The following is a 72,089-nucleotide window of genomic DNA, read 5'->3' as shown; positions in this document are numbered from 1 at the left end:
GATAGTGAATTAAGAGTAATTAGGTATAAGGACTAAATTGCATAAAGGGTGAAAGTTGAGTTATAGATTAATGAAAAATTAAAGGGACCAAAGAAGCAATTATGCTATTATTTCTTTATGTGGCGACATAAGGTAGATTTTTTGTGAATTTATTATATATATATTATAAAATAAGTATATGTATATTCTATTATAAAATAATATATTAATATATAACAAAACAAAATAATAAAATAAAATATTAAAAAGAAGCAAAGTAAAAACGAATCAGAAGGAAAAAGAAAGAAGAAAGAAAAAGAAAAGGGAGAAAGAAGGATACGAAGGCGTTAGGAGTTTCAAAGTTCTAACTTCAATTGGTTAGTCAATTTAGTCTATTTTTCTTGTAATTTTTATGTTTTTGAGATTGTTACAATTAGGTCCAACTAAACATTACCTTTGTTTTTGATTTTGTTAAAGATTTTGGATGTTACCATTGATGAATATATATGAGTTTTTATGTTAAATGATGAATTTGAGATATTATTTTTAATTAAAAGTATTTTGTTAAGTGATTTTGATGAATTTTTCGATTAAGGATTAATTTGTTAAGTTAGTAAAATACAAGGTTTGTTGTGAAATTATTGCAAAAATAGGCTGTATTGAATTCCATGAATATTCATCTAGCATGGGTTTGCATTAAAAATGGTTAATTTGCATGTTTTGGATTCAGGGACTAAATTGAATAAAAGTAAAATTTTAAGGGCAATTTTGTAAATATGTCAAAAATGACCAAATTGTATGAAATAAATTTTTTTATCGTCTAAATTAATATATTGAATAAATTATTAATTTAGATTAAGATTGGGTGGAAAATCGAGGAAAATAGAAAATTTCCAAAATGCCCCTAAATTTTGGTATTTATGCAATTTAGCCAGGTAAGTTCGTGTAATTAAATTGTATATTTATATGTTTTAAATTGAATGTTGTGTATGAGATTTGTATAAATTCCCATGTATGAAATTTGTAACAGTTCGTTTTTTAGTCAAATCAGAATAGAAGTTTCGGGACCACAAATTCGAAGTCAAAATATTTATTTTATTATTTTATTATTTTATTAAAGTTTAAGCATGATAGATTAATTATGTGAAAGTTTCATAAAGAAATTTTACTATTTGAACGCTTAATTCGGTTAAAAAGACTAAATTGCGTAAAATGTAAAATGCATGTTCTATTAGTTAAAGGTGTCAAATAGCTTTAGTTTTTAAATATGGTGGCCTTAAATAGTAATTAAACCATTTGATAATTGAGTGGACATTTTTGGACAAGGTTAGTTAATGTTTAAAGGTAATTATAAAGGTTAATATAGTAAATTGTTTAATAATAGAAAATGTAAAAGAATTAAAAGATGAATAAGCTATTAGCTTTCTTATTTTTCAACATCCATGGCTGAATATACCATTAAAGAAGGAGAATAAGTTTCGGCAATTGCATGAGTAAATTAAGGTATGGTTTTAGCTCAGTTTTTTATGATTTCTATGTTTTTGTAATCGTTGTTTCGTATTCTAGCTAGCCCATACCTTAGATTTTGAAATTTTGAAAGATCTATCATGTTTCCATTGTTGAATGCTTGAGTAATTTGATAGTTGATGATGGATTTTGAATAATTGTTGATAGTTAAACTAGTTTTGTAAAGTGATTTTTGACAAAAATGTCAAAAAAGGATTAAATTGTGAAAATGTGAAATACGGTGGTTAAAAATGTGAATAAATAAAAGATATGGGCTGCTAGGGACTCTATTAACATTCAGATAAGCTTAGGTTGTACTAAATTGCATGAATTTGCAATTTTATATGATAAGGACTAAATTATAAATATGTAAAAGTTTAAGGGAAATGTGTAAATTTGCCAAAATATGAATTATGGGTTAAATTAAATATATTGAATACTGAATATACTGAATTTGATAATATATAGATCAAGATAAGCCGATACCGAAATTAGATCTGGGAAAAAGAAAAGTGGACGAATAGCTGATAGTTATCTGAGCGATACGAGGTAAGTTCGTATAATTAGAATTGAGGTAAGTTCGTATAATTAGAATTGGACTTTTAAATACTTGAAATAATTGTGATAAATGTGTATAATTGAGTAGTTGATATATTTGGAATGTGAATGCCTTATCGATATAGTTTATTGGTTACCGAGCCCCGTTTGAACCGTATAAATTCGTAGGATACAAGTGACATGCCACTAGGGTTACCGTTTTGGTTGAGATCCTGCATGTGTCGCGGACTCACCACAGCTTGTATGAGCTTATCGATATATCAGCTCGTAAGAGCTTACCGTTCTCAGCTCGTAGGAGCTTATTGATTCAGCTTGTCAAAGCTTACCGTTTCAGCTCAATAGAGCTTCCTGTCCATTAGCTTAGGAGGAGCTTACTGTTCATAGCTCGAAAGAACGAAAATGATAATGAACTGACGGATTACTGATTTATATGTACAGTATATCACCCAAGTATCCCTCGAGATTCTAATAGGTTCAACGGGCATAAATTCTGTGATATGGTAAAGTACTGTTTATATTATACGAATGAAAGTAAAATGTTATAAATGATGTACATAATGTATGAGAAGTTGATATGAATTTGGTGTAATGCAATGTATTGAGTATTGAATTGAAATAATGGATGGTTACATGTAATTATATGGCTAATTTGTTGATGAATGTTTGTGTTTAGGCATTTGGAAATTGAGTTGAGTATACTTTATTTATGGCCTTAATTGTATAGATGGTAAGTTTTATTCTGAATTATACGGGCTTACTAAGCTATAAAGCTTACTCTATTTCTTTTTCCATGTTTTATAGAGGTTCAATAGCTCGCTCATTTTGGACAAGTCAGAGTTACACATCACACTATCCGGTTGCCAATTGGTACTTTTGAACTTGCGGATATATGTAAATATGGCATGTATAGGCTAGTTATAAAGATGATAGTTGTGTTCACTTAAGATGGTGATTTTGGTTCATGTAGTGATAAGTCTAAGCCATGTGATTTGGCTAAACTTGATATTATATTTTGGTATGTTTTGATAAGTATTTTATGGAATGGAATTTTGCAAATATGTCTTATTATGTGGTAAGCTTATGAATGGAAAGTGTACAGTATTAGTTGATTATTTGAATAGTAGATGAATTGGTATAATTTGTGTATGGAATGTTGTGGAATGGCTGCCTATTGGGTTATAAAATGTTGCAATATATGCTTGTGCATGCAGGTGAAAACAGGGTGGCAAAAATGGCTTTGCAAATAGCCTATTTTGTCCACACGGGCAGAGACACGAGCGTGTGTCTCGACTGTGTGAAACACATGGTCATGTTACACGGCTGTGTGTCCCCTGGTGTCTAATTAAAATGAAGTCAATATGCTCCACACGGTCTCACACACGGACGTGTGACCAGCCATGTGGTACAAGTCAGTATACCCCCTATTTGGCACACAGCCTAACACATGGGCGTGTGACTTGGCCGTGTTGCATAAGTCAGTATACTCTCCAATTTTCACATGGCTTGGCACACGGGTGTGTCTTCGGCCGTGTGATGCAAGTTAGTATGTATGCCCTGTTTCTACACGGCCTAAGACACGGGCGTGTCTACTAGCTGTATGAGGCACACGACCTGTTCAAACGGGCGTGTGGTCCCTGTATGTTTGAAATTTTCCTAAGTTTCTAAAATTTTTATATGCTATCGGTTTAGTCCCGAACCATTTCTAAAGCATGTTTAAGGCCTCGTAAGCTATTATAAGGGACAAATTGATTAGAGTTGAATGGATAGCTGGTTCTCGAATTGGTTGTGGTCTTGCTTATGTTACGGACACACCATAGCTCGAAAGAGTGTCCCGTTATTAGCTCTTATGAGCTTCCCGTTATATAGTTCTTGCGAGCTTCCTATTAATAGCTCTTCAAAGCATCCCAATTGGTTGTGATCCTGCATGTAATGTGGACACACCACAGCTTTTATGAGCGTCCCGATATATGGTTCTTCAGAGCTTCTCGATTAAAGGCTCTTTCACGAGCTTCCTGAAATATGGCTCGCTTGAGCTTCCTGTTAGATAGCTCACATGAGCTTCTCGTTAATGGCTTGAAAGAGCTTCCCATTTATGTGCTAGTATGAGCATTCCCGAATGTGAATTGACAGATTTCAGATTTGTACACTTCGTGTGTACTATCCGTGTATCCATTGATATTTTAAATGATTCAACGGGCAAAATTCTGACATAAGAAAACATGAAATTAAAATGTACTATACCAGTATATGCCCGAAATATATAGAATTGATATATGAACACAAGATGTGGAAAGTTTATGAACATGAAAATTTGATTATTATTGAGCTCAAACATGTTTCTTGATATTTATACTGAAATACATGAAAATAATGGTACATGATATATTGATATAATGAAATGAATGATATATGATTATGAAGAAACAGAAGAGAATGATATGTATCACGGTATGTACATATATGAATATTTTTGATATGACGATACAAGGAAATTATATAAGTTGAGACGAGTAATAAACTCATGTGTAACATGTTGAGAAAATAAGATTATCAATGTTGAATTTATATGAAATATGTTTAAATACACTAACAATTGTTGTTTTTTTTATGCTTAGGCAAGTGCAAAGCTATTGGTTAAATGGTAATATTTTTATTTATATGATGCATTTCAAGTGTAAGTACTTAAATGAAAATATGCCAGTGCTCATGAAAGAGTGGTAAGGTTTAAATTCTACAATTTCTTATTGAATGACTTATAATGTGATTAATTCGAAAAAAGGCTATGTTTAGATGCACTAGCTTGTGGCTATGGTTGAATGATATGTTTATGGCTAGTGTGTTATGCATATGGAATGAGTGTGGAAAGTAAAGAAATGCAAATGAAAATAAAGAAATTTGGAAAAGTTAAAGTTGTTTAAAATCCTACTATGCTAGGAATAATATGTATAAGTGGTGCTGTGGATTTATTCGGTGAGTTATTGAATATAACTTCACGAGTATTGCAGTGTTAATATTGGATTATTCTTGATATGTATAAATTTCATATTTGAAATGAATTGATATGATTAAAGTTTATACGAGCTTACTAAGCATTCATTGCTTACGTAGTTGTTTTCCTTTACTTTCTAGATTATCGGAAGCTAGATTGGGTTGGAAGCTTGTTAGAGATATATCACATTATCCATCGGTTTCATCGGTACTTTCGGATATTTTGATTTTTGTTATAATGGCATATATAGGTATTCTGGTTAATGTTGGCTTATATGTGTTTTGTTAAAATTAGTCACTTATTTGGCTTGTGTGTTGGCACATTTTGGTTTGGTGCATATTTGCCTTATATGATTGGTGTGTGGTTTGGTTTATGATTATATGGTAAAAGGGTAAAATGTTAGCTAAAAGTGCAATTTTATACATGTGTTCTGGGATGTGATGAATTGATTAGGAACCGATACCTTAATATATATAAGGGATAAATATATTTAAATATATTAGTATATAAAACAAATTTTGGCACCAGATGGTATGTTTTGGTAGGTAAGTAACTTATTTTGAAATAATGCAAATTAGTTTGGTAAACCTTGGGTACAATTATGCATATATGTTAGTTGTACATATGAATATACTGAATACATGAACACACATGTTATAATCTGTCATCTGAGGTGCCTAAAGAAATATTGGTTGTATGTTAAGATATTATATATTTAAGGCTTGATTTTAACTTGTTTTGGATGCCATAATATGGCATGTTTGTATGTATGATGACAACTATAGGTACATTCCTTGTTGGGTGAGAAAAATAGCTCATAAAATAGCCTTTTTCCGTCTACACGGGCGTGTATTATCCGTGTGTGACACACGGCCAGGTGACACTGTCGTGTGTCCACTGTGTCCTTTACAGAGTACAAGTCAGTATGCTCACATGGCCTAGCACACAGGCTTGTGGCTTGGCCGTGTGACCCAAGTCAAAGAGCTTCCGAGTTTGGACACGAGTTGGGACGCGGCCGTGTGCCCCTATTTTGAATGCCCACACGGCCTAACCACACGAGTGTACGTCCTTTGCACCTTGGAAATTTTTTTTTGCTATTTTTCGAAAAATTCTTTGAGTGCCCGGTGTAGTCCCAACTTATTTCTAATGTGTATTTTGGACCTCGAGGGCTCATATAAGGGACTTTATGATTGACTTCTGATATGAATACTATATGATGTAGAATATCTATTTACTTGATCTGTAAATTTTGGTAATACTCTGTAACTTTGTTCCAGTGATGAATACGAGTTAGGGGTGTTACAACTTTGCTGGCAGTCGTCACTCCATTCGAATCAGTCATTCTTTTTTTAGTAGCTTAATGAGCGACGAAGCTATTATTAAGAAGCCCTTCATGAATCCCTTATAATATCCTGTTAGTCCCAGAAAACTATGGACTTCAGTGACATTCTTGGGTGGGTTCCACTCATGAACTGCCCTTCTTGTAACATCTCATTTTTTCAGTGAACTCGGAATAGTGGTTTCAGGACCATAAATCTGACCCAAAAATATAATTTACTTTAATTTTATTAAATGGTTCATAATATGGTAGATATGATGTGTGAAAATTTTGATACGAAAATTTTATCGATTTAGTGCTTAATTATGAAAAGGACTAAATCGCATAAAATGCGAAAGTTGAATTCTAGTAGCTATAAGGATCAAATAGCTATGGAATTCAAAACTAGAGGTTCTTATATGATAATTAGACCATTAAGAGAAGTATATAGATTTTTCTTGGTGACTCATCCATGGAAATATAGAAAAAAGGTAAGGACTAAATTGGAAATAGTAAAATCTTAATTAATTAAAAATATGATAAAATATATCATCTTATTTTATGTCATTTTCAACCTAAAACACATGGAAACCTTAGGTGAGAGAAAAGAAACTTTCAAGGCCTAATTGGGTAAGTTTCCTTGTCCTATTTTTAGTAATTTTGGTATTTTTGAAACCGGGATAGTTTAATCTCTCTATTTGAGGGATTAATTTGAAAAGTTATCAATGTATGAAAAAAGGGTCATGGATGTATATGCTGGAAATTAGAAATTTATGGTAGAAAATGAAAGATTATTGATAGATAAACAACTTTTACAAAGTGATTTTTGATGAAAACATGATTTAGGGACTAAAATAAAAAGTTGTAAAATTTGATGAAATATTCTAAAATTTTATGAATACATGTGCTGTAAAATTTGTAATAGGGCTTTGGTTAGGCTTGGAATAGGGAGTAATTTGCACAAGTTTCATTTTCCGAGCTTAGGGACAAAATCAAATTTATAGAAAAGTTAGGGGCAAAATGGTAATTTTTTCTAGGACATAAATTGAGTCCATTTAAATATGAAATGTGTGGAATTGATGGTTAAATTCATTTATATAGCTCCGGACAGCGCTAATTCAAGGTTAGATATAGGAAAAGAAAAAGTTTCGGATCAGTAGACTTTTTACGCGAACAAGTGTCGAGGTAAGTTCGTGTAACTTAATCTGACATGTAAATATGTTAAATTGAATGTTGTGTTGTATGGAATGTGACTTATATTTATGTACATTACTTGAATGCTATAATGAGAAATTTAATTCATGCTAGATATGGTGAAAAAGGGGTAAGTCCCAATTGAATACTGAATTTTGATGATTATATGCACTTTCCCTAAACTAATAACGTCCTGCATTTGTTGCGGACGTGATTTAGCTCGGACGAGTAATCCCATTGACCTTGTTATGGAAAGGACTTAGCTACACGGCCTAGCATACAGGCGTGTGGCATGGCCGTATGTGCAAGCTAGAGAGTTACACGGGGTCAAACATAGCCTGTAGCACTGGCATGTCCTAAGGTCACACGGGCGTGTCCCTTGGACCACACGGGCATGTGAGCTCTGCACCTTGAATTTTTTTGAAAAGTCACGAAAAATTCTTAAAGTTCCCGATTAAGTCCCGACTCGATTCTAATACTCGTATTGGGCCTCGAGGACCCAATCAAGGGACGTTACGAATGATCTTGATAAATGAATAGTAATTTACATAAGTTATTTGTAAATGTTTCTAAATGTTTTGGTAATGCTCTGAAACCCTATTCTGACGATAGATACGGGTTAGGGGTGTTACATTTAATGGTATCAGAGCTACGGTTTAGCGGATTCTAAGATTTGATGTAGCAAACACTAGTTTGGCTATAGATGCCATTATATAAATTCTGAGAGTATTATGACTCTTGATCGTTTTAAATGTGTTTTCATATAGTAATGTCATTCAACCGAGTTAGAGCTGAATCGTAGGAAGCTGAAAGCAACGCTTCAGCTTCAGTACAAAAAGTTGTGTCTATGTCTTGTAGTGAAAGGCTCGTGTCTGAGGGTCGAAGTGAGGAAGCGAAACAAGCCTTCTTTCAAATGATGAATGAATGGTTTACACAGTACTTGAGAATAAATCCTGCTGTACAACGACCTCCCCCATCTACTCCCCAATCGATTCCTAAGGTACCACAGGATGCCGAACCTGTTAGAATTAGTAAGTCTTCAATAGATAAAATTCGCTAAATTCAGGAAAATACTATCTAGGTTTTTGATGAACCATCCCGTACACCTACCGAATGTCTGAAATGTGCAGTATCCCTACTAAAAGATACATCTTATCATTGGTGGAATACCATAACTTCAGTTTTACCTAGAGAAAATGTTACATGGAAATTCTTCCAGGCTAAATTCAGGAAGAAGTATGTAAGTCAGAAATTTATGGATCAGAAAAAGAAGGAATTTCTGGAACTCAAACAAGGAAATATGACTGTATCTGAATATGAACAGGAATTTGTTCGGTTGAGCAAATATGCTAAGGAATGGGTTCTAACCGAGGCTGAGATGTGTAAACGCTTTGAAAAAGGGTCTAAATGAGGATGTCAAGTTGTTGATTGGAATTCTTGAGATAAGGGAATTTACAGTGTTAGCTGATTGAGCCTACAAAGCTGAGGAATTGAGTAAAAAAAATAGATAAGCCGAAAGAGAGGCTCGGGTTTTTGGGAAGAGAACTATGAGTAAGTCACAATCATTGTCTTTTAAGAAATTAAATAAGTGTTATGATTGTGTTACCACCTCTACTGGATTCTGGAAGAGAGCGGGGCTCTCAACGTTCTAACTCGATGTTTTCATCTCCATCTGTGACCAGTGTGGGTAGTGTGGATAATCTCAAACCGAAATGTAAACATTGTAACAAATTTCATTATGGGGAATATCGGTCTAGAAGTGAAGCTTGTTTTAGATGTGGTTCACTTGAGCATTTTCTCAGAGATTTTCCAGAAAGAGTTGAAAAGGAGATAGAGCCGGCTCCAAAGCCTAGTAATCCTGTTGTGGGAGGCAGACCATCCCATCACCCCAGTTATGTTAATGGTAGTCGAGGTACTACCAAGGATACAATAATTAGATCTAAAGCACGAGCACCTACAATGACATATGCTATTCATTCTAGAGAAGATGCCTCTGCGCCAGACGTCATTACTAGTACATTTTCTCTACTTGATACTCATATTACTGCATTGATTGATCTTGGTTCGACACATTCATATATATATGTACGAACTTAGTGTCTATTAAAAATTTACCTGTTGAATTTACTGAATTTGTGGTTAAAGTTTCAAACCCCCTGGGCCAGTGTGTTATGGTGGATAAAGTCTATAAAAACTGTTCGTTGATGGTAAAAGGTTATTGCTTTTCGATTGATTTGATGTTATTACTGTAATACCCTGAAAATCTTTATAGTAATATATTATCCTTGATATAATAAAATAAGGAAATAAAGTGATAAAAAGGGAAGTTTTGAGTTATGGCAACATTGGGAAGTAAATTATGATATCTTGATTCAGGAAAGGACTAGACTCATTAAGATTTAATTCCATATTTTTTTCATCTTCTAATTCAATTTATAAAATTTATGGTGATTTTTCAAAGTTAGACTACTGCTGCTGTCCATAACTGTTTTAGTGCAAGATATTAATTACCATGTTATAACACCCTTATTTTCTTTTTCTACACCATTTCTCATCACTTTCTCTTATTTTCTCTTCACTAACATATCAAGAACATAGGACCTTATGTAATAAAACTCTACTATAACATTATTATGATTTATCAACAATAACAAACTTAAAAACATATTGAAATCTTGATGTACTTACCTTATTCTCTTGATACCAATCTTTAACTTGATTTTCTCTCTCCTCCAACTTCTATTTCTTGAATCCAACTTGATATTCTAACTCCCCATGTTCTCCTTAACATTTTCTCTCTTGGTAGCTATGGAAATTCATTTGATTTTTGGGTGAAAATGGTGAATTTTGGTCCTTTCGTGGGATTACAGTCAGGCTAAATCCTGCAATATAAACTCATAGAGTATTGTCGGGATTACCGGTCAGGCTAAATCCTAGCGACAATTACTCTAATGAGCTTGGATCTGAATACAGTCAGCTAAATTAGACCTAATTGGATTACCGTCAGGGCTAAATCCATTTACACATATTCTTGGAGGCTATATCGGGATAGGATCACCGTCAGGCTAGATCCTTTTACTGTCAATTCCTTTTAGAGATCCATCAATTTTCCTTTCATTCAACGGTATTTCTTCCCATTTTATCAAATATATCAATGTTTTATAAATTTTCATACAATGAACATTCAAATCATATTCACATCAATAACATACAATCTCAAGCATTTCGAATATAATTCAAGTTACGAACTTACCTCATTGATTGCTCGTGTTTATTATTTCATTATTCTGATATAATATTTTATAAAATTCATGGACTGTTATCAATATATATGAGAATAATAGTTGGAAATAAGGATTAAATTGCAAGAATTTTACTTTCCTGTCCCTAAGGATGAAATCGTCATTAATTAAAAGTTTAGGGGCAAAATGGTAATTTTGCCTAGAGCATTAATTAAATGTATTAGAATATGAAATGAATGAAATGATGATCAAATTTATTTATAAAGATCCGGACGACACAAATACGAGACTTGATCATGGAAAGGAAAATATATCAGAATAATGAAATAATAAACACGAGCAATCAATGAGGTAAGTTCGTGTAACTTGAATTATATTCTGAAATGCTTGAGATTGTATGTTATTGATGTGAATATGATTTGAATGTTCATTGTATGAAAATTTATAAAACATTGATATATTTGATAAAATGGGAAGAAATCCGGTTGAATGAAAGGAAAATTCGATGGATCTCGAAAAGGAATTGACGGTAAAAGGATCTAGCCGGACGGGTGATCCTATCTCGATATAGCCCTCCGAAGAATATGTGTAAAATGGATTTAGCCGGACGGTAATCCGAATTAGGGTCTCAATTTAGCCTCGACCGGTAATTCGGATCCAAGTTCATTAGAGTAATTGTCGTTGTAGGATTTAGCTCGATGGTAATCCCAACAATACTCTATGAGTTTATATTGTGGGATTTAGCTCGACCGTAATCCCGCTGCAAGGATGAGGTTCGAGGGAGTGTGCTCTCTGATATGAAATGTGTAAGACCATGGTTGAAAGATACCATGGCAACCTGAGTGTAAGACCATGGTTGAAAGATACCATGGCAACCTGATATAAAATGTGTAAGACCATGGTTGAAAGATACCATGGCAACCTGATATGAAATGTGTAAGACCATGGTTGAAAGATACCATGGCAACGTGATATGAAATGAACAAGACCATGGTTGAAAGATACCATGGCAACATGATGAAAATGAGTAAGACCATAGTTGAAAGACACTATGGCATCATGTCAAAGATAAATAAGACCGTGGATGGGAGACGTTCTAGCATCTCATTGAACAATTGATATTCGTGTAATATGTATCGATGACGAATGGTTATATGAAATAATTATGAAGATAGATAAACGAAATAAGTATAAGTACATGAAATATAATTTATGTTAAGTTTGATATAAGCTATTAGGAATAAATATACATAAAATATATGGAAATGATGGAGCATGAAATATTGATATAATGAAATGAATGATATATGCTTATGAAGAAAGCAGTAAGAGCATGATATGTTTCATGACATGTACATATATGATTATCTTTGATATGTTGATACAAGGAAATTATGTAATTGAGACTATTATTAAACTCAAGTGCGATATGTCGAGAAAATAGATATATCGTTGTTGAATTTATATGAGATATGTGCAAGTATACTAACAATGTTGTTGTTTGATGCTTATACAACTGTCAAACTGTTGATTGAATGGTAATATATTTATTTATATGATGCATTGAATCGGTAAGTATTTAAATTTTTTAGTGATCTGTAACCTTATATACTAAATAAATAATAATAAAATAATATTAAATATCTCATAAAATATTAATAAAATAATATTTATCTAATTAATTAATTTAAAATATCATTAACATAATCATTACATTCTAGAATTCTTTCTCTTACTAATTGACCATTTTACCCTTCATGATCTTTTAGAATTCCATCCTTGAGTCATCATTTAATTTGGTAAAATTACAATTTAGTCCCTCATAGTTCTTCATTTATTCAATTTGGTCCTAATTCATCCATTTTCCTTAGTTTCTAGATCATTCTACCCTTAAAATATTTACACTACTGGTCCTTCAACTTTTTCATATTTACACTTTAACCCTTTAAGTCTTGAGTATTTACTCTTAAGCAACAAAACTTTTCTAACTTTTACAATTTAGTCCTTTCCTGAATCAAGATATCATAATTTACTTCCCAATGTTGCCATAACTCAAAACTTCCCTTTTATCACTTTATTTCCTTATTTTATTATATCAAGGATAATATATTCTTGTAAAGATTTTCGTGGTATTACATTTCTCTCCCTTAAAATAAATTTCGTCCTCGAAATTTTCTTGTTTTCTTTGATCATGAATTTCATTATTTCTATAGTTCTATAGTTTCTTTCTGTACATATTTACCCAGTTTATCATTTATATCCATTCTCTATCTTTTCATTTCATAATTTATTTTCAATACAATATTTCACATTTACCTTCGAGCTTCTACCAATAGAAATAGAAAATAATATCATATGAATCTTATTATCAAGTGTTCTATCACATATATTGGCTTGAAAACCAAAGAAAGATAGAGTAGTACCACTTGTGAATCAATCGGACTTGCGATAATTTCGTCTATTAGCATATTTATCCAACCTTTTCATATATTGATTATAGCATCCAAACATGAACAGTTTCATATGCCTCGAAAATATCAATATATATAAGATACCCATATAAAATCCCAAAATTTACTATAATATACCCAGTTATAACGGCTATATTCAAATATTTTTGCAATCTATTCACCAATCTATTGACTAGTATAGTCATCAATAATTTCACATCATTTACTCCACTAAAAAAAAACTAATTCGGAAGAAATTTTCAGTTAACTATTCTGTAAATACCATATTTAAATAAATCAATTTTCCCATAAATAACTTCTTTCTTTAACAGTGATACTGTATATCTCAACTAGTTTAAGAAAAATCTGATATCTTTATTCAGAACCCATCTTTACTTATTAACTCATTCTCAGTTCCGACTGCATTATCAATTGTTCAACCATTGAGTTTTTTCACTTTCCGCTTCTGAACTTAATCAATATAAATCTCATGAATTTCATTGCATATAATTGTGCTAGTAAAGGGGTATAGATCGTAAAGTCTCATAATTTAATTGTCATATATTTACTCATATAACATTTATCTTTCTCAAGTACTATAAAACATTTATTCGTACTTTTACGAGTTCTACTTCATCATAACTAACATTTTTACTCAGAGATAATCCTTTACTTCTTAACGAAAATTGTTTACTTTTTACTTAGCAGAGGCTCATCATCTTTCTTTCCTTATATACTAAATAAATAATAATAAAATAATATTAAATATCTCATAAAATATTAATAAAATAATATTTATCTAATTAATTAATTTAAAATATCATTAACATAATCATTACATTCTAGAATTCTCTCTCTTACTAATTGACCATTTTGCCCTTCATGATCTTTTAGAATTCCATCCTTGAGTCATCATTTAATTTGGTAAAATTGTAATTTAGTCCCTCATAGTTCTTCATTTATTCAATTTGGTCCTAATTCATCCATTTTCCTTAGTTTCTAGATCATTCTACCCTTAAAATATTTACACTACTGGTCCTTTAACTTTTCATATTTACACTTTAACCCTTTAAGTCTTGAGTATTTACTCTTAGGCAACAAAACTTTTCTAACTTTTACAATTTAGTCCTTTCCTGAATCAAGATATCATAATTTACTTCCCAATGTTGCCATAACTCAAAACTTCCCTTTTTATCACTTTATTTCCTTATTTTATTATATCAAGGATAATATATTACTGTAAAGATTTTCAGGGTATTACAATTACCATTTGATGAATTTGATGTGATTTTGGGAATGGATGAGTTAACCTGATATGATGCAGTGGTAAACTGTAAACAGAAATATATTGTATTGAAATGTGAGAATGGTGAATTGCTTCGTGTTGAATCTAATAAACTGGATGGATTACCTAATGTGATTTCAACAATATCATCACAGAAATATGTCCGAAAATGTTATGATGCTTACCTTGCATATGTGTTGGATACTAAAGTATCTGAGTCAAAGATTCAGTCAGTGCCGGTAGTATGTGAATTTTCTGATATATTCCCAGAAGAATTACCTGGTTTACCATCGGATCGAGAAGTGGAATTCTATATAGATCTTGTTCTGGGTACAACCCCTATATCTATAGCACCTTACAGAATGGCTCCTACTGAATTGAAAAAGCTGAAAGTACAGTTGCAAGAATTGATTGACAGAGGTTTTGCTCGACCTAGTTTCTCACATTGGGGCTTTCCGGTTCTATTTGTAAAGAAGAAGGATGGATCGTTGAGGCTGTGTATTGATTACAAACAGCTCAACAAAGTTACAATAAAGAACAAGTACCCATTGCCTCGTATTGATGACTTGTTTGACTAGTTAAAATGCGCCACTGTATTTTTGAAGATTGATCTTCATTCTGGTTATTATCAACTACGGGTAAAAGAATCGGATCTGCCAAAGACAGTTTTTAGAACTAGTTATGAACACTATAAGTTTCTTGTGATGCCATTCAGCTTGACAAATGCACCTGAAGTGTTTATGGATTTGATGAATAGAATTTTTAGCAAGTATTTAGACAGGTTTGTAGTGATATTTATATATGATATTTTGGTTTACTCTCGAGATGAAAATAAGCATGCTGAGCATTTGAGAATAGTGTTGCAAACTCTGCGAGAGAAATAATTGTACGTCAAATTCAGTAAATGTGAATTTTGGCTATGGGAAGTTAGTTTTCTTGGCCATTTAGTATCTGATAAATGTGTTAGAGTAGACCAGAATAAAATTTCAGCAATTGTTAATTGGAAGCCACCGAAGAATGTGTAAAAAGTTTTCTGGGACTAGCTAGTCATTATTGGAGATTTGTAAAAAATTTTTCAATGATAGCTTCTTCGATGACTCGTTTGTTACAAAATGATGTAAAATTTGAATGGATTAAGAAATGCCAGTAGATTTTTGACAGGTTAAAGGCTTCATTGACATAAGCACCAGTGTTAGTTCAGCTAAAATAGGGTAATGAATTTATAGTTTACAGTGATGCGTCATTGAATGGTTTAAGTTGTGTTTTGATGCAAGATGATAAAGTAGTAGCCTATGCTTTACGACAGCTAAAGCTACATGAAAAGAACTACCTGACACACGATCTTGAATTGGCGGTCATAGTGTTTGCATTGAAAATCTGACGGCATTACTTAGTTGGTGAAAAATGTCACATATTCACCGATCATAAAAGTCTGAAATATCTTATGTCACAAAAAGATTTGAATTTGAGACAGCTCAGGTGGCTTGAGTTATTGGAAGATTATGATCTTGTTATTGACTACCATCAGGGAAAAGCCAATGTAGTAGCAGATGCTTTGAGTAGAAAATTTCTGTATACTTTGCAAGTGATGAATACCGGTTTATCGTTGCCTGATGATGGTTCAATCATAGTTGAGTTAAAAGCTAAACTAATGTTTTTACAACAGATCTTTAAAGCTTAGAAAAATGATAGTAATATGCAAGCAAGATGAGTACAAAGTGAATCGACTCTTGACTCAGAATTTCAGATCGGGACTGATGGTTGTTTGTTATTCAGAGGCAAAGTATGTGTACCGAAAGGTTTAAAACTAGTATAGAAGATTTTGAATGAAGCTCGTAATGGTAACATGTCTATTCATCCTGGTAGTAATAAAATGTATAATGATCTGAAAAAGATGTACTGGTGGTCGAGAATGAAACGAGATATTTCTAAGTTCGTATCTAAGTGTTTGATATGTCAATAAGTAAAAGTTGAACATCAGTTGCCTTCTAGACTATTGCAGCTGGTTACAGTACTAGAATAGAAATGGGAAAGAATTACCATAGACTTTGTAACTGGATTACCCCTATCTTCAAGGAAGAAAGATGTTATTTGGGTAATTGTTGATCGGTTGAAAAAGTCTGCACACATTATTTCGATACATATAGATTTTTCCTTGGATGGATTGGCTGAGTTATATGTTTCTGAGATTGTCAGATTGCATAGAGTGCCTGTCTCCATTATTTCAGATAGAGATCCTCGATTTACATCTCGATTCTGGAGCAATTTGCAAGAAGCTCTGGGTACTCAGTTACATTTTAGCACTGCATTTCATCCCCAGACAGACGGTCAATCTGAACAGGTAATATAGATCTTGAAAGATATGCTTCGATGTTGTATACTAGAGTTTGAAGTTAACTGGGAAATATATTTGCCTTTGGTTGAATTTGCTTATAATAAAAGTTATCAGTCTAGTATTAAAATGGCACCATATGAAGCCTTGTATGGATGCAAATATAGAACTCCATTGTTTTGGACAGAACTCAGTGAGAAAAAGTTACATGGAGTTGACTTTGTCTGAGAGACCGAGGAGAAAGTGAAGGTAATTCGAGACAACTTGAAAGCAGTATTTGATCGTCAAAAGTCTTACGCTAATTTGAAACGGAAAGAAATAGAATTTCAAGTCGGTGACAAAGTATTTTTGAAAGTGTCACCTTGGAATAAAGTTCTCCAGGTTGGTCGTAAAGAAAAATTGAGTCCACGGTTCATTGGACCGTATGAGATTACAGAAAGAATTGGACCGGTTGCATATCGGTTAGCTTTACCACCAGAACTTGATCGAATTCATAATGTTTTTCATGTGTCTATGTTATGATGGTACCAATCTAATCCTTCGCACGTTATTTCTTTGACAGAGGTAGAGATTCAGCCTGATATGACATATAGTGAAGAACCAATCAAAATCTTAGCTTGGGAAACAAAAGAGTTAAGAAATAAAAAGGTAGCATTAGTAAAAGTTATTTGAAAACGACATGGTATTCAAGAAGCTACTTAGGAACCGAAGGATAATATGAGGAAGCAATACCCGAATCTTTTTACTGGTAAGATTTTCGGGGACGAAAATTCCTAAAGGGGGAGAGTTGTAACATCCATTTTTCAGTGAAATCAGAACAGTGATTTTGGGACCACAAATCCGACCCAAAAATATAATTTATTTTTTTTATTATATGGTCTGTAATATAGTAGATATGTCATGTGAAAATTTTGATACGAAAATTTTATCGATTTAGTGCTTAATTATAAGAAGGACTAAATTACATAACATGCAAAAGTTGAATTCTAATAGCTATAAGGATCAAATAGCTATGGAATTCAAAACTAAATGTCTTTATATGGTAGTTAGACCATTAAGAAAAGCATGTATATTTTTCTTGGTGACTCATCCATGGAAATATAGAAAAATGGCAATGACTAAATTGGAAATAGCAAAATACTTAATTAATTAAAAAGATGATAAAAGATATCATCTTATTTTATGTCATCTTCAACCTAAAACACATGGAAACCCTAGGTGAGAGAAAAGAAACTTTCAAGGCCTAATTGGGTAAGTTTTTTTGTCCTGTTTTTAATAATTTTGGTATTTTTTAAAACCGGAATAGCTTAATCTCTTTATTTGAGGGATTAATTTGAAAAATTATTAATGTATGAAAAATGGGTCATGGATGTATATACTGGAAATTAGAAATTTATGGTAGAAAATGAAAAATTATTGATAGATAAACAACTTTTACAAAGTGATTTTTGATGAAAACATGATTTAGGGACTAAAATGAAAAGCTATAAAATTTGATGAAATATTCTAATATTTTATGAATACATGTGCTGTAAAATTTGTAATGGGGCTTTGGTTAAGCTTAGAATAGGGAGTAATTTGCACAAGTTTCATTTTCCGGGCCTAGGGACAAAATCAAAATTTATAGAAAAGTTAAGGGCAAAATGATAATTTTACCTAGGACGTAAATTGATTCCATTTAAATATGAAATGTGTGGAATTAATGGTTAAATTCATTTATATAGATCCGTACAACGCTAATTCGAGGTTAGATCTAGGAAAAGAAAAGGTTTCAGATCAGTAGACTTTTTACGCGAACAAGTGTCGAGGTTAGTTCATATAACTTAATCTGACATGTAAATATGTTAAATTGAAGGTTGTGTTGTATGGAATGTGACTTATATTTATGTACATTACTTGAATGCTATAATGAGAAATTTAATTCATGCTTGATATGGTGAAAAATGGGTAAGTCCTGATTGAATACTGAATTTCGATGATTATATGCGCTTTCCTGAAACTAATAAGGTACTGCATTTGTTACGGACGGGATTTAGCTCAGACGAGTAATCCCATTAACCTTGTTAAAGAAAGGATTTAGCCCGGACAGGAAAATCCCGATATAATACCTCTCGAGCATACGTTATACGAGGGTTTAGCCTGGACTGGTAATCCTAATCAAGCTCCTCTGAGCTTACGTTATATTAAGGATATAGCCTGAACTGGTAATCCTGTTATACGATATGTGGCTCGAGAGAGTGTTTCTTGGTTAAGTGCCCTAATAGGTACCCTTGGATAAGAAATTGATGGATTATTAAACTGTACACTTCGAGTGTACTACTTAAGCATCTATTGGAATTCAATGATTCAACGGACATTAATCTCTTGACATGGCATGAAAATCTTGAGATGAAATGAGAATGACTTGAAAGAATATTGCTTGATGAGCTCATCTATATTACTTGATTGATATGAAGATTTTGGTAACTAACATGTTTGATTGAATGTATGTGTTTAGGCAATTTAGACAAATAGATGGAAAATATGATATTGTGTGCTTAAATTTAATAAGCAAGATTGGTAAGTTTAGTTTCCATTGTACGAACTTACTAAGCATATAATGCAACTCTATTTTATTTTTCCCTGTTTTATAGTGCTTAGAAGCTTGCGAAGGTTGGAGATCGTTGGAGCATCGTCACACTATCAACTAGTCATCTTGGGTATACTTAGTAAAATCATCTTGGTATAATGCCATGTATAGGACAACTTGGCCAATAGTGGTTTGAAATGTTATTTTGTAACCTAGCTATTGGAATGGCTAGTAATGGTTCATTTTGGTATGATTAAGTAGATTATTATAATATATATATACACATATGTGATGTTAAAAATATGTGATCAATGTTGTGAATTCCTAAGTTAAACTAATGTAAGGTTGTTATCATGTATGCTTGTAGTGATATACCTTATGAATAATGAAATTTTCTTAAGTTGAATGCTTGGATTGGTTGGTATTGGTTGTGTGCTTCAAGTGCAGGTTTTGGGTGAAATTTTGGGTAAGAAATGAAGCTAGGAATGGCTTCATTTTGTCCACACGGGCAGACACATAGGCATGCGTCTAGAGCGTATGTGACACACAGCCTGGTAACACTGGCATATGGTTAGGCTGTGTGTCCCCTTGCACCTTAATTTTGAGAAACAGAATGCTCAGAATTGAGCAAACGGGCAGAGACACGAGCGTGTGTCTTAGTTGTGTGTGTCACACGGCCTAGAACACGAGCATGTGTCTCAGCTGTGTGTGTCACACGACCTAGAACACGAGCATATGTCCTGGCCGTGTGAAACATGCACCTAATTTCGAATTAAATTAATTAACCATACAACTTAGCACACGGGCGTATGGTATGGCCGTGTGTGCAAGTTAGAGAGTTATATGGGGTCGAACACGGCCTGTAGCACCGGCGTGTCCTAGGGTCACACGGGCGTGTCCCTTGGACCACACAGGCATGTGAGCTATGCACCTTGAAATTATTTTTTGAAAAGTCGAAAAAAATTCTTAAAATTTTCGATTAAGTCCCGACTCGATTCTAATGTTCGTATTGAGCCTCGATGGCCCAATCAAGGGATGTTATGAATGATATCGATAAATGAATAGTAATTTACATAATTTATTTGTAAATGTTTCTGAATGTTCTGGTAATGCTTCGAAACCCTGTTCCGACAACGGATACGGGTTAAGGGTGTTACACTTATCTTGGTGAGATCCACTTTAATTTTTCCTGCTGAAATCACATGCCCTAGAAATTGCATTTCCTTAAGTCAGAATTTGCATTTGATAAACTTTGCGTACAACCAATATTCTCGTAATATTCCCAACACTATCCTTAGGTGCTTTTCAAGAAAGACTCATTTTTAGAGTAGATTAATATGTTGTCGATACGAAAAGAAATTATGTGAAGGTCCCTTTGTGATGCCTTTGGTATGGTAGCAATTTTGCTAACCAGATTGGCAAGTCACGATACAAAAAGACATGAAAGACCATGTGGTTATAATCCATGGCTTGGTATGAATTGGAACCATTCATGGTGTAGCCTTCAGTAAGATGAAACTGGAATGGCAGAACACGATACATGAATGTGTGTAAGACCATGTGGTTAAGACCCATTGTATGGCATGATATGTTTGAATGTATTGTTCATGGTGAAGCCTTCGATAATGTGTAAATCGAAATGGCAGATTACGATATATGAAATCTTTTATAAGTCAATGAAGGAAAAAATCATGGTATCCTCTGTGAAGTCTGCCAGGACAGTAAACACGAGGTTTTGTATGATGCCTTTATGGCACATTTTGTTTATATTCGTAGCTATGTGTGACGTAAGAAATGGACAATGTGGGTTTGATTGTGTTATGAAATGGTTGAATCAGAGTTATCTGGAATTTGTTTTGTCTGGGTTGTATAATGACTTCGTCGAAAATAATGAGATTTATTTGCTAATTTTAAATTCTAATTTCCGGAATAACAATTCTACCAGTTTCTATTGAAGAGAGATTTGCTTTCCCACTGAAAGTAAAGTAAATAACTTTTGGTTATGTATCTGATTTGAATTCATTTGAGCCTAAACTCGAAGTAGTTCATGGTACGAGACATGTACTCTTTGTTTTACCAAGTGCTACTATGGTTATACAATGGAAATGTTCATAAGAGAAAATTTAGCAAGGAGAATAAATGATAGTTATGATAACTCAAGTAAAGTTAGAAAGCTGATAGAAGAAGATGGCAATAGAATTCATTGGAATTTGTCTTTAGTGACTAAAAAAGAAAAAGAACTTGACAACTTTTGGTGCAAGATCATGGTGAAAGATAGTAACAACCATATGATTCTCTATTGTGAAAGGATTTATGCAAAGTCATGTTTTTTTATAAAACTAATCCCAAAAAATTAAATAATTACGTAAATGACTTATTTTTTGATAAAATACGTAAATAACCTAAAATCTATAGTAAAAGTTGGTGGAGCCAAAGTGTTTGGCGCCACTAACATGCCATGTCAGTAATCGGGATAAAAAATTCAACTTTTTTGTGGAGCCATATAGAATGGGGCCATCTGTATAAATATTAGAGAAATACTTTGTTTCCAACCTAAAATTTTCCTAAAATACGTAAATATTAGAGAAATACGTAAATAACCTAAAATCTATAGTAAAATGAGGGGCATTAAACAAATTTTCCTTTTTCTGGTGGAGCTAAATAATTTGGCACCACCAGATTCCAACCTCTCTGCTATCTTTTGACATTTTTCTGTTTTTTATTTGTTTTTCTTTTTTATTATTATTTGTTTTATAATATTTTATGTATATTTTTCTGGTGGAGCCATTCTAAATGGTGCCACCAATACGTTCTTTTTTAATTTATTTTTTTATATTTAAAAATTTTAAAAAATAATATTTTATTTGGTGAAGCCATTCTATTTGGCGTGACCGAATTTATATATATAAGACTCTCAATGACACATGAATCTGAGTTGAAAGAAAAAAAATTACTTATACTTTGTTAGAGGATGAATGAGATGAAAAAATGGGGAGGGGGACTTTAAACAAATTTTCCTTTTTCTGGTGGAGCCAAATAATTTGGCGCCACCAGATTCCAACGCCTCTGCTACCTTTTGTCCTTCTTCTGTTTTTTATCTATTTTTTATTTGTTTTTCTTTATTTCTTTATTATTTGTTTTTCTTTATTTGTTTTATAATATTTTATGTATAATTTTTGGTGGAACCATTCTAAATGGTGCCACTAATACATTTTTTTAAATTTTTTTATATTTAAAAATTTTAAAATATAATATTTTATTTGGTAGAGCCATTATATTTGGTTTGACCAAATTTATATATATAAGCCTATCAATGACACATGAATCTGAGTTAAAAGAAAAAAATTACTTATACTTTGTTAGAGGATGAGTGGGATGAAAAAATGGGGGGAGGGGGTTTAAACAAATTTTCTTTTTTTGGTGGAGCCAAATAATTTGGCACCACCAGATTCCAACGCCTCTGCTACCTTTTGTCCTTTTTTTGCTTTTTTATTTGATTTTCTTTATTTGTTTATTATTTATTTTTCTTTATTTCTTTATTATTTGTTTTATAATATTTTATGTATATTTTTTTGGTGGAGTCATTCTAAATGGCACCACCACCAATACGTTCTTTTTTAATTTATTTTTTTATAATTAAAATTTTTAAAAATAATATTTTATTTGGTGGAACCATTCTATTTGGCATGATCAAATTTGTATATGCAAGCCTCTCATTGACACATGAATCTGAGTTGAAAGAAAAAAAAATTACTTATACTTTGTCAGAGGATGAATGAGAGAGATATGATAAGCCTTTGTTTTTTATTTATGTATTTGTGTTTTTTTTTTAATTTGAAGGTATGTTTTATTGAACGATGATCCGGTGGAGCTTTGACACCGGTAAATTTAATGGTTATTTTCGGATGCCAATTATTTATTTGGTAACGGGTTCAAATTGGTTATGCAACCAACGGGTGGATTATTTGGGATTCCCTAGGTCAATGGGATGTTTGAAGGTTAAAAGGAATCCCAAATCGAAGCGCATGGGTGAGATAATCAATATCAGCAGCATTCGAGCGACAATTTAATAACACCGAGAAAGTCACTTTTGTTACGGTTAAACAAATTATTTTTCAATTTGTAAGATAGAATGATGTCAGTTTTGAACAAAAACGTTTAATTATGTTTTGTTTGTAAGACACAATATTGTCGGTCTTGAAAAAATTATTTATTTATTTTAGTATTGAGAAAGTTGTTCTTGTTGTAAAATGATATATTGTAAGTTAAGTAAAACTATTTAGAATGTTTATAAAATTTATTTTTGAATGATGTAAATTGATAGTTATTTTGTGAAATATAATTTTCATGTAAATAACTTATGCAATATGAAATCATGAAAATTAAAGGACATTTTAATAGAAATAAAAATGGAAGATCCAAAAATTTTAAAAAAAGAGAGAAAAAGTGAAAGTTGAATTGATTGGGAAAAAAGGATTTACTTGTTAAAAAACTATGACTTTTTTTAATATATATATTAAAGAATTAAAAATATATATCATGACCGGTCATATTGTGTCAGTGACGTCAGCGATGTGACTGGACAATAGGTTTATAATGTTTATAATTGTTAGTTTTAAAAAGAAAAAAAGAAATAGAAGAGGAGAGGAAGAACCAACGTCTCTCTATTTAAGAAGGCGGGGTTTTGGTCACTATTTTTTTTTAGTTTCTCATTTTTTTTTGCTCAGCGCTACTTTACTCAACGTGTTTTGATTGCATAAAATTGATCTCTATTTGGTTGTTATTAACTCTTTTTTGCATGAAACTGATCTTTACGTGTTAATAATAAATTTTTTAATTTATGACACATTCATAAATTTATATATTAATTTTTTAATATGACGAGATTTTTGCTTAATTTTGCATTGTTGTTGTGCTTAGTTTCATTTGTGGGGTATAAAAAAGTTACATTTGTCTTCCGCTAATTTGACATCACCTAGATAAAAACTAAAAATCGCATTCACATGAGAAAACTAGGAATGTATATTAATTTGGCTTCAATTAATCTATATATCATATTATAAGTGTTCAAATCAGATTGAATCAAGCTCGAAATTATTACGATTACGATTAAATTTATCTTTAACGAATGAATATATATTTTTATAAAAGCTCTTGTATGCAAGATAAATTTTCGAGTTTGAATATGCCTGATTTATATTAAATGTAAAGCTCTATGTATTATTATAGATATCGATTCAATAAAAATAAATTTTTTATTTTATATTTATCCATACCACCTATGTTTTTAGGACATTATTTTTTTTGTTTGATGTACTTTTGTACTTATATGGTTACCTTTTATTTTAATGTTTAACTATGATTAGGACTAATAATGAAAGAGAATTAATGGTACTTAAGCTTCAAAGAGATTTAGAAATCACATTTGATATCTACGTGTTATATTACTATTTATGAAAAATCTTCGTTCTATTATTAATATTTTATTACTCATTTAATTTAACTTAAATAAAAAATACTTAGAATAGCTACGTTGGTATAATATAAGTGTGATGTTTTTGTTTTCTCAAGCTTTCAGTTTTACTCTTTAATATATAATTTTATGTTTAAATTATATAGATATCATATTTTTATAAAAATTTTACCATACAGGATGGGTATCAGGTTTTGAGGTCGTGGTTTCATTTTCCCAGGTATGATTCGGATGAGCGGATCATGCCATACTTACAGTTGGTGGGATTTGGAGATGTCCCATTGATCCGAAAGTTTGACCTGAGGGCGAACTTAATATCCACCTTGGTTGAGCAGTGGTGTACGGAGACTGACACCTTCATTATGCTGTGCGGGAAGTGCACTATCATATTGGAAGACATCACTATGCAACTTGGGTTACGAGTTGATGTGCTGTCAGGGGCAAAGCCAGGAAATTTCAAGAGGGGGGCGAGATAATGAAATATAATAAATTTAAAAATAAAAATTAATTAAAGAAAAATAATTTAATAACTAAAAATAAACTAGAAAGTAATCTTAAAATTTATTTGAATTGCACTCTTCAAACATTGACCTTACTAAAATCATCAATTATTTCGTTTATATCAAATTTTTCTGCAATTTCTTTCTCAATGTACATAACCAAAGAACTTTTTAAAAAATCATCTTCTATCTTACTATGAAGTCGAGTCTTCACAATCTTCATAGCAGAAAAAACACGTTCTGAGGATGTTGTTGAAGCTGGAAGAGTCAATATAAGACGAATCAATCTGTCAACGAGTGGGTACATGACTAACTTTCTACTTTCAACTAAGCTTCTGCAAAGTTCAGAAAGTGTTGATATTTTTCTCAAATCAGGATGCTTACATACATCAAGTTCATAATGCTTCAACTCATATAGGAGACATTCTTTCTCTTGTTGAGAAAAATCTTCTGGATAGAACTTGTTCACAAGAATGCAAATTTTATCAATATCAAATAACTTGAAAAACTCCTTGGGATCTAAAGTTTTAGTAAAAGTGAGAAGCTCGAAAACATTTTCGTTAAACCTGCTCTTCAATTCTTGCAACTGAGTATCTATTGTAGCAAAAAATATATCCACTCGATAATGATGCTCCACTGTAACATCTTCCTTCTTGTTGCGACTACAACCCAGCATTCATATCTGGAAAATCCAACTCCGAAGTTTCACAAAAAGATATCATATTTTTCAACAATTCATTCCATCCATCATCTTTCAACTTTTGAATTAAATCTTTCGTTTTCAAAACTAAACTCATGGCATTTAATATATCTTGAGAACGACGTTGCAGAGCTTGACAAAGGTTATCAGTAATCCCTAAAACTTCCTTCATCACATGCAAAATAAAAATAAACTCAAAAGATCTCAATCTATTATATGCGTTATGAGCATCTCCTCGCTGAGAATAGTTAGAAGCGGTATTTTTTAGATTTTTAAGAACTGCGCTAGTAGCACTGTACATCTTCAGTAAACTAGTAACTGAATTTAAATGGGAACTCCATCGAGTCTCACCAGGACGTTGTAAAGTGCCAATCTGATTCATTCCTGTTCTAGTTGCTAACTCATTGATGGATACCAAATGAGATATTTCAGCTACTTAGGCTTTTTGTAATTCATCGTGTCGTTTGGAAGAAGTCGAAGCAATATTAACAATATCAGACAAGTCTTTAAAGAATTGATGCACTTCAACCACTTCTCTAGCTGCTGCAACCAATGCTAATTGAAGACGATAAGCAAAAAAATAAACATAAAAAGCATATCGACAATCATTCAAAATCAAAGCTTGCAAGCCGTTAAATTCCCCACGCATATTGCTTGCTCCATCATAGCCTTGACCTCGGATATTTTGTATGTCAAAACTATGTTGCAAGAGAACATTAAAAATCACAACATTAAAAATCACATTCTTCAAAGTCAATGATGCAGTATCTTTAACATAGACTATATCAAAAAATTGTTCTTTTACCTGTCATTGTTTATCAACAAATCTCTAAATAATTGCCATTTGCTCTTTTTTTGACTCGTCTCTCGCTTCATATACAATAATGCTGAACTTTCTGTTACCAATTTCTTCACGAATTACACTACGAACTCTACTGGCATAAATTTGCAATATCTCTTTTTGTATTGTTGAAGAAGTATAACTAGCATTTTGTAGAGCACTTTTCAAAACATCTTCAACTTTCTCATCATATGATGCTAATAGTGATAACAATTCAAGAAAGTTCCCAAGATTTTTTTATCCCGAGCTTTCATCATGACCTCTAAAAGCACACCCTTGAAATGACAACCATCGAACAACATCTACACTAGTTTTCAGACGTAGACGATTAGCTGAAATTTGTTTTGTAGTTTGTCTATCAAGTGATACTTCAATATGTTGAGCTTGATTCATTAAATCTACATAATCTCGTTGTGCATTGTTATGCAGTGAATTCGGATCTTTTCCCATATGTGTCAAAAAAGCACAATTGCATCCATTGTGTACCTTTTTCCAATTACTAAAGCCATTATGAGTAAATGCTGTTAATCCAAAATGACTAGTTGGACTGTTATTAAAAAGAAAACAAAATACTGCATTTTTAGAAGGTGAATATTCTAATCAGGAAAATTGTTTAAACCATGATGGTTGAAAATAACGAGGATGCTTTTTTGAATTGGAAGCAGGATATTCTGAAAGAATAGGTGGATAAGGTCCAGCCTTAATATAAGCTCTTCAAATTTCATCACACATATTAATCGGATACTGATATATTTGCTTACGTAACCCAGGTTCACGTTCTAAGTTAGACAAATCAAGTGCCTCATCTTCAACTCTAGGAATTTTAGAAGGACGAGTATCAGAGTTTAAAGGAACAAACGATGAAGGTGGTACCTCAATTTGTGACGTTTCTAAGGTGATTGTGTAGTCTCTGTACTTTTCTTTTTAAAAAATGAATCAATTGTTTTCGACTTCATAACTACAATATCTTAAAAGATAAAATAAAATAAATAACTATAAAATAAAATTAAACTATAAACTTTAAAACACAATAAAAACAAAATTAATAATTATAAAATAAAATTAAAAACAATTGTAAAATTGCAAAAGATAAAAAGAAAAACCTTAGAAGATGTTGATGACATGAGTTGTTAATAGCAATAGGAGAAGAGACTTCTTTTCACTAGTTAACAAATTGAATTTTAACCTAAATTCACATTTAATATTATATTAAAACTATCATCTAAAAAATAAAGTTGGAAATATATCAATATTACATTTAATGTTATATTAATGTTGATTACAATAATATATTATATAAACATTTAAAGTTAAAAAGTTAAAATATATTATATGGATAAAATAAAAAAGATAAAGTTTTATTTTTTAATGTTCAAAAACAACAATTTAAGGGGGGCCAAAGTTTTAAAATCTAAAAGGACTAAACAATAAATATTTTTTTTATAATTTTAGGGGGGGCCGGGGCCACTGCTAGCCCCCCAAATTCGCCACTGGGTGCTGTGATCACGGGCCAAAACAAAGTGTTGGAACCTTCAGTACTATGCCAAAGATTGCTTGGACGGTCCCTTAGTGATGGGGAACAAAATTTCACATGCTTGACATTGCATTGGTGGAAAGCAAAATTTAAAGAGTTATCGAGCACCTCTACTAAGCACTAGGTGATGTGTGCTGCTCGAGCTATATTATGCAACTGATCGGGGTACTTATGCCAAACAACATGTCTAATAGGGCCCACTTAAAGTACTTTCCTCTATTAGAGGATTTCTCTTGTGCCGGTACTTACAGCTGGGGATCATTAATGTTGGCCATATTGTACCGTGAGCTTTAACGAGCAACAAAACATGGGGTTAGTAACATGGCTGGTTGTTTGGGTCTGCTGTAGTCCTGGGCTCTATACAGAATGTCGTTTCTAGCCGCTAGTAGGCACCAACCATATTTGTGGCCACTTATAAATAGGTAAAAACAAAATTATACTTAACATTTAACGAATCATAAGTATGGATAATATTTTCCCAATTTTAAGTGCTAACGTGTTTGTTTCGATTTCAGATAGGCCACTTCTCCAAGAATTGGTGCGAGCCAGACATTAATCATTTACCGTCAAATGATAGAGACATCCTTAGGAGAGAAAGTAATATATATATTAATATGGTTTACGTAACGTTGATTTAACTTATCCACTTGCAGTAAGTGATGTGACTTGACTCATTATGTTATATTGTGCAGTTATTATGGATGTCGTATTCTGCACATAGCATTGCAACATTTTAAATGTAGGCGGTTGTATTTCTCATGTCGATACATCCCTTAATATGGGGAACTTGCTACCCCAAATACGTAACGTGCATTCAAACATGTACACATTGTCGATATATTACTCAACATTCAAATTGTAGGTATCACATGCTGCAACCACATGCGCACACGGGTACCATAGTCTTTGGAACATCCATATTCACATTGCTTGTTTCAGAGATCAACTCTGTAGGACCATGGCGGGATCCCCGATTGATGACCGATGTACTCTATCACTCGAAAAGTTTTCAAGTTTCAGGAATATAGTTCTACATTCATGGACCTACCCTTTGAGCATTCTCTTTCAAGGTGTCCTTGATCTGTTCGATGTGCACGTGTCTTGCCTCAAACCCATTTTTGGCATTAAGGTTGCCAGCTTATAAAATGTGGCTAAAAAAAACCACTAAAATTGGCAAGTGATATGTACGCCTCAAGACGGAGTTAACGATCTTAACTAGGTTGGTAGTCATATGACCGTATCGGTACCTCTCGTCAAAACATTGAGCCCATTGCCATGGCTTTATACTACCCAACCACTGTCTAAGAGAAGGTTTGGACCCCACCATATCAGTCTCTAACATCGCCAACTTATGTCTGAATTGGTGTGCTTCCAGCTCGTATCCTATGCATATATTCTAATAAAACACGTTACCATCCAAATTAGGGAATTGACTCGAAATATTTATAAATATGAATTTAAATACGATATTTTTACCCATGTTCACTGTTTGTTTACGCCAGTTTTTGTTCTTATACTCATTGTGGAAGTTGACAGTGATATGATAAATACAGTAGACGGACCTTCACGGAACCTCAGATTACCGAATCACAGCAACAAGGCCTTTTGATCTGTCAGAGATAATGCAAATATTGTCTTGCTTAACAACATGTCTTCGCAAGTTTTGAATAAAATATGCCCACGATTCAGAGTTTTTCGACTCCACGATGGCTAAAGCGATCGGTAGTACATTTCTATTATCGTCTTGTGAAACTGCAAGCAGAATTATTTGCGTGTATTTTCTATAAAGTCACATTGCATCAACCTACACTAACGGTTTGCAATAGGAGAATTCCCTAACGTATGGACTGAAAGTCCAGAACAATCGAGGGAAAACTCTTCTCCCCAATTCCAATTGTCCATTTAGGCCTCTATAGGGTAATGTTTGCAAGTCCACGACAGTTCCTGGGATGTACTCTACCATCACTGAAATCCAACCCTGAAGTTCATTGCATGACTCATCCTAGTCGCTGTACAATTGTTGCATGGCCATTTGTTTCGCCCACCACACTTTCCTGTACGACACTCTATATTAGAATCGGGCTTGTATGTCCGCAATTAATGTCAACACAGGAATGTTTGGGCTATCTTTCACTAGTGGCATGATGCAGTTGCAAATACTTTTGGCATCCAATTTTCGATGCGCTTGAGAAATACATGCAATAGTACATGTATGATGCCCTTCTAATTTTTGTATTTGCCACTGTTGAGTCCTTTGTATAAATACAACCCGAACCCGCTAGCCGTATCTATTGCTGACTCTCCAACATTCCCCAACATATAATGTCGGTGTAAACTTGGCAACCTTGTAATCAATCGACAACTTCATGTTGTACTGTTTGATGGCAAACACACAGTCCGCTTTGTTCTCAAACTGTTGCCCAACTGCCAACTCTTCCAACTACCAATTTGACGCCAATCTATGAGCAGGTACTATATCAGCGCACTCAGGGAACTTGGATGCATGCGCTACATCTGGATCTACGTTCAACATGTCGGCCCTAGGTTCATTTTGTAAAACAATGCCACGACTCGGGTTACTGAATAAAAGGCCATGAGTATCTTCAATCTTCTCAAGGCCTTCATCGCCAATATCATCCGGAACCTCATCAACAACGGGGTCACTAAAATCTTCAATGTCCTGATCAGAATCTTCACCATTATTGGTCCTTTCTCCGGCGTCTGCCTGTAGGCTTATTATCACCTCTGAATGTATTTGTAGGTGGGGAACAGGGGTAGAGTTGTTAAATGAACTCCCACCATAATTTGGATTTTCGGATATCTGCGATGTCCCTCCGCATTCTAACTGGTTTGTCTATTCGACATTAAGATCAAAGTCAAATCCACCATGTTGACTTATTGAACTAACATTCTTAATAGGCTCTAAGCCCGCTAACTCAGAAAATAACTCAACTGGTTGAGGGTTCTCACTCCCAGTCGACCACCATATTTCCATCATAGTGCCCAAGTTATCATCATCTAACAGTTGCATCTCGCAAAATTTCAACGGATCTGTAGAGATTGGAAACTTGTAAAATAATCTGAATGTCGCCTTTCCACAATGGATAGCTATTTTCGCACTGATCTTTCTTTTCATTTCTGCTAGCTTCACATTTTTTTTAATCGCAACTCTACTCTTTGCCGACCTTGAAATACACAACTAACATCACTTTCTACAATTTCACCATAAAAAAGAATGTACACCAAAAACACCTCGTTATTCATCTTCAATAGAATTTTTGAACTCTCCTACTAAACACAATAATTTCACCATTCTATATATATTAGAAAACTAAGTGGTGGAGCCATTCGCAACTCTACTCTTTGCCGACCTTGATATACACAACTAACATCACTTTCTACAATTTCACCATAAAAAAGAATGTACACCAAAAACACCTCGTTATTCATCTTCAATAGAATTTTTGAACTCTCCTACTAAACACAACAATTTCACCATTCTATATATATTAGAAAACTAAGTGGTGGAGCCATAAAGAATGGCTCCACCAAAATAAAATATCAAAGTTTAAATTTTATATTAAAAAATAAATTTTAAAGAAAAATTACACTTGTAATAAAGTGGTGAAGCCATTCTAAATGGCTCCACCAAATAAAATATTATTTTTAAAAATTTAAATATAATTAAAAAATGTTTGAATAAACAAATATTATAAAACATTTAAAAATTATAAAAAAATAATAAACAAATTAAAAAACGTTTGAATAAACAAATATTATAAAACATTTAAAATATTATAAAATAAATTATAAATAAATTAAAAAACGTTTTAATAGACAAATATTACAAAACATTTAAAATATTATAAAGCAAATAATAAACAATTTTATAAATAAATTTTAAAATGTTTGAATAAATAAATATTATAAAACATTTAAAATATTATAAAACAAATAATAAACAATTTTAAAAATAAAATTTCAAAAAAAGTTTGAATAAACAAATATTATAAAACATTTAAAATATTATAAAATAAATAATAAACAATTTAAAAATAATAATAAACAAATAAAGAAAAAAAAAAAAAAAGACAAAAGGTAGACGCGTTGAAATTTGGTAGTGCTAAATTATTTAACTCCACCAAAAAAAGGAAAATTTGTTTAAAGCGCCCTCTATTTTTTTTTAAAATCGTAGTATTTCTCTAATATTTATACAGGCTCTACTAAAAAATTGATTTTTTTTTTATTTCGATTGTTAACGTAGTATGTTTGTGGCACCAAACACTTTGGCTCTACTAACTTATACTATAAATTTTAGGTTATTTACATATTTTATCAAAAAAATAAATCATTTATTTAATTAATTAATTTTTTGAGTTAATTTTATAAAAAAGCCTGCAAGCTCACATCTCCAATCAAGGGTTCTTATGTGAGACTGATTCTCATGTATATGTGAGACGAAAGGGTTAACTAATGATGTCTCCTGAACATGGGTAAGAATAGATCAATATTATCTTAGGAAGTGCTAAAGTGAATTGGAAGCTCATTTCAGGCACAAACAACATAAAAAATCTAGCACAATACAGGGAGATGGATAATGCAAAGGGAAGACTCAATCAAGATGTAAGAGAAATGTATAGCTAGGACAGAAAAGGTGTAGATATTCACATTTTATTCAATTCAGCTTGACATTTTTTGATCTTTTAATTTGATTTGTATTCAAATCAACATTCAAGTAAGATTAAATTTGATATGAAATCTAAAAAATTTAATATCGTATATTATATGAAAAATATTTTAGGACTATATAAATAATATTTTAATCCAAAATATTTTTTTTTATTTCAAAATTGAATTGGATAATATCTCAACCGAAAGAAATATTGAGAACGGATCAAAAGTTTTAACAGAATTGAAGTTGTGGGCATAGTCAAGCTTTGTAATAATGATAAATACTTGCACATGCCATTGAGTCCAAATACGAAAGTGCAAGTTAGAAAGATAGAATAAGCAATCTCTTGCTTGATATTAGAGGTAGTTGAAGATGAAATCACTAGCGAATGAGGTCAACTTCTTGCAAATTATTTTATTCACGAACTTTGTTGTATGTTTTAGCAAACCAAGTTATGCCGTTCCAACAGAGGAAAGTCAAGACACAAGGGGTTTCACCCCAAGAGAGTTTAAGCATTGTCATCACATGGTGGAGTGAAACAATACCAATATATCAACATTTTGAATTGTTATTTTGTATTATCGTTAGATTCATCACTTAGTTCGTAATTTTACGTAAATCGATATTATTTTAATTGGTATTATTGAATATTTCCTCGAATTCGAGATTGATTTTATCTCAATGTTATTAAGTCTTACTAGAAACTATTCAGATGTTATTGGAAAATAATTAATTTGAAAAAGAAACCCCTTAAATTTTTAGAAAATTATTTCAATTGGATGTTAATGGGGAAAATTTTAGCATGAGCTCCAAACTTATATAATCTTTTTAAATAGGAGAAGCCAAGAGGCCCAAAAGGGGGTGGTTTGAGGCTATATAAAATGGGTCAATGGGCCTTTCACTCCAAATGACAAAACCTCAACCTTAGGACGCACCCGCTTAAGAGAAAAAAACAAGCTGTCCGCCCAAAACCCTAACAATCAAGAGAGGTTGAGAGGGAGAAAGATGACGCAGAAAGGAAATCTCTTCAAGGGGCAAAAAAAGCAGAAAACAATCCCTCCCAATCGCCATGGAAAAGTTCCTCACATTCGCAAAGGTTTCTTGTTTACTTATATAACACTCTTAGCTTTTGTTTTTAAAATGTTTTGGTTCTATATTTAAAAAAAAAAATCGATTCTTTGCAGGTAAGAGAGTGGTCAAACCATCGAAGATGACAAAAGAGATGGACGCTGATCGAGTAAAGATTCAATTGTCTCTCTTTCCTTGCTCATTTTCTTTGAATCTATTGCTTTTTCTGTTGTTTTGCAGTTTTATGAGCTGTTTGATTGAATTTAATTGAGATTGAATTAGTAGTTGCTTATAGTGCTTTTGTTTAGTCGTCGAGGTTCAATTTGCTAGCTGGGATTTATTTTGTTTTGCTGATTTTAGGTGTATCAGGTCACAATTATTAAATATTAGCAACGATTTTGTGGTTAAATTACCAATCCTATGGCACTCTGGATCAAATTCACTTGTATTAAAGAAAAACTGTGAGCTTGAATTCACCTTGATCTCTCACTTGTTCACTGTGTTTTTGGTTCCGTAGTAGCAAAACTGTTAGCCACTGGAATTGGAAGGTTTTGACAACTATTTGCTTACTTCAGCTTATCTATGGGGCCTTATAATTGTTTCATTTTGATGCTGGATCTACACACTGTATCACTTAAAATCTTTTTAATTTTGCTATGTACATGTGTAGTTCTTTATATCACTTGCTTGACTGAGTGTCCGATTCTTTGCATACATGTAGGTTTGTTATTTAGTCTTTGACTTATGCTGAGCTTAGCCTAAATAGAATATAAGCTGGAGTTTGTTACGAGTATTTGTGTTAGTTGAAGATTTTAAGAATTTAAAGAATATATGGGGGTCATTTGAGCTATATTTCTTTTTTCTAATGGAAGACTGGCATTGCACATCATAATTATTGATTCATGAAGCTACATGCAGAGATATATTTTCTTTTCTTTCCATCGGATATACGTGTATTTCTTGGCACTGTGAATAACAGTGACAGAGTTTGTGAACAGTAACGGAGTCTCTTCTTTACTTGATGAGAGCAGGAGTTGACCAAGTTCATAAATCACTGCAATGAGATAAAAGCGGCCACCGTTGCTAACAAGGATGGAGGCCAACTAAGTATTGTGAAGCCACCCCCAGAATCTTCTGGTAATGTGAAGGAATAGTAATGATGCTTTGTCAAATAGGGCTCCAAATTCTAACCCAAGAACCTTCAGCATGGATTAGAGGAGATTTTTTTCCCCAAGTAATGCAACCTAAACCAGCCTTTTTGTTTGAAGGTCAATTCTGTTGTGAAATGTGTTTGTGATAAAATATAGTGTTTATCTTTTTGCGCTTCCATGGATAGATATGCTACTAGTTACTATGGATATTTAACTAAAATGCTTGGGTATAATAACTGAATTGAGGATAATAATGAAAGGGAAGTGAACATGTTCAGCTAACAAAGAAGCAAGCAGGCTAGGTCGAGAAATGGGAATGAAGGTGGTATCTCAGGGCTAGTTTAAAATTGCTTCTCAGAAGTACTTTTGGGTCAAAATACACTTTTATGTAAAAGTTAAATTTTTTTACTTCTGCATTTGGTCAAAAAAAAAATATTTTTGCAAATCATTTTTTTTTCCCAAAAAGTACTTTTAAAAAGTTCAAAAAACATTTTATTTAGTAATGTTTTTATCTCAAAAGCGTTTTTTATTTCAAAAGTTCATCTGGGAGCAAATATAAACCACTCTTATCATAGGTTTTACAATTAAGCTTAATAATAACGCCTCAGTTACTTTTATTTAAGCCTTAAATTTGAAATCATAATTAGAGGGAAAATACTGGTATTCAGAACTAGAATATGAAGTTAGATTTATATGGAAGTTAAAATGAGGGTTAATATGATTTTTTCACTTTTACGTTTTATTCTATTTTGGTACTTGAATTTAACAATGAAGTTTATTTTGACCTATGAATTTAAAAATTAATAAATTTTAAGTGATAATACAGTACAATTTTAAAGTGTTATATTTAATGTTTTAATATCAGACCAATGGTTGAATAAATTAAACTATTAATTTTTATTTGACCAACTTTCTTAATTCAATCATCAAACTAACAATAATTAAATTAATTGTTTTAAAAAATAAATTTTTTATTCAATTTGTTTAATTATTGATTTTTGTCTTTATTTTTAATTTTTACCAATTTCAAATAATTTTCACGACAATTAGTTTAATCTTTTTATTCGGACTTTTATATTGGTCAGTTTTTGGTTCACTCGATCTGGTTTTATATTATCAAATTTTGATCAAATCTAAATTTAAATATTAAAATAGATCTAGTTATAAGCCTAAAGATCAAAATAAATAATAATAAGAAAGTATAGATATCAAAGTTTTGAAAAAAAAATTTTATTATCAAGAGTTAAAACCTATATTATCCTTAAACAATACACAAATACGTGAATTTGGTTATTTTTGGTACAACTTGTGATTTTGACTAAACTAAAAGGTTAAAATGCATAAATTTATTAAAATATGTATAAAATAAATTGCTCATAATATCATAGACAAAAGACACCAATAAGGAGATGATGTCGGTGGTCCATTAATTATTATTTAGACAAAAGACACCAATAAGAAGATGATGTCGGTGGTGCACTAATTATTATTTAGTCATTGTTTTTCATTTATTTTGAAGAAATTTTATTTTTACAAACAATTTTTATTCATTTTTAAATTATATTATTTTTATTTTATTTTACGAAAGAATATTATAAAACATATGGATTAAATAATAACCAAATATAATATCAATGTCAGTATTTTTGTTGGACTGTCCGAGTTTGTTTTCTATTTCCTTTTTCTTGACATATTTCAACTCAGGTTGGGGTTTTAACTAGTTCTTATCCGGAATGAATCTGAAGGCAAATAGTGTTACGGGTAGAGGTGTGCATGGCCGGGCGGCCCGGCCCACCCGAAGTTCCGTCCGAAAAATGAGAAGGTTTGGGTAAAATATAGGCACGAAAAATAGACTTGGACAAAAAATGAGGCCTGTTTAGAAAACGGGCCGGGCTTCGGGTAAGTTTTTTGGTCTGGGTCTGATCCGGCCCAGCCTGATTTTAATATTAAATTATTTTTAAATTATTTTTATTTTTTATTTTAAGTAACTTTAATATTTTGACTTTACTCTTTTTGTTGTTTTTAATGTTATTTTGATATTGTAAAACTTTTATTATTAATATAATTTGGTTCTTAATTTAGTTCTAATTTGTTTTAATTTTTAATTTTAATATAATTATTTTTTATTATATTTTTAATTTATATATTATTTTAAAAATTATTTTAGTCTTTTATTTATTTTTGTTTTAATATTTATTTTTATGTTTTTAAATGTATTTGATTTATTATATTTTAAATTTTTTATTTAATAAAAAAAAAAAAAATATAGTCTGGCGGGCGGGCCGGGCCGGGCTTGGGCCTTCTTTTTTTAGGGCCGGGTCTAGACAAATTTCTAGACCCATATTTTGAGCCCGGGCCGGGTCCGAGCCTTAAAAATGGGCAGAAATTTTATGGGCCTGACCCGAACCTGGCTTGGCCCGGCCCGGCCCATGCACACCTCTCTAGTTACGGGTATTGTCTTCTTATTATTCCAAGTATTTGGTTGGACGCAAAAGGCAACTGGACTCTGCACAGTGCACATCTCATTCCTACTCTTTAGTGATCATCACTTGATGTTGTCTGAAGAGTGCATGACTTGATACTTGATGATGATGATGATGATGATATTCAAGACAAAGGAAGCTTAAGATAATCCTCTTCCATTTCTCGATTTCACTCAGATGGAAATTATTGTGTCTGGTGTTACTGATGCTCTGCTCTCTGCTTGCTTCCGCTCCCTCTGTGAAACTCTGTTGTCCCCCGACTTCCGTAAATTCTCACGGGAGGAGCAACTTGTAGCCGAATTGAATAAGTGGCAGAATTTGCTGCTTAAACTGAACGCCTCGCTTGAGGATGCCGAAGAAAAGCAAATCACAACTCGATCTGTCAAACTTTGGCTCGAGGACTTACAGGATGTTGCCTTTGATGCCGAAGACGTTGTTGACGAACTTGCCACCGAGGCTTTGCGGCGGAAACATATGAAGCACACTCTGTCTTCACCAAGCACCACTAAGGTATGGAGCTTCTTTCCATCTTGTTTCCGTGCTATCAATCCAAATTCTATTAAGTTTGATGCCAAGATGAAGTCCCGAATACAAGAAATTAGTGCAAAGTTTGATGAGTTAGTGGCACGAAAGAATTATTTGAGTTTAGAAGAGATTGGCAGAGGGAGGTCTGAGAAAGTATTTCAGAGTTGCACCACTTCTCTTGTTGACGAGTCTCGTGTTTATGGTAGGAAAAGTGATAAAGATGCCATTGTAAACTTGTTGATAGATGGCAGAGAGATGAGTAAAGGTGATATTGGTGTGGTTTCCATTGTAGGTATGGGAGGAGTAGGTAAAACTACTCTTGCTCAGTTAGTTTATAAGGACGTGAGAATTAAGACTTCATTTGAGTTGAGAGCTTGGGTTTGTGTCTCTGAGGAATTTGATTTGCTGAGGGTGACAAAGACCTTGCTTCATGTTATTGCTTCTGATATTGGCGAGTTAAAGGATTTAAATTCACTTCAAGAGCAGCTAGAGAAGAAGCTGCTGGGAAGAACGTTTTTGATCATTTTAGATGACATGTGGAATGAGAATTATGAACTTTGGGATATTCTATGCAGACCCTTTGCAGCAGGGGCTGCTGGAAGTAAAATACTGGTCACAACTCGGAATGAAAAAGTTGCAGCAGTTGTAGCTAACTGCAGGGGATACGCTTTGAAGGAACTGTCGTATGATGATTGTCTCCCAATATTAACCTCTCATGCTCTTGGAGCCAAAAATTTCGATGAATACCCGAATTTAAGATTGGTTGGCGAGCAAATAGTGAAGAGATGCAAAGGGTTGCCACTTGTGGCTAAGGCCTTGGGAGGTCTGCTTCGCACTAAAGTTAATGAGGGTGAATGGAAGGACATATTGATGAGCAAGATATGGGATTTGCCTGAAGAAAAAAGTGACATAATGCCAGCTCTGAGGCTAAGCTATCTTCATCTTCCTTCCCATTTGAAACGATGCTTTGCTTATTGCGCTATATTTCCAAAGGACTATGAATTTGAAACGGATGAGCTGGTTCAATTGTGGATGGCGGAGGGTTTCTTACAACAACCTAAAGGAGGGACACAAATGGAGGATTTAGGTTTGAAATGTTTTAATGAGTTACTCTCGCGATCATTTTTCCAGCAGTCAAACAGCAGCCAAACACGATTTGTGATGCATGACCTCATAAATGATTTAGCTAAATCTGTTTCTAGAGAAATATGCTTTAATTTTGAGGATATGGATATGCTTAAGAGTGATGAGTTATGCAGAGCTGTTGAAAAGTTTCGCTATTTAGCCTTCACTCGTGAACAGTACATCACAAAAAGATTTGAAGTCCTTTGTCGAATGAAGAAATTAAGAACGTTGATTGCATTACCAACTTGTATGCCTACTTCGGCTGCATGTTGCTATTTAAGTGGTGATGTCTTGCAGAATATGCTGCGTAGGTTCAGATGCTTAAGAGCGCTATCCTTGAGTGGTTATTCCATCACTGAGCTACCCCATTCCATTGGTGATTTCAAGCAATTGCGCTACCTGAATTTGTCTCGCAGTAGAATTAAACAGTTACCTCAATCTGTGGGTTTTCTTCTCAACTTGCAAACCTTGAAATTGCAAGGGTGCGAGGAACTTACCAAGTTGCCACCCGTTATCCAAAATCTGGTGAGACTTCATGTTCTTGATCTTACCGGTACTAGTAATTTACAGGAGATGCCATTTAAGGTTGGAAATTTGAAGAATCTTCAGATTTTGTCCAAATTAATTGTAGGTAAGGGCATTGGATCTGCTGTTAGTGAATTGAGGGGCCTGTTACATCTTAGGGGCGAGCTCTCCATTTTGGGGTTGGAAAATGTTGCAGATTTCCAAGATGTTAGCAATGCATATCTCAAAGACAAGGATGGTTTAACTGAGTTGAATTTGCAATGGAGCGATGAGTCCCTTAACTCCCAAAATGAGGAAGGTCAAATGCACGTTCTTGAAAGGCTGCTACCTCATAAAAATCTGGAGAAGCTGATAATTCGGTTCTATGGTGGTAGAATGTTCCCTTCTTGGTTAGGTGATCCTTCATCGACTAACATAGCGTTCTTAGAACTCTATAACTGCAGAAGGAGCACATCACTTCCATCACTTGGGAGACTGCCCTCACTAAAAAAATTGTCCATAATTGGAATGTATAGATTGCAGAAGGTGGATGCTATGTTTTATGGACACGGTTCCCCATGTATTAAGCCTTTTCCATCACTGGAATTTCTACGGTTTAAGGATATGTTGGAATGGACATACTGGTCTTGTCCTAGTCAAGCTAATGAAGACTTGGAAGAATTGCCTTGTCTCCGTGAGCTGGTGGTAGAGAATTGTCCCAACTTGAGTGGAATGTTACCTCCTCGTTTTCTTTCTCTTGTGAAACTTGTAATTAAGCGTTGCCCAAATTTAAAAGCTTCACCGATGAGTTCCCCGTCTCTTAATGAGTTAAATGTTGAAGATTCCAATGAAGAGTTGCGGGGTAGCATTCTTCAGCATCCTCAAAACGGGGCTGTGCAGTTTCCAGGTTTCAGTTCCAACTGCATTGGATTAACATCATTATGGGAAAAGGGTGCTATTTTGTGGAATATTGCTGCTCTTGAGCGTCTGAAAATTAAGGGATGTTCACAGTTTGTGCCATTGGCTGAAAATGAGTGCGTCTTTACATCTCTGAAGGATTTGCAAATTGAGTCATGTCCAAATCTTGCATTCTTTCCCCAGACAGGTTTCCTTCCCAAGTTAAAACATCTTAAGCTCAAAGATTGTCGGGGTCTAAAGTCTCTGCCAAGTGCAATTATGATACTTAATTGTCCTCTCGAAGAATTGGAGATTGAAAGTTGTTCCGCTCTCACATGCTTTCCAAGTGGCTGGCTACCTACCACACTTAGACGTTTAAAAATCAGGTTCTGTCAAGCTCTAATTTCTCTACCAAAGGGACTGATGCAGACTGATAACAGCTCGAGCAGCATATCTCATCTTGAGAACTTGGAGATCATTGATTGTCCTTCTCTCATTTCATTTCCAAAAGGCAAATTTCCCAGCAGCCTTAAAATACTTAAGATATGGAAAGTATTTCATTTGGAACCCCTTTCAGATTGGATGCTGCCCAAAAATTCATCGCTTGAGTTCATTAGTATCATTGATTGCAGGACCATGGAAAGCTTGCCTGAGTGCCTAAACAGTCTCACTCATCTGACGGAATTAAACTTACAAAGCTGTCCTGCTCTAAAATACTTCCCAGAAATGGGCCTGCAACTTCCCAACCTCAGAAAGTTTGAAGTCTGTGAGTGCAGTAGTCTCCAGTCCCTTCCTTATCAGATGCTAAGGCTGACCTCTCTTCAATATCTAACAATTAGTGAGTGCCCTAGTCTTTTGTCCTTTCCAAAAGGTGGCTTGCCTTTGAACCTATTGGCTCTTGTGATCTGGAACTGTAAAAATCTTGAGCAGCCCATCTCAGAGTGGAACCTGCACAATCTAGTCTCTCTTAGGGATTTGACCATTGCTGGTGCACCAGATATGGTTTCCTTTCCAGATGAAATGCGTTCGCTTCCCACAAGTCTAATGTGTATATATATATCAAGCCTTCATAATTTGCAATCTCTGTCTGAGGGGCTCCATAATCTGACCATGATTAAAGAGCTGGAAGTCTGTGATTGTCCTAAGCTTCAACGGTTACCAAAGGCAGGCTTACCTGCAGAACTTGGAAGATTTTGTATCAGGGACTGTCAACTTCTAAAACAACGTTGTTTGAAGGATAAAGGGGCATATTGGCCTATGATAGCTCACATTCCTTGTCTGGAAATAGAAACTCCTGATGATTAATGGTTGGATGTTGTAGTTTGTATTTTTCATTGATAGAATTGCAACAATGTGTCTGCGGTAAGTTGATTTCTGATCCAAGACTGTTGCTATCAACCTAAAGCTTTTCCTTTCAATGATGATGGACTTTCTCTCTTGGCATGCAGGTTGGAAGATTATGAAGCTGATTGAATTAAATCTACAATCAAGAAGGTTGATCCGAACTTTAAAGAACAAGTGTGGTGATGATGGAAAAAAGTGGTCGAGGGAGGTGAAAAATATGGTGGTTGGAATAATTTCAGAGAGAATTCCAAGGCTCAAAAGGTTCTAAATGAAGCTTCTATCTCTCATTTGTAATCTCACCAAAGAAAGTCACAAAAGAGAATTGAAAGTTGCAAGATTCTAGGTAGGCCGCTGTTTACTTGCTCATGAAGCTCGGAGTTCATCGTTTCTTAGGATCAGAAAGTTCATCCGTGGCTTTCCCATCTCTTTCTAGATTTGTAGAGTTATGGTTCGCATTTTCGACCAAACGGTGTCCTGATTACGCATGGCAACGTGCACTTCAAGAAATTTCAGCTTATAAATAGGTCTTAGTTACTTTAAGTTTAACATAACAGAAATACTTTGAGAGGAAGGGTTTCGAGTTTTCATTTAATTCTCTCCTTTTTTGTACTCTTCTTTATTAAAGTGAAATATCCTTTTACCCGTAATTTTTTATTCTCTTTTGATTAGTTTTTTCAAATAAACTTTGTGTGTTCAATATTTTTTGTTCCATTTTATTTAAAAAGATATTGCCTGAGCTTACACATCTAGGCCCAGGCATAGGGTTTCATTGAAAACAGGCAGGCAAGGTCAACCTATAGATCAGCAAATGCTAAATTTTGGTAACCTGGTGAAAGCTGTTTCTACTTTGTGACCATACATACGTGTATATGCATATTATAGCTGATGCAATCACCAAATTTTAAAATCCTTTTACTTTATCCTTAAAAAACGAGCATTTCCAGCATTTAATAGTTGTTTGGTTAAGCCCAAAACTAACTGCGATTCATTGAATAATTGAGAAGGAAACAACAATGGGATATAATAAAAAAACTACTTTTCTTAAACCTAATCAAGAAACTAGACAAATGGGGAGAGGAAATCAGATATATCTTGACGTGTCTGGAAGAGGTGTGCCAGCAAGAAAGTGTTTGATCAGTGAAAGTGCCCTCTTTGGTTGGTAGCTTGGCACTTGGTGCCCCGCCCCTCTTACGGTAGCAAGTGTTAAATCTCCCTTGTATACCTGAGTGTACCCTCCAACCTGCCATATAAATAGCAGAAAAGACAAATGTTAATGACTCTGTAAAGGAATCAAGCTCACCTTAACAGGAACTAGAGCTGGTCTATGGCAAAACACAAGATTGTAAATTTTTTTACCTCTCCATCAAGGTACCAAGGATGCCACTTAGTTTTAATTGGAAGATTCATCTTCTGGATAGAGTACTTGGTTGAGGTTACTGGTATCCTTCCATCTATATCACCACTGCATTACATGCAACAAAGTCAAAGACATACGTAATATAAGCCTATAACTGAATGTGTTAATTGCGGCATTCTGGTCAATATCTGATTAGTGAAAATTAATCATTGATCATTACCTAAATATCCACACTCTCAGTCTGTTAGCCATTAACTCCCGTAAAAGGGGAATGACTGTTGATGGGCTATCTCCCCATGTCGTGATGATGTTGCTGCAGGGTTCCCAACCATGGTCGAGTTTTGTTACATTGGCATGGATAGCCTCTTGCACATCAGCCCTGTTTAGATAAGCGTATACGTAATTGTCGCTGCATGGATCAAAATTCACCACCTAGACCAACCACGAAAAAAACTATTTCAGTTATACTACCTGTTGGCTAGATGTAGAAAAGCTTATAAATGCAAATACTGCACTAAAATTAGAAAGGAACCCCTCGGGCTTTTAGGACTAGCAGCTCAGGAGTGATGATGTAGATGCATTTTCTAGCAACTTTGACTTGTCCTTAACCCAAGCTTCTAAATGGTCTAAAAATAAAATTTTGAACTTGGCCGACATGGCCACATATGAACAATAGTTACTCAAAAACCTAATGAGACTGACAGACATATTAGACTGCAAAAGCTTGTTCCAACTGTTGTGTGGGTTGTTTTAGTCAACTTACAGAAGGCTCCTTGGGCTGGACTCTGAGGCTTGAATCGTGGCATAAGGGGGCGTAGATATTGTAAATATCAATGTTGTAAGTATCCCTGTTAACCTCATCAGTGGCTGCCTTGCATTCGGTACTGGACTCCGCGTCCATGTTATTCTCGGATTCAAGATTACAGTATTTTGAAATCCTGTACGCAGTTTCATCTGAAATGAGAGCATGACTCTTAAAGAAGTCATACATTCCTTTAACGTCAGTTTCATCATTGATCACAGCATTCCCAATCTGAAATTCATGTTCAACACAATTAGGCTCGAATATAAAAAAAGAAAAATTGAAAGAGAAGGAAAAGGACAAGCAGACAATGACATACTATGATCCCTTTGAGATTGATAAGGGTGGTGTTAGCCTTTTTGTTGTGTAGGAGAATGGTATGTGCAAGTTGAGGAACATAATGCCCCGCATAGCTTTCACCAGAGATATAAAAATCCCTTTCTTTGTATTCAGGAAACCTCTCCAACCAGTTTATCAAGAACACATAGTTATCAACAGCTGTTTTACTGTCACCACTTTTATCATAATCAGATGTTGTGTTGGAGTATGAAAATCCTACTCCAGCAGGCGACTCCAGAAACAAAACATTTGCAGCTGCATGCAATTATTAAGAAAATAAACTCTTTTTTCCTTTTCCTTTTAATGCCTGAAATGAAACTGAATTGCTAATAAAAGGTTACCATGGTTCCATGAGTATCTATTTCTGTAAACTGTTTTTCCATTGCTATGAACACGAAAGGGTCCAATCTCTTCCATTGCCCCGTAGGCTAGAGATGAACACCCGGGCCCTGATCACAATATATATAACAAATATATTCATATTAATCATCAAACTGCTCTTTCACTGTGTTTCATATAAAATAAAGTCAAACTGAAACCTTTTTTTCTTCTTTCTTTCTAAAATGCCAGAGTTTTGAAATCTAGTTTTAATTACAAGCAAAGTGCTTCAGAGCTGATGAACAACAGTAAAATCTAATAATTTAAACAGAACATGGCCATCACTTATTCTGCCAACTTGGGGTTCCATAAAAACTGTACTATCATAATAATGAAAAAAAAAGACAACATATGGTAATAATATATATACATGTTGTCATGTAAACATCGATCCGTGTGATATGTTGTTAGAACACTCAACTTTTTATTTAATTCCACAATTAGTAAAACATGCATGCCGAGAAATCCTCCACAGGGACTGCAGTACACGGCCATCCCCGCAAAACTTGGTAGTTAACAGGCCAGGAAGATGTAGATATTACTTTTATAATAGGAACCATGCAATTTTTATTTTTATTTTTATTTTCACGTTCCATGATTAATTAATAGTAGCCAATGGTTATTAATAATTAGCTCCAACATAAGGAATGTGGCCTCGTTATAGCAAGGAACTAAAGAGAGTGACAAAGAAAAAGGCAGGTAATTTGATTTAATGGAGACATAAAAATAAGATGTAGGATAAGTTGATAACCAAAAAACTAGATTAATTGAAGAAGAGATGATTGGGGGCTTTAAACAAAATAAAAAGACAATGCAGAGCCTACCTCCATTAAGCCAAAGAAGAAGAGGCAAAGACTCCTTAGAATGGTGGGCCTCAACGAAATAATAGTAAAGTGCACGACCTGCTTTTTTATCAACTGTTACGTACCCACCGTACTGTGAAAATCGGACATGAGGTTGACCAGGCAACTTTGGAATTCTATCTTTCTCTTTCATTTCTTCTTGTCCATGAATCCTGCTCTTGTTTATGTGGTGAATTGCCTTGAAAGGACTCTTATTAAGAACATGACTTCCCTTCATTTTGATCTCGTAAAGATGGCCAAGAGCTTCTGTTTGCTTCTTCCCATGGCTTGGAGCTACCATACATGAAGAAACAATGAGGAAGAAAGCAACAAGGACAACAACATAACATTTTTTCTCCATTGCTTACTTTCTGTTGGAAAGACAAGGACGGGGCTTTCATTGTTTCAGATCCAAATGTGGGTGTTTTTATATCATATCAAATGCCCAAGAATAATTGTTTTAAATGAATAAGATTTCAACAACCAGCAAGGTTTGAGGTTTTTTTTTTCAAAGAAATAGTAATCTCATCCAAACTACGGCATGATGCTTAGGCAACAATACATACAATCATGTTATGCCATGTGAGGGTAATTACAAAAAAAAAAAATGGTCAATCGATCAATGAACACGGAAGAGCAGCATGAATGAAACTTGTTCACATGATTAAGTTGAATAAATGTGATTCACAATAAAAACTAATTAAATAATAATCTATTGGTAATTGCAATTTTAGTTAAGCACCCTCTACAAAAATTAATATAGGTTAATTTGGGTTACAATTTGTAGATATGATTTGCTTTATTTTATTTATTAATTAATTTACACAGTAAAAGGAAATAGAGAGAGAATTCTAGGTAGATGAAGAATATAATTATAAATGAGACAAAATGTAAATTAAATCCTGCATATATTCTTTTATTATAAAGTAATAGATGTTATACAGTACAAATATAATAGTAATTAATTTTGATATTTATGTGATGGCACGATGATTAAGAGTATTCACTATATCAAGTGTGTCTTGAATTCAAGTTACAGTAATCGTATTTATTGTTCAAATTTTTTACCTTATTATTGTAATTCACTACAAAATATATATATATTCTTCTCTTTTTATATTGTTACTAGGAAACTTGAGATTTTATCTAACTACTTCTCTAACTTTGCTAATTGTTGTTCTTATAATATGCAAAACAAAAGTGAGTAGGCAGTAGCAATAAGGGCATGAAATTGCAGCATCCGCTGAAACTCCCTCTCTACAATCGCAGCTCCTCTTGTACAGCTACACGCCGTCCTATTTAGGGATCACAACGTGGTAGGGCAGCCGATATGATCCTGACTTAGAAAAATAATTTTGCTTGTTTTTCTTTTGAAACATATAAAATTTAATTTTTTTTGAGTTTAGACTTAAAATTCAATATATTTATTTATTAAAAGTTAAGAGTATTTTTATAAATATCTCACAACGGAATGGAACGAATTTACCTAAAATCCGACCCACCTCGAGCCCAGTTTTTCAAAAAAAAAAATCCGGATGAACTCGAAATTAGTCAGATTCGCTGGTACTACTTCAAATCCTTCTTGCCAATTGCCCACTTGCAATATTGTTCAGACTTGCTTTGTTTTGTTTTTGTATTTGATTCATACCCATGATCCAATTTGGAGTTTTCTTAAATCCAAACTGTCCTAAAACCTATCCAGTGTGTCTACAATGACCATCCCCACCTCATAGAAACAATACCAAGCAATATTCATATGTCAATCTAAGCTAACAATTGGTTTGATTCGATTAATATCTTCGGAAATGGGCTAAAGGATTGTTCCCATATACGAGTGAAAAAATAGAGCAGACTCAGGAGTGTAGCCACTCATCCGTACCATGTTATTGGGCTGCCTTCACTCCATGGAAATTCAATTTGAATCCTATTCTAAAGCCTTTATTCAGATCAGAAGCTTCAACATGGGTCAATATGGGCCTTCTTTAACCAATCACAACCATCTTTTAGCCGACGAACACCATAATATAAAATCATAAGGTGAAGCCGGATATGCAGAAAAGCGTATCTCAGAAGCATACTTGATAGCGCCGGCACTGCACTTTCCTCCATCCTTCCAGCCTCAGCCAGGATTGCTTCCAACCCCAAAAGCCGCGTTGGATAAAAATTTATATTTATTGAACTCTAAGCACATTGATTACGCCGTCGCCAAAGTTGATACCTTCTCCTTCTTGGGTTCGAATTTTCAATGGTACAGAAAGCAGTGCAGCACACGCCTCTTCTGTCCAGCTAAAGCAATTAAGCAAAACCCCTTCTCTTGCGGTAATAAATAAAAGCTTACCACCCTCTTAGCTCATCAGTCAAGTTGCTTTTCGATCTGATGTTTCCAGTTGCCTTGAATTTAAAACCTGGATCAGAAATCTCGTCCTTCTTATGGATTCAACAATGTTATGAGCTCCTATCACTTATCAACACCGCATTTGCAAAGCTAGTTGTGGACATAGGCTACCCCGTCAACCGCTGGGAAGTTATTTCTCTTCACCAGTATCTCAATTGCAGCTTCCATTTGCTGGAGCTTCTAAACTCTGTTAGTTCCTCTCTTTCTCATCTGACGCACGCTCGCCTTTCCTTTGCTCTCGCTCTCACCCTCCTCCAGAATTCACCTTCTTTGGCGATCAAGCATCTCAAAGCAGTTCAGCCTCAAGGTTCAAGCAAGGACTATAGAGGACAGCAAGACAGGGAAGACGGTGACAAGTACAACAACTTCAGCTGCTGCCCCTGGAAGGAAAAGCTAGTAGTCAAGCTTTAATGGCAATAAAGAATATTGGCTTTTGGGTATGTGGCGTTGTTTTGGCTACCTTGTCGGAGAGGCTAAACCATACTTGGAGATCAAGCAATTGATTGCCACCTCCAATAGTGCTTCGTTAAACCCAGTAGATTCATGTATTTATGACGTTATAGTAGAGAAAGGTGAGATACTGAGAGAGGTTATGGAGCTTAATAATGCAGCAGCTTCCCTAGCATCAGCCATGGTCTCTGGGAAAAGCAGTGATGCGGCCAAGGATTTGGAGACAAGGTTGGGTGTTTTGGGGAAGCAGCAGGAAGCTTTGGAGAAGCAGGTCCATTATTTGTTCTCCAAAGTATTCGCAGCCCGAAAAGAACTGCTTCTTAGTGTTCGACAATGCAAGAAATAACCTCAATTTCTGATCAACTTTTAAATGGTTTTTTGGACAACATTCGTTTGATGACAGTAATTGTATTTGTATTTGCAAAACTAACCACGGAAATAGAACTGCATCATGTCAGTTTCAAGTTTTGAATTGTCTATATTCAAATTTTAACAAACCAAAGTATTTTAGTATCATTCAAATTTTAACTGAATCTAGGATTCAGTTTGCGACCGGCTAATGAATTGATGTCTTGCAATCAAGTATCACAAAACTTGCGGGGAATCAAGGAAAATTTTACAACTTTCTAAGTAGCAGAAAGAAGAAAAAAAAGATATGTCAACAACAAGATTTACTCAGTCACCAAATGAAACATGAACTGCAACCTTACTAATTTAATAGGTAAAGAAAGTTGCAAGGGAAAGCAAAGCTACGCCCAAAAAAAAAAAAAAAGAAAAAAAAAAAGAAAAAGTAAAGCATATTTTTGCAATACCCTCACCCTTTTTCCCAATAACTGTCACGACTAAACTATATCCATCAGCAGAAAACTTAGCTCTTCATCCTGCAAAGAAACATCTATACTTTCACTGTGTTGCCTTCATTGATTTGGACAACTGGTGCTTTGAGAAACTACCAAACTAGACTCAACTGTACCATATCTCAGTTTCTGCCATCCCCTATTGAAGGCAAAGCAAATACCTTGAAGGAAAGGGTCACAGCAGCCCCAACTGGCTCTCTGACTCATTGGAGTGGCTTTCTATTTCAGGTTTCTTTCTCTTGTGATAATCACTTGGCAACCTGATAAGTATATAGAGAGAGCATATGTGAGACCTGACAAAATATTAAAAAAAGAAAAAGAAAAAATTTGGCCATAATAGCATAATGAGAACTTCATTTTGGCCTGCAAGGGCAACAGAGATGAAGAACTGAATGAAGTATTGATTAGTTCTACTATTTCTGATGCTGTTGAAGGCCTTGAAGTAGTGGGTAGAATTACATTAATGTAGCCAGAGTAAATCATTTGTCAAGATAAGCCAACAAGGGTAAATCACTTAAAAGGGACCAAAGGAAGCAGTGTCACTGTTATAGGATTCTGCCTTTTACAAGGGTGGTCGGAAGTTTTTGAAATGAGTGTAGAATTAAGTTCAAAGCCAAAGACACAACCTTGATTTATCCTTTCTAACAAAAAATGATTAAATATAAAAAGAATTAGTCAAGTTGGGGCATTTCCAGAGCAGACTAACCAAAATATGAAAAAATACATACCCCAAATACAAGGTAGTGTCTGAATCTCCCTTTTCAACAGTGCAATTACAGGTCAAATCTGGACTAGGAATGCTGTGGCTCATGAGAGAATTCTTCCTTTCAACAGGATAGCATTCAAGATAGGGTTGGATCGGGTGATCAGTTGTTGGAAAGAAACCTCGTAGCTCCTCAACCTGCATGGGTAGACAAATAAAACAAGTTGTCTGTTAACCAAATCATAATAAGATACTCAGTTTTATCAAGAAAAACACAACCTGCCTGTCTGCGTAAAGTTTCATTCTCAAGCATAGCTCGCTGCTCCTGCAAACAGAAAGTAAAATGAATTAATTACCTCAAAGTCAAAGGTATTTTTTTTTCCCTTATTGTTCTTTTTTTAGATCATGTGACCTCCTTGACATAACAAGAAATATGCATGAGAAACTTGAACCTTATGGAATCTCTAGGTGCAATATTTCACATGTCAAATGACTTCCCATACGATTTCCATTTCCCACCATTTTCAATCTACTACACTTAGTTGCTAGCTAATCTTACTTTCAAGCGTTTATAACCAATCTGTTGAAAGTTATTGAGACCTCACCTCCACCGGTCAAGTCTAACCAAACGTAATTCTAGTTTGTGACATGTCTCCTTATCAAGATGCTTTATTTCCTATCAAAATTATCTTATTATTGGAGACAAAGATAACTGTAACATTCATCTTCTTTTTTCAAGATGCACTTTTAGACAAAAGAACGACACTGGCAAAACAAAGTACAAAACTATGACATGCAGGTAGAACCAAGCATACCTGTAATCTTGATTGCTCTAATTGTTGCATGAGCAATTGTTCCTGCAATGGTATGATTCCTATTAAGGCCTCAAGTTAAATAATTATTTCTAGAAATAAGAATCCTAATTTAAGCTAAGAGATTAGATGAGCTTGGACAAAATGTCATTCAACCTTCTTCTCCTTCACTGATAACAACCCTTCATTAAGTTGCTGTTCTAGGAGCTGAAGCTCTTTCAGGCTCATGCTGGTCAAGTTCTTACCCAGCAGGTGTCTATAAAATCAGAACAAGAATTAGTTCAAGGGAAAGTAAAAAGTCTGCATTGGAGAAGAATGTAATACATCAACCATATCTGACAATTAAGATGGCATACAACTGTTTCATTTGTAGCTTCGCGATTTCATCCTTCAGATGGTCTGCCTCCTTAGAGTCTTGCTTCTGAAAACAAAAGTGTACTTGATATCATCCAAATGTATACTTTCAGTGTACGACATTGTAAGGAAAAATAAATGAAACAGAAACATATTCGGGAAATAACCTTTTGTCAAGGAATAACATGTTTTACCAATAGCAAATTTATGTTTCAACTGGTAGTACACACATGTCATGCATGCTAAAATCTAAATTAGGTTCTAACTATTATCTTGAGGTTCAACATAAAGCCAAAAATGCAGAAGAAGAAATTGAAATATATTGTTTCAATGGAAAAGCAAAGCCAGATTTGTGAATGTATTATGTAAACATAAATTGCTGATCACCTCTGCTTTATGTTCCACTTGAGCAATCTCTGGAGAACCTTGAGCAGACTTGTATCTAGAAATTGTTTTATTCATGCTGCTAAAATGAACAAATGATTAAGACAATACTCTTTCACAGAGAGAAATTAGGCACATATTCTTTCTATTAGAACATTTAGCTCACTTCAATATTATAGCATGCAGAAACAAGGAGCAACCTCAATATGCTAGAATACACAATGATAGGCACCTCTCCCTGCAATTTTAAGCTTATGAGGTTTTGTACTTATTCTGTCTCTCTATCAGATACACGTTCCTATAATTCTGATTTCCTCTATCAATTACATACATTCCAATATTTGTGGTTTCCTCCAAAATAAATTTTCTTGCTGCAAATCTTTGCATTTTATACATGTTTCCAGCCATCCCAGCACTTCATTCTCTTTAGTTTACCACTCCTTACCTACAATCGCTTCCATTTTTGTACAATCTGTAGCTGTTTCTAACTTAAACTCTCAATCACATAAAATTAGATTATGAACCTATCAACCCACAGAAACAAACTATTCTTACGAAAGCAGAGCATCTCACATCTCCTACAGCAGGAGTGCCACCAGTATCTCACCAATACTTCAAAATATAGTACCATCCAAAAGATAAATCAATCGTTTTTACATCAATTGAAACCAAGTTTCTAATGAAACTCTAGTGAGAAACTCGGATAGGATATGAAAAGAATATAGCTTTTCAATTGAAGTAGGTATAAACACAAGCAAACAAATATTGAGAATTTGAGAATAATTCTATCTTTGCAAATCCAAACAATAAAATATTATATAGCAGAGAAAATTTTTTTTAAGGAAAAAAAGAAGCCCCAAGAAATTTTCAAATTTTCATGGACGTATGCTATCCAAAAAAACATGGAACAATTTAAGAGACAAAAGATAACATACACAGTACAAAAGTTATTTGCCATCAAACATTTTTCTATTACCAAAAAGTTTCAGCTGAAGTCAATATAAATCGACCAAAAATTAGCCTTTTCTTCCCTTGTTAATAAAAGTAATTGTTCTCCTCCATTAAAAAGAAGTTAATGTAGCAATTTTTGAAAAAGAGCCGGGGAAGATCGGCAGGGGTGAAGTTCATAATAGAATGACAGAAAACAGACCAGACATCAAAATTATCAGCAGATAAAATCCAAACAAACATGCAAGAATACAAACAAAAATTCTTAAGACCCACCTAATCCCTCTAAAGTTCATAGTCGATGATCCTGGTAAACAACATTCTGATCATCAAAATAAATAAAAGTTACCCTTAGCCTGTTCTATTAAAAAAAAAAAGGAAAAGAGTCATTCTTTAGTTCTCAACCAAAAAAACAAAAAAACAAAAAAGATAGAAAAACAAGAAAGGCCAATAAAGTTCATGGATGATACATAGAAAATTCTCAGAAATAATCAAGGGGAAAAAAATTGTTCATGCAATGATAGAAAAAAGAAGAGGAGGTTTTTGTTGAAGATAAAAAGTTGTGAATTGCATACCCAGAGCTGGAAAACTCAAAGAGCTTGCCGGTATTGGAGAAAATGATGACAGAAACCTCAGCATCACAGAGAATGGCGAGTTCCTTAGCCTTCTTGAGCAAGCCAGCACGTCTCTTGGAGAATGTGACTTGCCTGCTATTAGCATTCTCTATTCTCTTAATCTCTATTTTCCCCCTACCCATATCTCTCACAAGTTGGCTTCTCTGGCAACCCCCAAAACCCAGAAAACAAGAATAAGCAGGTAAATCAATCTTTGATGAAAACAAAACAAAGAGCAACAACAATTTTCATAGGAATTTGAATAAATATATGATTTGTTTATTAAGAGAAAGGAACTTAATTTGGAAAAGACTTGGAAAAAGAAAGGATTGCTAAATATGGAGAATGGGGTTGGGGAGATAAAAAAAGGGTAGGCGTTTTGGAGACTGGAAAGGAAACGGCAAAGTTTGCTTGCATGGCTGATCCCTCTGCCTCTGCATTCAATTTAGAGAGCTTGCTTTGCTTTTGCATGATTCCTTTGCCACATTTGGAGAGTTTATTTGGTGCTCATCGGGTCTACCTGTGGGCCCCACCCCATCCCTTCCTGGTGGATCCCACTTTAGGAGTTTCAGATTTCCCTCTCCCTCTCCTTTTTATTTTTATTTTTATTTTTATTATTTTGATAAAATATATATAATAAAATTAAATGATTAAAAAAAAAAGAAAAAAAAAAGGGGAGCCTCCTCTGGCTCTTTGCTCTTCTCTTTTGCTTGCTGGGTGTTTGTAGGGTCCACCAAAGAAGGCTTGTTTTTGAGCTAGATTTTAGATAATAAAGGAAATGGAAATGGAAGTGCTAAAATTGGAGAGGGAATCGCCTAACATTTTATTTATTTATATACTAAGCATAATAGACCCCTATTTTTAATGGGTAATTGCTAGATTTGGCAGCTCTTGGCGTCGGTTGCTATATTGACTGATGCCCTGCTTCCTAATATTGGAGATGGGTGGGTTAAGTTGAAAATGGCTTTCTCATGCCATGCCATTCTACATTTAGTACTATTTATTTAATACCAGCTACATTTGGTAAACCATTGTTTACTGAGGGGTATTTGCTATAAATGCAATCCAATGCAATGCACTTATTGAGTTTCCAAATCTTCTCTTCTACTTACATTATAAGGCCATTTGTTTTTGGTAAAACCCTTTTAACCCTCTTACTGGATTTGGGATAGAGAAGGTTGCTCACTGTTTCCACTCTTTACTTTTCCGTCGGACGAGTTGCAATACAAAATAATTTTCAAAGCTTAAAATTGATGATAAATGAATTGCTTGCTGCACTTGAATTTTATTACAAATGGTTTGGATTTGGTAAACGCACACACACCAAACCATTTGCTAATTTTTAAATTTAATTTTGAAATCAACAAAAAGCCTATTGGGCTAAAAACGCTGGAGGAATCTTGTTAGTTATTAGTTTGGGCTTTCATAGATCGCATCGGTTACGTACCAGACATTGACATAGAGGCATAGTGCAGGCGTCACCTGCAGCTGTTCACACGTACAGTACACATTCGTTTCTACTTCATGGTTACACCACGTGTATCCGCCGTTACCCAGGCGCCATTTTATTTAATACCCCCATTGGGCCGAAAGGTCCAACAGTTGCCGCGCTCAAGCCAGGGGAGGAAAATGGAAGAAGGAAAAGAAGAGAGCGGTGCAGCAGCACCTCCTCTATTGGCACTGAATCATGTGTCTAGGCTGTGTAGAAACGTGAAGAAGTCTATTGATTTCTATACCAAGGTTCTTGGTTTTGTGTTAGTTGAAAGACCTCGAGCTTTAGACTTTGATGGTGCTTGGTTGTTCAATTATGGGGTAGGGATTCACTTGGTGCAGTCCAAGGACGACGATAAGTTGCCTTCCGACACCCACCATTTGGATCCCATGGACAACCATATTTCTTTCCAGGTTTACTTACATTCTAACTGCTGCTAGTTTTTGTCCTTGGAATCTATATATATATATATATATATATATTGTGTAATTTAAAATTTTAATTAAACCATATTGGCATGTATGGCAGTGTGAAGATATGGAAGAAATGGAGCAAAGATTGAAAGAGTTCAACACCGAGTACATAAAGAGGACAATGGAGGACGAAAGTGGAACTAAGATCGACCAGCTGTTTTTCAACGACCCAGATGGATTCATGGTTGAAATATGTAATTGCGAGAATCTTAAGCTTGTTCCTGCTGGATCTATGGGAAGGATAAAGCTTCCATTTGATCGTCACAATCCGCCGCTGGATTTGGATGTAAATTCCAACCCCAGCTACTCATATTAATTAATTACGAATACATCGTCCAGTAATTGTAATTTAATTGCAGCTTTAATACCAGATTGTTTCTTTCCTTTTCCACTACTTGCTACTTAACTACTTATTCTTGAATTATGACTATTGCAAGTAATTAAGCAGTGTCAAATCTAAGTCATTTAAATGGTGACTTGTTTAGCCTTTTTTTCTCATATATTACAGTATTTATTGTTATTTTATTTTTATACTAACTGTAATTAAAGGTATCATCGTCCAAAAAGACTCTTGATTTGTTAATGTATGCGTATGCAACATATAATTCCTTTTCTATAACCTATTCATGTTAAATCATTTGTAGTGATTTAGTTTTTTAAGCATATTTAATAATTCAAAATAAAAAAATTAAGTTAAAATTTTCATTATTAACTTTTTCAATGAAAATTGTGGAAAATTATAATAGATTAAGTGTTTTATTTAATATAATTTTTAATTCTTTATATTTCATTTTATTTCTTTTAATATTATTTTTAAAAATTTTAAAATTATATTAATCAAACAATTTAATCATATTTTATATTTAGTTTAAAAATATATCAAATATAATTCACAAGTTAAATTTACTATCTAATATTTTAATATTTAAATTTTCAATACTTAATTTCTTTTAGTTTATCAAACAACACTTAAGTCTTAAATCAAAGGTATAATAATTTATTTGACTCATTAGACTTTATAAAAAGTTATTTTACTCATTCATTTAATTTTTTATTTATCGTTAATCTTGTATTGTTTGTCAAACCACTCCAAAATGAATATCAAATCACTCCAAAATGGATAAAAAATTGATATTTATTAGCTTTACTAACATGTCAATTATGTGATAGTCTACTTATATGCCACATTAGTAATTAATTATTTTAATAATTTTTTTTAAAATAGTTTTATTATATTTCAAAAATTTTTAAAATTTAAAAAGTAATTAATTGATGACGTGAAAATTTACTTGTATGTCATATAAACAAAGCTAATATACATTAAATTTTTCACTTATTTTAAAATAATTTGATAAATAACATAAATTAAAAAATTAAAAATAAAATTAAAAATAACTAAAATCATTTTTTTATATAAAATTAAAGTGCTAAATGAATTATTATGTTTAAATAAAAACGTGAGAAGAGATTAAGAAATTGGGACTCTGAATACGTATTTTAAGTGTGCCTCTACAATTATTTTTAATTATTATTCATTGAATAAGAACATCTTTGAATTTTGCTCGAAGATTCATCCCATTTTCATATACCATATGATATTAAAGTTTCGATCCACGTGGTCTTAATAGCAAACGTCTGCCTTGATTGAGGTCTACGCGTGGGACGTTGGTTAGTTTAAGTTATTCATAATGATTGAAACTATAATGTTTCAATTTTAAGTAATTGCTATTTTAAATAAGTCAATGTATGATTTAAATATAAGTTTTCTATCTACCATTTTTCCTTTTCTCTTAATAAGGTGAATAATGGCTTACGAGATGGTGAGTTGGGGGAGACAGTGTGAAATCCCGAGATACTTGGTGGAAGAAGCCCCTCCAGAAGTTAAGGCTATCATCTCAAATGAGCTACAAAGGTAAGATGGGGTTTTTGTTCTGAATCCGGAGGGTATGGTCTCTATTTTCAAGAGAAACTTCGAGGAGCTCAGTGAATCGGAGGAGTGGGGAAATGAAGAGAGAACTAATCGAGAAATCTAAGGGATTTCCACTCCCACATATGGATTTTCCGGTGCATCAGAGCAAATGAAATGAATGGGTAGACTAAAGGTCTTAGGGAATTAGATTTGTGTTTTCTTAGGATTTGATATGGTTTGTTGTGGAAAATGGTTTTGTTTTTGTTTTTCCTTTTTGTTTAAGAGTCTAGGCAAATGTTCTTTAGGGATTCTCGAGGCACCGCCTACTGCAGCGATTATTATGCTGACAGATAGCTGGCATGGTAAAACGGTGTTGAGGCTTTTATTTTGTTTTTTCATTTTTGTTGTTTCCTTTGTATTTAAACCTTTAAAATTTCCTAATAACATTGCATTGAGTGTTATTTTCAAAGAAAAAAAAGGTGAATAGTGGTCTGTTGAATAATTTTATTTATCAGTATTTTTATATATTTAATATTTAAGGAATCTCGTTAAGGTTAAAATCCTTTTAAGTTAGTGGCAAGAAAATATTGTATTGTGAGGTATAGAATTTAAATTTAATCTTAAAAAAATCTATTCCCACTCTTAATTATTGAAAAAGAATTTTGTTAAGTTTTTAATTAGTCCCAAAATCTGTTGTCTCTGAACTAATGAACGTAGGATAGAGTATAATTGTCATGCCAATAGGTTATTATGCGTGCAGTACGGGATTGATCTAAGTAGTGAAAATGATTTTTGTATATTCTCTGTTTACTGGATATGCTGAGGTCCTGCATTTTTTGCAGGCTATCATGTTATTTTACAGTGTTATCTGGTGTATTGGACGGTACTGGCTCTTATGAGCATTTGGTGTGTTGGATGGTTAACTGTGTTCTCGCATCCACTTATCGTTCATTGGGCTATGTTTATTGATCTTTGAAAATTATTGAAATGTGGAATTGATTTGTACTATTATACTGGGCATTACTCACCTGTTGTGAGCTGTGATTGACTGGATTTTTTAGAATAACTTTATTGACAGGAACTTTGTTTAATAATCTTGCTAATTGATTTATTATGTTTATTCGGTAAGCTTTATCATTTTAATTGACGAATTTACTAAGCTATATGAAAGCTTACTCCTGTTATTGTTTCGTTTCCTTGTAGATACTATTTAGGGAAGTCGGAGATCGGATCAACCTGAAGAAGTCACACTATCGAGGATCTTGGTAAATTTTGAATTCAAACTTGGCTTATATGGCATGTAATGAGGGGATTTTAGTTTGTTTTGTAATAGTTCATAAGTACTCATGTTATATAGCTTGGTGTGCTTATTATGTTGTTTAGTTAAATAGTTGTTGATATGTGCATGAATGATGCAAGTTGTGGTTAATTGGAAATAGGAAAGTGTAAGTCTTAACATTAAATATAGTATGATATTTGTGTGATTGCTAATCACTAGGTTATATACTTGTGAATTGTGAATATAGTTTAAATGATTTGAATAACTAACGGTTATATTCAAGCCTAATTTTAAGTTTAAGCACAAGTGGGTAACCATGAAATGGTAAGTTGGCATGAGTTAGGTATGGTATTTTTGGGTTTAAATGTAAATCAATTTGAGTGTGTTGTGGCTTGTACATTTTATCTTAGATAATGAAATGTATGCATTTAAATTGTGGTGTCAATGATGGAATATTGGCTAGGCACATAGATTGATTGTTTTAACATGCTTTGGGTGTTTTTGAATGTGCTTTAAGGGTTTGTATACGTGTACTTTTGATGTGTTTAGGTACCTAAGCACTTGGATGTGAAATGAGCATGTTTTGGGTCATTTTTTGGGTACACACGGGCTATCATACAATCGTGTGTCACACACGAGAAACCTACACGGGCGTGTGTCCCAAACGTGTTAGGTGCTAAGTTCACACGGGCTGGTACACGGCCTATAACACGGTTGTGTGACCCAAGTCAGTGAGTTACACGGCTGTGCATATGGGCATGTGGAATAACCAAATGACTATGTTCGGAGCCACATGGTCTAGGCTCTATCACACGACCTGGACATACGGCCATGTGACCCTTATTTTGAAAATTTTTATTTTTGCCCCAAATCTCATGTTTTGTTTCGAATTGGTCTCTGATTGTTCTTAAACTATTTTGAGGCCTCGTAGGCTCGATTTAAGGGCAGTAAATGAATGTTTTACTTCATTCTAAATTATTTATGAATATTTTTAATTGACTGATAAATTGATGCTAATTGTTATAAAATGTTTTGAAATATACGGTAATACTCTGTAACCCAATTCTGGCGATGAAAATGGGTTGCGGGTGTTATACACGCCTAGATATCTATTTTGCAGTGGGGTTAGTGAGTCGATATCAGGAGAATCCAAAACCAAAACATTGGTAAACAGTTAATCATATACTCAAGTATTTATGAAGAATGAGGGATTATCCTTATGTACTCCAAAAGAGATCTCACTCCTATTGGATATACTGATTCTGACTTCCAAACGTATCAGGATTTAAGAAAATCAACATCGGACTGTACTTTTGCCATAAACGGCAGGTCTATAGTGTGAATAAGTGTCAAGTAGCGTTGCACTGCTAACTTTACTATAGATGGCAAGGTATGAGGTATGGAAAAGCTATGACACCATAATAGTGCGGATATAGCTAAACCTAAAAGAAACCACATAAGGACAAAGCATATAAATGAGACGATAGTGTTTGACAAAATATTGGATATAGTCAAAGATCGTATACCCTAGGGATGTGTTTTGCCTAGACTCTACTAGCTAGAGAGCTCTTTGGAAAACATATGAAATGAAACAAGAATGCGAAACATGACTTATCTACTTCACTAGAACAAGTGGGAGACTGTTGAATTTAGTGCCTTAAGTGAAGTATTTTCATCTAATAACACTTGTAATTTTTCGAACAGATTGGTTAATAAAATTATTCATAAATTACAGTAATACTTTGTATATTGTCCTCATATATTTTTTGTACGCAAAGCAAAATGGAAGCAAATGTTGCTCATTGGTTTTCTAATGTTTAACTAATATTAAGCGGTATTAAGTGGTCGAATCGTAATACAGAAAGACAACTTATATTAGTAGACAAACCAAAACATGTCTTTACTCTAATTGGAAATGAGCAAACCGATTGAAAGACTAATATCTCATCTATCAAGTCCAATTAGGGAGATGTTTTATCTTAGACATCGGAGCGAATAGCTCCCATAAAATAGAGACATAGATGTGATTGATTAGGTTGACAGTATATCGAACACGACCCAAGCAGAATAGATTTTGAATCCATTTATGGATTTATTCACCTGTGATGTTCATAGTATGACATTCCTAAATCCTGAGTGGGTGATGGACTATGTATGTGTGATCATACACTTTGATGTAAGTAAAAGCATAAGTTTGAATAGATAAGGAACTGAAAACTAGTGTGTTGGGTGTATGACTTTTAAAATATGTAGCGTCATTTACAACAGTGGAATTCATAGACCGAGACATAGGTAAACGATATCCTCTCATTGACATTACATGGTTGATAAAAAGTAAACATGGTCATGGATCTTTCGTCTTTGTGATGAATGACTTAATTACTATTCGATAGTAATTGACTTTTCATGAAGGAAGATGTAATGGTTACCATGAGATAAAATAGGATTATATTAAGAGAACGGATTTTATCTCAAAGAGATCAAGGATATCCTATGAGGGTAACATACTTATGACAAGGTCATTGGATGAGCACCGAGTTGTTACTTTTGTAATGGTATGTCATTGGGTAGAGCTCAGTCGCGATACTATAGTGGAATGACTTTGTGAATAAATGAGTTTATAATTAATAAACGAAAAGTCGAAACTTAATTATAAATCATTTGGTCCCTAATTACATATGTCCAATAGATCTCTCCGCTAGCTCGTTGAAACTAGAAATGAATTGCGAGTTTGAAAATAAATAAACAGAATGAAGAAAACATTGAGAAATGATTATGGTTTTTTTCGAAATGAATGAATGGAATCATTTGGAAATGAATGTAGGTTTTCAAAAATGAAAATGGAAATGATCCATTTACAATTCTATATGGATTACTTAAAAATGATCGAAAAAATGAGTTAATGTTTTTTAGCTGTTTTGAAGCCCAAAAATGAAAATAAATCATTCGGTCACAGTGAACATGTTGAGTTATTAGACATATTTTTTTGAAATTTTACCTAGGGTAAAATTGTTAAAAATTTTACCGGGGGTAAAATTGTTAAAAATTTTACTGGGGGTAAAATTGTCAAAATTTTACTGGGAGTAAAATAGGGGTGAGAAAATTGTTTAATATAGAATATTAAAGTTTATTTTGGGAAATAGAAAATTTGATTCAGGTTAGATCATATTACAAAATACTGGGTCAAAAAGCCTAAGAAGTACTCGTAATTGGACCCGATATGAGAGAGACCCAAAACCCTTCATATAACATGAAAATGGTGGTAGTCCTAGTAGGAATACTAGGGTGTGATTTCCACCCTAATCCTACTCTAATTAGGAAGTTGTTTTTCCATTTTAAATAAACCACTACAATTCAATAATGGTTTTATCTTCTCTTCCTATAAATAGATAGCACCGGTAGGGCATTACATACAACTTTGAGAGATTGTTACTCTATCGAAAAATAAAGAGAATTTATTCTCAACTATCAAATATATTTTTCTAAAACAACAATTCTACCAATTTCTATTAAAGAAGAGAGAATTTTGTTTTCACCTCAAATAAAATAGAAAAGTTTTTCTAGTTCTGTGTTTCAATTCAATTGGTTCGAGCCCACACTCGAAACAGTTCATGGTACGAGAATAATAAAGAAGATTGTTTGGTTGAAAGCCAAGAACAACGAACGTCCGCTAAGCCAAAAACACAAGTATGAATTTAGTTAGGGTTTATTGCTATAAATATCACAAACCGGGTCAATTTTCAAAATTTTAATTTTCTGTTGTGCAAGAAAACCATTTTCTAACCAAGATTTTTCCAACAAAGAGGTATTACGTAGTCACATCGTAATACAAAAAGAGAACTAATATTAGTGTATTTGTAACACCCAATTTTGGCGAGTCCTAGGTACGGGCAAGTATAATGAGAGAAATCTGTAAGGCGTAGTCCTATCCGCCTAATTGATACCTTCGATACATAGGTCGGACACAAAGTTGACAGTATAGTATTATGTAAGAATTGTTCTCTGAATGTGTTGAGTTGTAAAAAAGAAGATATTGATAATAGTACTTAAGATTTTTGGGTGAATTGGGTTATCACCAATGGTATTGTACGCCCAATTTATTGAGTTATTATGCTAGTTATGTTCTAACGAGATAGTTAGGAAGGGACGAAGGGATAAACCAAAATTTTTTAAGTATTGGATTTCTATTTACATCTGTAAACCATTTATAAAGGCAGCCTTAAAAGTTTGAGACACGTGTCAGGTTCCAATAAGGGCTTGGGTTATTTTTATAGATATCCAGGTTAGAAAAGAGAGAGTTTTTCTTCTTCATTCCTCAAGAAGTATTGTTACCTGAATATTAAAGAACTTACAATATTTCTTTCTCCTTTGATCTGGAGTTGTTGATCTGGATCTTCACCAGTTATTACTCCATGTTAAGCAGTACTTGTTGTTGATTTGCGTAATGAAAGTCTAGATTTAGAGTTTTGGAATACAGTAGGTAAGAATCAAGTGAGTCTCAAAGTTGAACTTGCATGTATATTGTTCATATGAGATACTTTGTGGAAATTGATTGAACTATGAAATAGAAACAAGAAAAGTACAGTAAGAATGTTTGTTGGGAATAACATGTATAGGTATCAAGTTTTAGTATGTGATAAGTATTCTAATGTTGAAGTATGGTCGTACGGGTATATCTGGTAAATATGTGAAGATATGTGAATTAGTTTGTGGGTATGTTAATGTATTAAAATAGTAAGTCCTAAACATTGTCAGTGTATGGAGAGTCTGTTAAGTGAGTCTATATCTGTTCATTACAGTGGAGTTTAAATAGGTCTGTTGGGACTAAAAACACGATCTCTGATATGAATCTTAAGGAAAAGCCTATGGCCATGACACCTTCCATAATGAGCTAAAGGACGGTGATTACCCAATAGGGTTCTCTGCGCGTCCCAGACAATGATGGGTAGACCTCACATAACATGAGTTTAGGCAAATCCATATCCTAAACATGTCAAGAAAGAAAAGCCTTTGTGGCGAATCATGAAATGAAAACCTTTGTGGCGAATCTTGAAAAGAATAGCTTGCGTGGTGAATTATGAAAGGAAATACCCTTTGTGGCGGATTATGAATGAACAGCCTCTATGGCGAGCCCTACAAGGAAAAATTTTGTGGCGCACTTCAGATAGGTTGCTGTTGAGACGTGTTTTAATAAGGCTCTTAGTGGTGAACTATGAAGAACGCTTTTTGTGCGGGCTCTGTTTTAAGTAATTGGCATATTTGGTATGGCTTTTAAACATAAATAGTGAAATCAGTAAGTATGAATTATCTATAGGATATATGGTAAGGTATTTTATAATACTAAGACTCAGTCAGAGATTGTGAATTGAAGAGATACAATGAAGTAATGAGTTAGTATTGAAAATGTATTCTGAATAAGGACGTAAATTTTGTATGATTGAAAGAAGTGTTGTCACCTGCGTATGTGTTTCTTCTTGAATCATGATGAGGTGATGGCTTGAATATTGAAGATTGTAAGTAAAGTATCGAGGACATTGAAGAGAAAGAAATAGCCTCAGAGTAAGGTATGGTAATGGATGAGTACAAAAGAATAATAATTGAGGAAGTATTAGCCAGAAACTAAGTTGAAGGATAAGAACGATGAGATCATCTGTATAAGTTGCTAGTTGCGATGCGCAAATATAACTCAGGTAAATGATGTTTTCATCACTAAGTTCTTACAAACTTATCTCTGTGTGTGATATGTTATAAGTAAATTGATCCGAGTTTGCGCCAGGAAGGATGATGTTAGGATTACACCAAGAAGCGACATATCAGGTCATTATGCATACAAAGTGAGTTAGTAGTGCATTTAAAGTCTAAATTGCTACTTAGAAATCCATGCTTTGGGGTATCTGTAATAGATTATGTGACACCCCGAATGTGACCCTAGTCGGAGAGTGGTTTCGGGACCACGAAACCGAGTCACAAGAATAATTAAGTGTTATATTCCGTACTTATTGAATGTGGAATTGGTATGCGTAAATATTTCGTGTCTCGATTTTTATTAATTAGGTGCTAATTTATAAGAAAGGACTTAGTAGTAAACTTTGAAAGTACGATTGGGAAATATGTGATGACTAATTAAAGCATGCATGCAAAATAATGGACTTGCATGTCAAATTCCCCTTTTACAAGTAATGGCCGCCATGACAAAGAATATGGGTTAAACATGTCATGAAACATGTTTTGTTGGGCATTAGGAGAAAATCATAAACAAATAAGCATGGGTGAGAAAAGAATGAAAAAAAATGTGTGAGAGAGTAGCATTCCCCCATTGCCGTGCAACCAAGAGGAGAAAACAAAAAACTTGTTCATCCTTTCTCATCTTTTTATTAAAATACTAAGAGGAAGAAGGATTTTGCTTCATTTCCTTTGTTTAGAAGAGATCTAGAAGGTGATTTGGCTAAATTTGCATCAAGATTAAGGTATGTATGGGGTTGTGTTGGGAGTTTCATGCATGTTTTGGTTGCTAACTTGATGTGCATGTTAGCCATGGCTCAAATCTTTGGTATGCCATGGAAATGGTATTTGGCCAAAGTTGTTATAGTGATAAAGCCATTGCATGCTAAGTGTGAAGCTTGATGATGATGCATGCAATGATGGATTTTCTACTCATGAGTAAGATTTTGAGTTTTCTTTGTTTTATCATGATTAAAGTTGAAAAGGAGCATGATTGTCATACTTGGCCATGATGCATTCTTGAGCATGATTCATGCTTCTTGCATGTTAGTTAAAAGTTTGTGTTTTGGATGGCTATGGACACCTTGAAAATTCGCCATGCTCATATATGCATATATATGATTGCACATTTTGTTTGGTTATGAACTAAGTGATGAATATATTGATTTAAAGAAGAAAATGTGGAAGAATGCTTGTGAAATTGCAAGCACAATTCGCCTAGCACACATATAAGTGCTTGATGCTATATTATAAGTTTTGGGCCACAATGTGCAAGCATTAATTAGTAGATTGCATGCTGTTTTTGTGAGGTATTAAGTGCAAATTTTGACCTCAACATGTACATGAATATTCGCCTTGGGTAGCCCATTGAAGGCCTTAGCATTTCCTTGATGTTCAAACAAATTGTATTGAATTGCTTGATGTAGTATAAAATGTGCATGACCATTGTGTATTCAAGCTAAAGAGTGGCCATATGACCATCTAAAATCCTTGTCATATTCGCCATAAGCAAGCACAATGAGGTTTTAATAAATTGAATTTGTTTGAATTAGCTCAAGAGCCAAGAGGGCCACAATTGGACAAGGGAAGGAAAAGGTGATCGAATAGCCGAAAAAGCCGTTCGACAACATCCGAGGTAAGTCCTCAAGAAGTGACCTTACTTGAATTATGTGAGATGAAATATGGATGTGTATGATTATTGATTAGGTGTGTATGAGTATTTGAATTCCACCCGGCTAAGTCCCAAGGCGAATATGCTAATGATATTAATTGTGTTTGAGCCTTAGTAACGAAAATGAAATATGTATGTCCAATGATTATTGATGTATGTGTGCATGAGAAATTGAATGATATCCGGCTAAGCCCAAGACAATTATGCTGGAAATTATATCCGGGTTAAGACCAAGGCAATTGTGCTAGTGGCTACATCCGGCTAAGACCAAGGCATTCGTATGAAGTTATTCTATCCGGCTAAGACCAAGGCATTTGTGCACTTGATTATATCCGGTTATATTCAAGAATCTTGGGCTGGAGGTGAGTGTTGGTTGCTGAAATGAATTTAATTAGTACACTCGGACAGCTCAAAGGATAAGGTACGTTATATGTGCATTGGAAAGTCGACGTGTTTGAGCAACATTCGCTCAATCGACTAATGAATTTCAGTTATTGAATTGATTGATGCTTTGCGAACTTATATAATGATGAAGTATGAAGTAAGAATGTGTATTAATGAAATGATGCATTTGGCTATGTGAATGTATTGCTGTAAATTATAGTTCATTATATTCCTTGAGACTTACTAAGCATAAAAATGCTTACCCGCTGCTTTGGCTCTTAGTTTTCTAGATTTCGCCGAGGCAATCGGATTTGGGATCGTTGAAGTCAAGTCATCCACACTATCAAGCCTCCATTTTGGTATAAATTTTGTTTGAACTTGAGATGGCATGTATAGGACTACCCTTGTTTGTTAAATATGTTGTAATGTAAGTATGTACGGCCGTGCGAAAATGGCTCGAAAAGGGAAGTATGAACTTAGACTAATTGTGGGTTGTATGTATATATTTTGTGTCATGATGTGGCTATGGCTTGAAATGAGAATGTTGGTCATATGATCAGCCATTGGCACGGTTAAAATGATCATATATGAACCTATGTATGGTAAGGCTAGTTGAATCATGGAGACCACCAAATAGGTGAGTCCTATCTTAAAACAGATGCTGCCAGCTGCAGTGGCGTGAATGTGAAAATCACCAAAATTCATAGGAATGGAATTAGATAGTGAATAAGCTATGTAAATGAACCTTGATGAGTCTATTTTCATATGGAAGAAATGAAACGGTCATAGGAGTTACAGGTTAAGAGATATTAAAGCTATTGTGAGACAGGGCCAGAATGGTTTCTGGGTTCCCTGTCGCAACTTTAAAATTCACTATAAATTATCCAAAAAGAATTAGGAGATATATCTTATATGTACAGATTCCATTTTGAGTCTAGTTTCATTAGAAACAAACGACACCAGAATTAAAGCCCTGTACAGAGAGATATTCAAGTTATACCGCGCGAAGGTCGGAGCAGTCGATCCCTGTAACAGGGGTAACTTTAACTAATAAACTGTACCAATTGGCCCGACCAAAATCCTAGAAATAAATCCATGGATGGATATATGAGTCTAAATTCAGGAAAATTTACGAAACCAGTTTCCGAGTTTTGAAACTCGAGATATGATTTTAAGGCGACAGTGACGCAGTTTTCCAGCCTGACTGGAAATGTCAAATTGGTGGGCAAAAACATGTGAACTTGGTTTGTTAACCTCGGGTCCGACACCGGCGATGGTCTCGGTTTTGGGGTGTTACAATTTTATTGGTATCAGAGCCACGGTTTAGTCGATTCTAGGACTACCGTGATGTGTTTGGGGTCTAGCTATACATGCCATTAAATGATGAATCGATAGTGTGATGAATTCGACAATTTGACTTCATGTTTGTTTATAGCAATGGATCCCGATCCCAACCGAAGCGATAGCTGATGATGTGGAGAGTGTGGCGCTGCTCCGCAAGAAGGGACAGCGCCGCCGGACTCTCAACCTATGGCCAATAATCCTAATGATGAGGCTAGGCAAGCCTTTTATAGTGTGATGAACGAATGGTTTAATCAATACATTCAACCAACACTACTGTTCCACCACCTCCATTCCCGACGAATGCAACCCAAGACCTACGATACCTCCGTGATCGACCCAATAAGGTCGTAAGCCCCAATGATAGGATTCGAAAACATGGGGCCACTGAATTTAAGGCTACGGATGATGATGATGCCGAGCGAGCTGAATTATGGTTAGATAACACTATCCGGTGCTTGATGAGCTATCCTGCATACACCGATGAGTGCTTAAAGTGTACCATCTCCTTGTTACGCGAGTCCGCCTACTATTGGTGGAGTACTCGACTTGTGGTGCCTAGAGAGCAAGTGACTTGGGAATTCTTTCTAACCGAGTTCAAAAAGTATATCACCGAGATTCATCGACCAAAAGCGGAGGAGTTCCTTGATCTTAAGCAAGGTTCTATGTCCGCTACCGACTACGAACGAAAGTTTGTGAGGCTTAGCCAGACGCTGCGAGAATGCATTTCGTCCAAGCTATTATGTGTAAACGCTCGAGGATGGGCTGAATGATGATATAAGGATGTTTGTTGGCATTCTCGAGATACGAGAGTTCGTAGTACTTGTTGAGCGAGCTTGTAAAGTCAAGAGCTTAGAAAGGAGAAACAAAAAGATGTGGGGATTGAGAATTCGAAGAGGTCCTCGGAAAGTCTCTTCAACAAGCATCAAGAGATTTCGAGATGATGCGAGCCGGTCTAGAGGCGTTTCGGCTTTTCTAGACGAGGACGCGATCGACTTCGTGACCACACGAAGTCACCTCGATCGCCGGTGGCGGAAATGATCGCCGAGAGAGGGCGAGTGTCCACATTGTGGCAAATGGCATTCGGGAGCTGTTGGTTTCGTGATCGCCTCGCTATAAGTGTGGATCGGCCGACCACTTTATGAAGGATTGCCCGAGGATGCACGACAGAATGCAAGTCGAGTGCAAACCCGGTGCTACCATCGCCGAGGTAGACCACCTAGAAATATGGGCAATGTCGTTGGCGGTCGAGAGGATCTAGAGATGCTACCATCGATCTCGAGGCTCGTGCTCTCGCTAGGACTTATGCCATACGCGCACGCCGAGGATGCCGCCTCTCCGGATGTTATTACCGGTACTTTCACTCTTTTCAATACAAATGTAATTGCTTTGATTGACCCCGGTTCTACTCATTCATATATATGTGAAACCTTAGCATCCAAGAAGACTTTGCCCATTGAGTCATCGAGTTTGTAATTCGGTGTCAAACCCCTTGGGTCATTACGTGCTTGTTAACAAAGTGTGCAAGAAAAGTCCCTAGTGTTCCGAGGTTCTTGTTTTCCGCGGACTTGATGCTTTTGCCGCTCGATGAGTTCGATGTTATTCTTGGTTTGGATTGGTTGACCATGCACGATGCGGTTGTAAATTGCAAGAGCAAGACTATCGATTTGAGGTGCGCGAATAATGAAATAATTCGGGTTGAGTCCACGGACTTAAAAGGGTTGCCAGCTGTAATATCAGCGATGTTGGCCCAGAAATATGTAAGAAAAGGGTGCGAAGCGTACCTTGCGACGTGTTTCGATGACAAGGAATCGAGAAGAAACCCGAATCTGTGCCGTGGTTTGTGAATACCGGATGTTTTCCCGAAGAATTACGGGTTTACCACTGCTCGAAATAGAATTTGGCATCGAATTGGTACCGGTACCACTCCAATTTCGATAGCTCCGTGATCGTATGGCCCCAACGGAATTAAAGGAGTTGAAAGTTCAGTTGCAAGAATTGGTGGATAGAGGTTTTGCTCGCCCGAAGTTTTTCGCCTTTGGGTGCTGTGGGTCTTTGTTCGTGAAGAAGAAGGATGGAACCATGCGATCGTAGATCGACTATCGCGACTTAACAAAGCGACGATAAAGAACAAATATCCGCTGCCACGTATTGATGACTTGTTCGATCAACTCAAGGGAGCCTCGGTGTTCTCGAAAATAGATTTGAGATCGGGCTACTATCAATTGCGAATCCGAGATTCAGACGTGCCCAAGACCGCCTTCGTAACGAGATATGGTCACTATGAGTTCCTAGTGATGCCGCTTGGGCTCACTAATGCCTCGCGGTATTTATGGACTTAATGAATCGGATCTTTAGACCATATTTGGATCGATTCGTAGTCGTGTTCATTGATGACATCTTGGTCTATTCAAGAAATGAGACCGAACATCTTGAACACCGCGGTTAGTGCCGCAAATTTTATGGGACAAGCAATTATATGCTAAGTTCAGCAAGTGTGAGTTCGTTAAGAGAGGTTAGCTTCTTGGGTCATGTGGTATCTCAGACGGTATTCGAGTTTAATTCGAATAAAATTTCAGCCATACTTAATTGGAAACCTCCGAGAAATATTAATGAGGTTCGAGTTTTTGGGCTTGCTTAGGTTATTACCGACGATTTGTAAAGGGTTCTCAACGATAGCCACGCCGATGACGGTTACTCCAAAAGGATGTTAAGTTCGAATGGACGGAGAAATGCCAAAAAGCTTCGATCAATCGAAAACTTATTTGATGAAGCCCCAATTCTAGTGCAACCCGAGTCCCGCAAGGAGTTTGTTATCTATAGCGACGCTCTCTACTTGGGTTAGGTTGCGATTAATGCAAGAAGGTCGAGTTGTGGCCTATGCGTCGAGGCAATTAAAGCCACATGAGAAAAATTATCCGACTCATGATCTCGAATTGGCCGCTATCGTATTCGCTTTAAAGATTTGGCGACATTACTTATTTGGTGAAAGGTGCCATGTATACTCGGATCACAAAAGTCTCAAATATTTGATGACCCAAAGAGACTTAAATCTGCGACAAAGACGTTGGCTTGAGCTGTTAAAGGATTATGAATCGATCATTGATTATCACCCGGAAAGGCGAATGTGGTTGCGGATGCCTTGAGTCGTAAATCGTTATTCACTTTACGAGCGATGAATGTGCACTTGTTCCGTCCGATCCGACGGTGTGTTAGTGGCTGAATTGAAAGCCAAACCACTATTGACACACCAAATTCGAGAAGCTCGTAAAGTCGACGACGAGTTGGTTGCAAAACGGCTGCGTGTGTTCGAACAAGGACTCGGAGTTTCAAATCGACGATGACGATTGTTTGAAGTTCAAAAGTCGTCTGTGTGTCCCAAGGAATTGAACTCATTTCGATAATTCGAATGAAGCCCATTGTAGCCAAATGGCAATCCACCCGGGAGTACAAAGATGTACAATGATTTGAAACGCCGATTTTGGTGGCATGGTATGAAGCGAGACATCTCCGACTTTGTTTCAAGATGTTTAATATGTCAACAAGTGAAAGCGGAACATCGTGCCTTCAGGATTACTTCACCAATCACGATACCCGAGTGGAAATGGGATCGAGTCACAATGGACTTTGTATCCGGACCGCCATTGTCGCAAGTAAGAAGGATGCGGTTTGGGTCGTGGTAGATCGATTGACTAAGTCGGCCCACTTTGTCCCCGTGACGCACGGATTTTTCAATGGACAAATTAGCGGAATTGTACGCTTCTCGATTGTGAAATTACACGGGTGCCTATTTCTATCGTGGTCGGATAGAGATCCGAGATTTACCTCGCGGTTTTGGAAAAAGTTGCAAGAAGCTTTGGGTACCAAGTTGCATTTCAAGACCGCCTTTCACCCCCAAACCGATGGTCAATCCGAGCGGGTAATTCAGATACTTGAGGATATGTTAAGATGTTGCGTCCTTGAGTTTAGTGGTTCATGGGAACGGTATTTGCCGTTGATTGAATTCGCACAACAACAATTTTCAATCGAGCATTAAGATGGCACCTTATGAGGCTTTGTACGGCGTAAATGCCGTACACCATTGTTTTGGACCGAGCTTGGTGAAAGCAAGATTTTCGGGTGGATTTGATTAGGGATGCTGAATGTAAAGTGAAAGTAATCCGTGAAAGTTTGAAGATAGCCTTCGATCGTCAAGTCGTCGACGCGGATATGAAGCGTAAGGATATCGAGTATCGTGGGTGATAAGGTGTTTCTCAAGGTATCGCCTTGGAAAAAGATACTCGTGTTCTACCGTAAGGGCAAGTTGAGCCCGAGGTTCATTGGGCCATATGAGATATCGAGCGA

The 72,089-nt window shown here is 34.5% G+C and overlaps 6 protein-coding genes across 9 annotated transcripts; 4 read left to right on the top strand and 2 right to left on the bottom strand.

Annotated features, from left to right (window-relative positions):
* The first annotated feature begins 34,040 nt into the window (after positions 1-34,040).
* LOC108476944 (uncharacterized) lies at positions 34,041-35,597 on the top strand. Its single transcript, XM_017779324.2, has 3 exons — positions 34,041-34,238; positions 34,327-34,379; positions 35,242-35,597. Exons 1-3 carry the CDS (start codon positions 34,148-34,150, stop codon positions 35,362-35,364), a joined length of 267 nt encoding a protein of 88 aa, XP_017634813.1. The 5' UTR covers positions 34,041-34,147; the 3' UTR covers positions 35,365-35,597.
* Positions 35,598-37,839: 2,242 nt separating this feature from the next.
* On the top strand, positions 37,840-42,922 carry LOC108477264 (putative disease resistance protein At3g14460). Its single transcript, XM_017779762.2, has 2 exons — positions 37,840-42,257; positions 42,344-42,922. Exon 1 carries the CDS (start codon positions 38,022-38,024, stop codon positions 42,198-42,200), a length of 4,179 nt encoding a protein of 1,392 aa, XP_017635251.1. The 5' UTR covers positions 37,840-38,021; the 3' UTR covers positions 42,201-42,257; positions 42,344-42,922.
* A 254-nt stretch (positions 42,923-43,176) lies between these two features.
* On the bottom strand, positions 43,177-46,353 carry LOC108478574 (serine carboxypeptidase-like 40). Its single transcript, XM_017781038.2, has 7 exons — positions 45,940-46,353; positions 45,079-45,186; positions 44,718-44,992; positions 44,360-44,629; positions 43,817-44,028; positions 43,596-43,701; positions 43,177-43,479 (listed from the first exon to the last, which is right to left on the bottom strand). The coding sequence occupies exons 1-7, from the start codon at positions 46,316-46,318 to the stop codon at positions 43,321-43,323; spliced, it is 1,509 nt and encodes a 502-aa protein (XP_017636527.1). The 5' UTR covers positions 46,319-46,353; the 3' UTR covers positions 43,177-43,320.
* Positions 46,354-47,918: 1,565 nt separating this feature from the next.
* LOC128285440 (uncharacterized) lies at positions 47,919-49,274 on the top strand. The gene is made up of 3 exons (XM_053022935.1): positions 47,919-47,922; positions 47,995-48,276; positions 48,372-49,274. Exons 1-3 carry the CDS (start codon positions 47,919-47,921, stop codon positions 48,761-48,763), a joined length of 678 nt encoding a protein of 225 aa, XP_052878895.1. The 3' UTR covers positions 48,764-49,274.
* A 122-nt stretch (positions 49,275-49,396) lies between these two features.
* On the bottom strand, positions 49,397-54,081 carry LOC108477005 (agamous-like MADS-box protein AGL15). Of its 4 annotated transcripts, none has more exons than XM_017779409.2 (9): positions 53,436-54,081; positions 51,916-51,994; positions 51,531-51,595; positions 51,331-51,430; positions 51,178-51,219; positions 50,646-50,687; positions 50,388-50,560; positions 49,821-49,919; positions 49,397-49,683 (listed from the first exon to the last, which is right to left on the bottom strand). In XM_017779409.2, the coding sequence occupies exons 1-8, from the start codon at positions 53,615-53,617 to the stop codon at positions 49,835-49,837; spliced, it is 768 nt and encodes a 255-aa protein (XP_017634898.1). In that variant the 5' UTR covers positions 53,618-54,081; the 3' UTR covers positions 49,397-49,683; positions 49,821-49,834. The 4 variants fall into 4 exon arrangements, with proteins under 4 accessions (XP_017634898.1, XP_052878753.1, XP_017634897.1 ...); XM_053022793.1 differs by having other exon boundaries at positions 51,916-51,991; positions 53,436-54,068; XM_017779408.2 differs by having other exon boundaries at positions 49,397-49,919; positions 53,436-54,080.
* A 956-nt stretch (positions 54,082-55,037) lies between these two features.
* LOC108478750 (glyoxylase I 4) lies at positions 55,038-55,915 on the top strand. The gene is made up of 2 exons (XM_017781215.2): positions 55,038-55,379; positions 55,495-55,915. The coding sequence occupies exons 1-2, from the start codon at positions 55,104-55,106 to the stop codon at positions 55,753-55,755; spliced, it is 537 nt and encodes a 178-aa protein (XP_017636704.1). The 5' UTR covers positions 55,038-55,103; the 3' UTR covers positions 55,756-55,915.
* Positions 55,916-72,089: the final 16,174 nt, after the last annotated feature.

The sequence above is a fragment of the Gossypium arboreum genome, chromosome 12 (assembly GCF_025698485.1).
Source record: "Gossypium arboreum isolate Shixiya-1 chromosome 12, ASM2569848v2, whole genome shotgun sequence".
NCBI lineage: Eukaryota > Viridiplantae > Streptophyta > Magnoliopsida > Malvales > Malvaceae > Gossypium > Gossypium arboreum.
Note: the sequence above shows the minus strand (reverse complement) of the source record. Positions and strands in the feature narration are given on the sequence as shown.

Bases quoted from the DNA above. Each gene is read 5' to 3' on its own strand.
- LOC108476944 (XM_017779324.2), top strand. From the start codon at position 34,148: ATGACGCAGAAAGGAAATCTCTTCAAGGGGCAAAAAAAGCAGAAAACA. The intron at 34,239-34,326 runs GTTTCTTGTTTA...GATTCTTTGCAG, and splicing joins AGTTCCTCACATTCGCAAAG to GTAAGAGAGTGGTCAAACCA. The intron at 34,380-35,241 runs GTAAAGATTCAA...TGATGAGAGCAG, and splicing joins AAGAGATGGACGCTGATCGA to GAGTTGACCAAGTTCATAAA.
- LOC108477264 (XM_017779762.2), top strand. From the start codon at position 38,022: ATGGAAATTATTGTGTCTGGTGTTACTGATGCTCTGCTCTCTGCTTGC.
- LOC108478574 (XM_017781038.2), bottom strand. From the start codon at position 46,318: ATGGAGAAAAAATGTTATGTTGTTGTCCTTGTTGCTTTCTTCCTCATT. The intron at 44,630-44,717 runs GTATGTCATTGT...CATGAATTTCAG, and splicing joins TCAATCTCAAAGGGATCATA to ATTGGGAATGCTGTGATCAA. The intron at 43,702-43,816 runs GTAATGATCAAT...CATGTAATGCAG, and splicing joins CTGAGAGTGTGGATATTTAG to TGGTGATATAGATGGAAGGA.
- LOC128285440 (XM_053022935.1), top strand. The intron at 48,277-48,371 runs GTAATAAATAAA...AACCTGGATCAG, and splicing joins GCAAAACCCCTTCTCTTGCG to AAATCTCGTCCTTCTTATGG.
- LOC108477005 (XM_017779409.2), bottom strand. From the start codon at position 53,617: ATGGGTAGGGGGAAAATAGAGATTAAGAGAATAGAGAATGCTAATAGC. The intron at 51,220-51,330 runs GTTGAATGACAT...ATACCATTGCAG, and splicing joins TATCAGTGAAGGAGAAGAAG to GAACAATTGCTCATGCAACA. The intron at 50,688-51,177 runs GTATGCTTGGTT...TTCTGTTTGCAG, and splicing joins TAGAGCAATCAAGATTACAG to GAGCAGCGAGCTATGCTTGA.
- LOC108478750 (XM_017781215.2), top strand. From the start codon at position 55,104: ATGGAAGAAGGAAAAGAAGAGAGCGGTGCAGCAGCACCTCCTCTATTG. The intron at 55,380-55,494 runs GTTTACTTACAT...CATGTATGGCAG, and splicing joins ACAACCATATTTCTTTCCAG to TGTGAAGATATGGAAGAAAT.